Source organism: Bos indicus, chromosome 9 (genome assembly GCF_029378745.1).
Source record: "Bos indicus isolate NIAB-ARS_2022 breed Sahiwal x Tharparkar chromosome 9, NIAB-ARS_B.indTharparkar_mat_pri_1.0, whole genome shotgun sequence".
NCBI lineage: Eukaryota > Metazoa > Chordata > Mammalia > Artiodactyla > Bovidae > Bos > Bos indicus.
In genome coordinates, this window is record NC_091768.1 from 34422116 (window position 1) to 34494204 (window position 72089).

At 39.9% G+C, this 72089-nt stretch overlaps 3 protein-coding genes and 1 non-coding gene across 5 annotated transcripts in view; 1 reads left to right on the top strand and 3 right to left on the bottom strand.

Annotated features, from left to right (window-relative positions):
- CALHM4 (calcium homeostasis modulator family member 4) overlaps positions 1-3408 on the bottom strand; it is a 5304-nt gene extending 1896 nt beyond the window's left edge. Inside the window, exon 1 of the mRNA XM_019967166.2 lies at positions 2851-3408. Coding sequence (XP_019822725.2) covers positions 2851-3408 — 558 coding nt within the window. The remainder of the gene's footprint in view (positions 1-2850) is intronic.
- Positions 3409-12904: 9496 nt separating this feature from the next.
- On the top strand, positions 12905-52602 carry TRAPPC3L (trafficking protein particle complex subunit 3L). The gene is made up of 5 exons (XM_019967168.2): positions 12905-13207; positions 17029-17126; positions 20111-20210; positions 48392-48577; positions 51680-52602. Exons 1-5 carry the CDS (start codon positions 13166-13168, stop codon positions 51797-51799), a joined length of 546 nt encoding a protein of 181 aa, XP_019822727.1. The 5' UTR covers positions 12905-13165; the 3' UTR covers positions 51800-52602.
- Positions 39043-46016, bottom strand: CALHM5 (calcium homeostasis modulator family member 5). Of its 2 annotated transcripts, XM_070795932.1 has the most exons (3): positions 45819-46009; positions 45367-45691; positions 39043-41996 (listed from the first exon to the last, which is right to left on the bottom strand). In XM_070795932.1, exons 1-3 carry the CDS (start codon positions 45992-45994, stop codon positions 41589-41591), a joined length of 909 nt encoding a protein of 302 aa, XP_070652033.1. In that variant the 5' UTR covers positions 45995-46009; the 3' UTR covers positions 39043-41588. The 2 variants fall into 2 exon arrangements, with proteins under 2 accessions (XP_070652033.1, XP_019822726.2); XM_019967167.2 differs by having other exon boundaries at positions 45367-46016.
- A 17827-nt stretch (positions 52603-70429) lies between the features above and the next one.
- Positions 70430-70502, bottom strand: TRNAG-UCC (transfer RNA glycine (anticodon UCC)). Its single transcript has one exon. It is a non-coding gene; the product is annotated as a tRNA-Gly (tRNA).
- Positions 70503-72089: the final 1587 nt, after the last annotated feature.

Sequence of the window (72089 nt, forward strand, 5' to 3'; positions counted from 1 at the left end):
ATATTGAAGGATATTGTATGTCAGGCCAAGAATCTGGATTTGTGCTTAGGCTGGTAGAAAATCACTGAAGGACTTTATATGGGTGACAGTGCATGGAGCAGGGGTAGAGGGAGGGTTCATCATTCAATTTGCAGTTAGATGATTTGGGCATGGGTATAGAAGGTATCGAAATGGGATGAAATAAATGTCCAGAAGGTACAGGCAGAGACAGGATTTAAGCTTAATTTGATCTGGTGGTCAACCCAGAATTATCTGACAGAAAGATAGTACATATTCCTCAAATGAGATTGGAGTATGAGGTAACTGTAGAAGGTGGGAGGGCAAATAGAAACAGCCCCTGGTCTTTGGCTAGCTTGATAAGCCATTTATTAGCTCTATAAACTTATGAAAGTTATCAACTCTTTGAGTTTCAGTTTCCTCACCCATAAAATAAGGTTGATTATACCTACCTCTTAGGATTATGAAGATTAGAATTAAGATATAACGTATTCGTACACTATAGGATAAGCATCTCAATAAATATTAGCGGTCAATAAATATCACTTAGTTGTGTCCAACTCTGCGACTCCATGGACTATAGCCCACCAGGCTCCTCTGTACAAGGAATACTCCAGGCAAGAATACTGGACTGGGTTGCCATTCCCTTTTCCAGGGGATATTCCCAACCCAGGGATTGAACCCTGCTCTCCTGCATTGCAGGCAGGTTCTTTGCTGTCTGAGCCACCAGGGAAAACCAAATATTGGTGGTGTTGTCACTAAATCAAAAAATCCACTTGCTCATGGTACTCAGAGTTATAAAACTGTCTTTTCACAGAAGTCTGTGTATCATGAGACAAGACGTTTTATTTTGACCTTAAGAACATCTCACCATTATGTATTAAACCTTAGTTTTTTAAAGAAAGAACATTTTTTAAAGTCAAAATTGTCCCACTGATTTTTTCACTTTTCACAGCTCCTCTGCTTGACATTTAAGGCCAGTATAAATAGGTTCAGACAAATCCTTTCTTAATAAGATTTCTAATTTTGTTTCAACTGGTGCATATGTAACACTTCAATATTGTTGTGTTGACAGTAATTTTTTAAACTAAATATCATCAGCACTTTTAAATTTTAATAACTGAAAAGTGATGGGTCAAGAGAGGCCTTTGCAATAAGTAGTTTAAAAATTAATGTGTTTTTCTCAATATTCAATAATAACCTATATGGGAAAATAATCTGAAAAATAATAAAAGCATAGATAGATGGGTATGTATAACTGAATCACTTTGTTGTATACTTGAAACTAACACAACATTGTAAATCAACTATGCTGCAATATAAAATAAAAAGCAAATTAAAAAACATGAATCTGTTCTTACGGCATTGCAGTGATTTGAAATACGTTTTTCTCCCAAATCCCTGGGAGAAATCAGGGATGAACACCAATGATTCTTTCTGTACTGACAAAAATGTACTTTTACATCTTTAGATTCAACATATAAACCTAGTAGGTTTAGGCCTTCCCGTCACTTGACTCCACTCCCTCCCACAAACCTATCTAATGGCACGAAATTTAGAACTATCATCAGTGTTTATTTTTAATTATAATTAAGCCTCCTGTAATTTTAGATGTGATTTAAATACATAAGAATGCATATTGAAGAATATATATGCAGAAAGATGGGATTTAGTAATAATATTTTTAATAACAATATCTAAAATTCCTTGTTGAAGAAAAGTTATGACCAACCTAGACAGCATATTAAAAAGCATGGACATTATTTTGCCAACAAAGGTCCATCTAGTCAAAGCTATGGTTTTTCCAGTAGTCATGTATGGATGTGAGAGTTGGACCATAATGAAAGCCGAATGCCAAAGAACTAATGCTTTTGAACTGTGGTATTGATGAAGACTGTTGAGAGTCCCTTGGACTGCAAGGAGATCAACCAGCCCATCCTAAAGGAAATCAGTCCTGAATATTCATTGGAAGGACTGATGCTGAAGCTGAAACTCCAATAGTTTGGCCACCTGATGCGAAGAACTGACTCACTGGAGAAGACCCTGATACTGGGAAAGACTGAAGGCAGGAGGAGAAGGGGATGACAGAGGATGAGATGGTTGGATGGCGTCCTTGACTCAATGGACACGAGTTTGAGCAATCTCTGGGCATTGGTGATAGACAGGAAAGCCTGGCATGCTGCAGTCCATGGGGTCAAAAAGAGACACAAGTGAGCAACTTAACTGAAAATTCCTTGTTTTTAATATATAATAGATTCTGAACACAGTACTGAGTGCTTTAGATGCATTAACTTGTTTATTACTCACTCCAACCCTATATGACAGATCATATTAACAATATCTCCATTTTACAGCTGAGAAAAGTGAAGCATGGATAAGTTAGATAACTTGCTTAAGGTTTTGCAGGTTAATACATGGTAAAGCAAGCCTCAAATGCAGGTCTGCTCACTCCAAAGCCCAACATCCTAACCATATTTATGCAGCTGCTCAGTAGAAATCTAACTGATGAGTGGCATCCAGTTTGTGTTCTGTAATCAGACAATATGAGAAGCAGCAGGAATGGAAAATGTTTCCAGTGATTGTAGTTAACATGAGATTGCTGTTGTTCAGTGGCTAAGTCCTATTCAGTTCTTTTGCGACCCCATGGATTACAGCCTGCCGGGCTCCTCTGTTCTTGGGACTTCCCAGGCAACAACTGGAGTGGGCTGCCATTTCTTCCTCCAGGGGATCTTCCCTACCCAGGGATCAAACACGCATCTCCTGCACTGCAGGCAGATTCTTTACCATAGAGCCACCAGGGACGTGCCAGTTAATACAGGATAGCAGAGCTGAAAATAAAAAGCAAGAACTTACCTGTGACTGGTATCTGTGTAGAAGAGCTACTTCGTCTCTGACCAGGATCATATTGGGTGGAACTGGTCTGCAGCATGGAAACCTGGCTAGGATCTCTTGCTGTTCGCCAGCACTAATATTGTCAAACGCTCGGTAATGGTCCACAGATGCGAATTCACTTGCCGCACATTCGTAGTACGTGCCTGTCAGCAGGGTCACCGCCAGCCACGTTAATGGAGCAACAAGTGCCCTTCCGGTGATGCTGAAGAAGTGAAGGCAAGCCAGCTTGCGCTCCAGGAGGCTGATTCTCCGGAGCTGAGGGACACAGCTGCAGCAGTATTCACTGGTGATTGTCCACGTCTGGCTTCTCAGAGCAAAGCCGGCAACCAGAAGGATTAAGGCAGGAATGATCAGAAAAGCAGAACCATAGTAGAAATTTTTCCCAACCTGACAGGGACAACTGAATGTGAAAGAGGAGAAGAGTTGTTGCCCACCGATAGTCAAAGCAGCAATTAAAGTGTTGATAAATGTTCCACTTCTCTGCAGAGAAGACACAATGTCCCCGAGAGCTGGGCTCATCTTGAGAAGCTCCTTCACAAATCAGCTCGTAGCCCTTTCTGATCATTAGACTCCACCAGCTATAACCATTTTATGGGATCTTACTGGTTTAACTGGTTGTGTCAGGCGACCCAACATCCTTACATGTTTAAAGGATTCTAGCATCTTTCCTTGTGTACTTTGTGAATCCTGAGCTAATAAATGAACTTCAGAGTACAGCCGGAGGGACCTGAGGGAGAGATTCATCTGGCTTGAGTAACAGGGGAAACTTCTTCAGTATAGTAAAGTAAAGTAAAGTAAAGTAAGGTCGCTCAGTCGTGCCCGACTCTTTGCGACCCCATGGACCAGAGCCCACCAGGCTCCTCTGTTCATGGGATTCTCCAGGCAAGAATACTGGAGTGGGGTGCCATTTCCTTCTCCATCTTCAGTATATCTTTCTACTAGAAAGAGGATGACTTGATTGCAAAGCAAACTGCTGCCATCTTTCTATGTGCTCCTTTGTGTGACACAAAATGCTTAGCACCAGCAAATACAGTACTGAAGAAAATCAGAACATTCTTACCCTTGTACTAGTCCAAGATTTTGTTACCATAAAATTATAGCATAAAGAATCGTGGAAGTTATCTAATACTAGAACAATCGAAATGTAGGGCTGTCTGGAGCATCCGTAATTTCAGAGTTCTTCCACATAGATTCCAAAAGTTTTCCCAAAAGATATGAGCAAGACCTGGGTACCCCTAAAGTCAAATCACAACAAAAACACTCTACCTTTGCATAAAAATATGTTTGTGTTGACAGAACATAATGTAACAATGTGTTGTCTTTAAAGTTAAGTTGCAAATTTGTTAATATGGTATCATTTGTTATGTGAAAATATATTTGGGTAATAAAGTTATATACATATAGATAAGAAATTATATGATCACACATAAAATGTCTATATTTAATCATCAAATGCTTTTTGTTTAAAGAGTGGCTTTTTAAAACCATATTGCTTTGGCTTATAAAAAATGAATAAGATACAAATTTCTCTTCTTAAATAAATCTCAGCTGGCCTTGGTTAAATATATCATCAGTGAATTGAAACATAATGCTGAGGAACTAACCCAAAGTGCAGTATGAAAAGACAAAGAAATAAAAGAGTATATTTTAAAAAGCAGTTAAAGGGAATAGAAAACAGATTAAGCAACTCCATGACCTGTCTAATAGGAGTTCTGGGGGGGAAAATGAAGGAATAGACAATATTTGAAGAGAAATAACTGAGAATTTTGCAGAATCAAAGAAAGTTCTCACATCAGGAAAGTGTTATCTATTTTAAATAGTTTCACTAAAGATAAATTCACACTGGACACATCATATTAAAACTGCACAGTGTGAAAAACATAAAGTCTTAAAAGCTGTCAAAAATAAAAGATAACCTATCAAAAAGTGGCAATATATTGACAGCACACTTCAGTAACAATAGAGACCAGAAGACAATATCTTCAGAGTTCTTAATACCAGCTAAACCATCATTTGAAATAGAGCAAAACAAAGACAGCACACAGAGACTAAGGGAATTTACCACCCATAGAACCTCATTAAGAGGATTATTAAAGGATATGTTTCAGCAAGGAGAAAAATAAACTCTAAGGAAAGACATAGGAGCAAAAAATACTGATGAGTACAAGTATATTTTTAAAGTTCCTTTATTTATTAGTTATTTCTATAAATAACCACATTTTATTTCAAAAGATACAAATAAGATAATCCATGGTTATAGTAAGATATCACTACATATCTGATGTAATGGCAAAAACTAAAAAGGTACTCCATACCAACTGTCGGTAAGGACTGTAGAGCAACTAACTCATATACACTCACGTTGGGAATGTAAAATGAGACAATCACTTTTGAAAATTGTCATTTTCCTTAAAAGTTACTTGTATATACCTCCCATACAACATAACTTACTTCCTGGTTATTTACTCAAGAGAAATGAAAGCAAACGTCCACACGAAAACCTGTACATGGATGACACAAGCTTTATTTACAATAGCTGCAAACTGGAAACAACACAAAAGCCATGCACAGACTGTTTTATATCCCTGTAAGGGAAATTTACTCAGAAAAATATGAGGAATAAGCTATTAATATATACAGTAACAAGAATTGATTAAAAATAATTTTCTAAAGGGAAGAATTCAGGCAAAAGAATACATAATGTATGACATTTATATAAAATCCTCGAAAGCGTTAATTAACCTCTACTGATAGAAAACAAACTAGTGCTTACCTAGAGAGTGGAGGAGAAGAAATAAGAAGAGAGGGTTTGCCAGGGGCGTGGGAAGACCTGTGGGGGAATGTATAAATTTGAACCACGATTTTAATTTATGGGGGTGACTCAGTGATGACAGAGAGGCCAATGTCATCAAAAGGAAATTTTATTACTTACATTTATTAAGAGAAAGGGGCATACCAGTCCATGCAGGGCCACTTGGGGAAGCACCGGGTTGGGCTGGAGGCAGAAAAGGAGGAGGGGAAGCCGAAGCCAGAGCGTTCCCTGGGGTTTCTGTGGGAAAGTCAAAGCAGGTGAAGGGAAAGAGCTTAGAACTGGCTAATTTAAATGATTCTGGTGGGCTTCAGGGCATGGGGGATGTTGCTATTTGTCTAATACCTGGTCCTGGGTTGATTAACAGCAGAGGAAATATTGGCTTGGTGTATGAGAGTTAGATAAGAAGGTGGGTCAGAGTACAGACTCTGGGTCACGCAGGAGACACAAACTATTTAGCTGTTAAATTGGCTGTGCAGTTAATGGATGCAAATTAGACAAAGAATCAAAGAAAACACAGTTATAAAACCGGAGTGATGGGTATATTAATTATGGTGATTAATTTGATGGCTTCAAGGGTGTATACATATGTCAAAACTCATCAAACTGTAAAATCACTTACATCTTAATAAAGCAGTAAAAATCTTAAGTATAATTATTTAACAATAGAAACACAGTGCATAGATCACTCAGAAAAAAGGGAAATAAAAAGAGAATAATGATAGGAAAAGAAATAGTAAACAGAGGAAAAAGGATGGTAATCAGAAAACAGAAAATAATGGTAGATATGAGACCAAACACATACAATAATCACACATACAACATTTTAAAATAGCTAACAATTATTGAGTGCTCACTACATGCCAGGTAAGAACATTATCTTATTTAATTTCCATAATAATCCTATGATGAGGTACTAATATTATCCTCAGTTTCTTTACAGATGAGAAAAGTGTACTGTGGAGAGATAAAGGAAATTGCACAGGGCCATGCAGAGATGAGGGAAAGGGCCAGGACCAGGACTCAGGTGGTTTGGCACATGCCTTTAACTACCACACCAGAGCTGGGGTAAATGCATCTACAGAGATTAAAAAATAGAGTCATGCCACTCACAAGTGACACCCTTAAAACACACAAAGCTTGAAAACTAAAGGTGCTGAAATGTATACCCTTGGAAATAACATTCAGTTCAGTTCAGTTCAGTCGCTCAGTCGTGTCTGACTCTTTGCGACCCCATGAATTGCAGCACACCAGGCCTCCCTGTCCATCACCAACTCCCAGAGTTCACTCAGACTCAAGTCCATCGAGTCAGTGATGCCATCCAGCCATCTCATCCTCTGTCATCCCCTTCTCCTCCTGCCCCTAATCCCTCCCAGCATCAGAGTCTTTTCCAATGAGTCAACTCTTCACATGAGGTGGCCAAAGTACTGGAGTTTCAGCTTCAGCATCATTCCTTCCAAAGAAATCCCAGAGCTGATCTCCTTCAGAATGGACTGGTTGGATCTCCTTGCAGCCCAAGGGACTCTCAAGAGACTTCTCCAACACCACAGTTCAAAAGCATCAATTCTTTGGCGCTCAGCTTTCTTCACAGTCCAACTCTTACATCCATACATGACCACTGGGAAAACCATAGCCTTGACTAGATGGACCTTTGGTGGCAAAGTAATGTCTCTGCTTTTCAATATGCTGTCTAGGTTGGTCATAACTTTTCTTCCAAGAAGTAAGCGTCTTTTAATCTCATGGCTGCAGTCACCATCTGCAGTGATTTTGGAGCCCCCAAAAATAAAGTCTGACACTGTTTCCACTGTTTCCCCATCTATTTGCCATGAAGTGATGGGACCAGATGCCATGATCTTCGTTTTCTGAATGTTGAGTTTTAAGCCAACTTTTTCACTCTCCTCTTTCACCTTCATCAAGAGGCTTTTTAGTTCCTCTTCACTTTCTGCCATAAAGGTGGTGTCATCTGCATATCTGAGGTTATTGATATTTCTCCCGGCAGTCTTGATTCCAGCTTGTGCTTCTTCCAGCCCAGCGTTTCTCATGATGTACTCTACATAGAAGTTAAATAAGCAGGGTGACAATATACAGCCTTGACGTACTCCTTTTCCTATTTGGAACCAGTCTGTTGTTCCATGTCCAGTTCTAACTGTTGCTTGTAAAAGTGAGCTAAAGGCAAAAAAGTGTCAAAAGGGCTAATTTTGAAGACTCAATCATAAGAAAGGAATGATCCATTATGAGATAGGACAGTCACCAACTTGTCTATGACTGTATTACTGAAATATATAAAGCAAAAATATCAAATTATAAGGAGAAATTCTTATAATCAAAGAGATTTTTAACATATTAGAAGTGATCAAAGAAACATTAGGAGATAAACATTGAAAGGATATAAAAGATACGGAATAACAAAATTAGCGAGCTTTGTCTAACATCTAGTATTCCATACCCTAAAAATAGAGAATGCACTATTTTTATAAGTTCTCTATAAATCACTTGCTAAAACATACTAATCGTATACAAGATCACAAAAGGAAATTTCAGCATTAATGTCTAATAACAAGGATACAAGTTGAGAAACCATGGTAAAAGAACGGTATAGAGTAGGAGTTGGTAACCTATATATAATTCAGGGACCAAACTGACCCACTGCCTGCTTTGTAAGCTTTTAAACCAATAATAATTTTTTTTAATGGTTTGAATTTTTTTCAGTATTTTGTGACGTGTGAAAACTACGTGAAATCCAAATCTGAGTGTTTATAAAGTTTTATTAGCACGTATCCACACTGGTTCCTAATTGTCTAACTGCTTTCCCACCACCTGAGCAGAGTTGAGTAGTTTGTGACAAGAGTCTGTGTGGCCTTAAAACTGAAAATGTTTACTATCCAGCCTTTTATAGAAGAAGTTTGCGGAGCCTCTGTGAAAAATAAGTAAACTAGAATGAACAGTATGAATAGAGATAAAGCTTCAATAATTTTTAAGAATGCAAGCTGTATGATACCTGCAGCATGTTACACTCTGTAAGTTTTAAAATAAAATAATGTTATGTATTCTTTGTGGTTACTGACATCTGTAGAATCTAGAAACATGTACAGAAATCACAAATATCAAGTTTGAGGTAGTGGTGACCACGGAGGAGGAAAGAATAAGATTAAGAAGGGTACAGAATATTTCAACTGTATCAGTATTGCTTTAATGCTTAAAACAAAAACTGAATTACATACAGCAACTTGTTCAGTAGAGCTTGGTAGTAAGTACTACATCTTCCTTATGTTTATAATATAATGTTTTAAAACTCCATTTAATAGAGTATATGGAAGTGGAGAAGGAAATTGTAGGCCACTCTTTCAAGGAACATTGATTAGAAGTCATTATTGAAGTGTCAAAGACTTGCTGTAAAGAAATTTGTTGATTACAGATTCTTAAGTATTTATTTTCATTTACTATTGAAAGAATTGACTCTGTCTGCAGTACCAGCACATACTTTGTCAATGATCATGAATGGTCACATCCATGGATAATAATTTTCTTTGGGGCTTTATAGCCAAATGGTGTCCTTGTTAGTCTGCTGTTGCCTGTCTGAATGAAAGTGAATGTATTAACGGCTCAGTCATATCTGACTCTTTGCGACCCCATGGACTGTGGCCTGCCCAGCTCTTCTGTCCATGGGATTCTCCAGGCAAGAATATTGGAGTGGATTGCCATTTCCTTCTCCAGGGTATCTTTTCAACCCAGGGATCGAACCCAGGTCTCCTGCATTGCAGGCAGATTCTTTACCATCTAAGCCACAGGGAAGCCCATTGCCAGTCTAGCCAACGTAAAGCATCTACCCCTTGGCAGGGATACCCTAGCTCATTCACAGAGCACACACTCGTAACACCGGTGTGGGGAATCAGGTCTGAGAGACAGCGCTGTCCTCAGAGGGGTAGGGATGCTGAGTAAATTAACACTGATTTTACGTAAAGAAATTCACTTAAACACCAGAAGCAGGCTTAAATAGAAAAAGAAGCTGCAAAAAGATAACAAGCCCCTGGCTCAGATGTTATAGTATTTGGAAGTGGCTTTGCCTTGTCTGAGAGTTTGTGGATGAGGTCAGATAGTAAACCGACTGCTGACACATCAGTAGGTGTCCTCTGTGCATCTCCCCAGTTCTCGACTCAGCTGCCTGGGGAATTCTTCAAAGGCCGGTATAGGAGGTGGCCTTACTTGGTGAACAAGTAAGTTCACCACTTACTTGTGGTGATCGGCTGCTGTGCAGATAAGATGAGACTGATGAATGTGTCATTTTTCCAACCCAGGCTCCAAATTCAGTCCTCAGTTACAGAAAAAATACTTAACGAAAGAGGGAAACTTTCCTCTCCTGCATTATTTTGAAATGATTCATCTTCCTAATTTGCTGCCAAGGCAGAAAAGTAGAATCATACAACCCAGGGGGTCGTCAAAGAGTCTGAGCTGACTTAGCGACTAAACAACAACAACCTGTTTGAAACACAATCTCTGTGCCTCCCTCTCTATTTAAGTGAAGGATGGTTTTACATAAAAAAGAAAGAGCCTGGGGAATGCAAGGCTCACTCTGATCTGAAGAGCTACTAGAGGCAAGTAGATTTCATGGTCTGAACACCAGAGCTGTGCTTGAGTCAGTTATGTTTTTGCACAGGCCCGCCAGGCAGGGGTTCCTAACTTAAGCCCCGTGGTCCTGGCTGCAGGGGAGGGAGAGCGGGGAGACCCAACCATCTGGGAAAGAGCTGGGGTTTTCTTTCTTTCTTTCTTCATTTTTAGTTGCTTTGGGTCTTCATTGCTGCTCACGGGCTTTCTCCAGTTTCTGCAAGCAGGAGCTACTCTTCTTTTCAGTGGGTTCCCTTTATGGCAGCTTCTCTTGTGTGGAGCATCCTCTGGGGGTGGGGGTGATGGGAAGCGGGGACTGGGGGACTTGTAGCACATAGGCTTTAGTTGCTCCTTGGCATATGAAATCTTTCCAGACCAGGGATTGAACCTGAGTGCCCTTCATTGGTAGGTGGATTCTTACCCACTGGATCACTAGGGAAGTCCTGGCTTTTTCTAATGAATCTAGGATGTCCTGAATTCTCACAGTGGCCCTGATGTCACCACAGCATTAGTTTAGTGAAATCAGTTCCTGTATCATCATTCGCCTCCCACCAAGTACACAGACTTTTTCTGTCTTTCTCTGGATCTTTCATCTAGAACCCAGAATTATCCCCAAATTGGGCCCTGCAACATACTGTCAGCATACCTTCTGAGATTTTGTGAGTCGACCTCTAAAATATTTTGCTCTAACGTAAGTAGCATATGAGCAGTGGAAATAAAAAAAGACATTGCTGATTTGGAGTCAGCAGATTTAGTGCAAATTCCTCTTTGTTACCCACTTTCCAGCTTGTTGTTGTTCAGTCACTCAGTCATGTCCGACTCTTTATGACTGTATGGACTGCAGCACGCCAGGCTTCCTTGTCCATCACCAGCTCCCAGAGCGCGCTCAAACCCATGTGCATTGAGTCGGTAATGCCATCCAACCATCTCATTCTCTGTCATCCCCTTCTCCTGCTTTCAGTCTTTTCCAGCATCAGGGTCTTTTCTAATGAGTCAGCTCGTCACATCAGGTGGCCAAAATATTGGAGCTTCAGCTTCAGTATCAGCTAATCTTGAACAAATTCCTTAATTCTCCAGCTAACCTTCAACAAATTTCTTAAGCTCTGACTTTTAGATTTCTATCCTTTAAAATGGTCATGATTACAGTACTGAATACTTCAAGGGTGTAATTAAATTAAAATGAGACCAAATGGCTTAGTGTGCCAATGCAGGAGACACAGGAGATGTGAGTTCAATTCCTAGGTTGGAAGATCCCCTGTAGAAGGAAATGGCAATCCACTCCGGTATTCTTGCCTGGGAAATCACAAGGATAGAGGAGTCTGGCAGGCTATAGTCCATGGAGTCACAAGAGTCAGACACAACTTAATGACAACCACCACCACCAAAGAAAATGAAAAACAGGTTGTAAACTGTACAGTTTATATAAACATAAGATGTTATTAAAATCTGCTACTGAAAAGTCCCACACTTCCCAACCCAGCAAAACTGCTCTTCCTGATAATGGTATCTTGGAAGAAAAGCACTAATAGAAATACCTTAAGTATTGGAGCATACCATTTGATACATCACCTACAAAAACCATCTACAGTAATTCATGTTTGTATAGTACATGATAATGGAGAAGGAAACGGCAGTCCACTCCAGTATTCTTGCCTGGAGAATCCCATGGACAGAGGAGCCTGGTGGGCTACAGCACATGGGGTCGCCAAGAGTCGGTTTGTAGCACACATCATTTCCTTGATACAACTCTTCTGTGAGGTGGGCACTGTTATTGCCATTTTCCAGATGTGAAAACAGATCCAAATAGCAATAAAATGCCTTGCCCATGGTGACACAACCAGTAAATTATAGAAACGCAGCTAAGCCTGAGCCTTCCAAAGCCTCCTAGGCTCTTTGAACTAAGTCACACTGTTCTCCAAAGTAGTCAGTAGTCTGTCACTATATAGCAAGAATTTTCCAGAACACATAAGACTAATCGACTCAGGCTGTAAGAAATAGAGAACTACTTTCTCAAATTGAATTTTATGCTTCTATTTCTGGAAGAGTTTTGATCCTCTGAACCCTGCAGTTGTCAAGATGAGAAGGTTTCTTGTTTTTAACTTGAGGTATCTCTACTTCTGCGTAAATAAAACAGCCTTCAATAGCTAATATATTAGGTACTTTCAAAAGAAAGCTAAGGGCTTGTTTTCTCTGCCAGAATCATTATACATTATTAAACTGTAGAACATGCATTTTGAGCAATAGTTTTGTAAGAAAATATTATCACCCAAATTCTATCACACCTTAAATGGCTGCTTATGAAAAAGAAAGTTACCAAATTTGGATTTGTAATCACACTAAGTGGGGATCTTTCATACTTATTATTTGGGGGATAAAATGAAACCCATTAGAGTTGTCGATTAGGTTTGAATCCAGGATTTAGTGTCTATAAATTGCTGATCCTTTCTCGAATCCACACCACAATCAATACAAAGACTGAATAATGCTAACATTTAGATCTATCTTGGATTGTGAAGGTTTATGTTTGTGATTTTAAAACAATGCTTTGGCATGAGAACAAAACACCACTCTTATACTCCCTTGGGCCAAAGAATTCTCAGTAGCTGGTGCTTCTGGTCTGACTTTTCACTCTCAGCTTTTATGTCTTTAGTTTACAACTCGTCCCTACAAGTGAAGCAGTATTTGATTGCTGGCACTGTACTTGGCTATAAGACAGTCCTATTTATGATTCTTTTCCTCTCCAGTTCAGCAGAGAGCAAAAGCTGTAGAGTGCAGAAGTAGCACCCGTGTCTCAGAGCAAGGAGGAGCTACAGAAGCAATACGAAAAGACAAAGATCGGTGAACCTTCTTCACCTGCCAGGCACAATGTCTCGTCCTGCACACAGAAGACCAGAATACCGTAAAATAGTAAGATCTCTTTATAAATATATTCTCAAAGAGATTATTTTTTTCCTGCTTTAGAGAAAATGTTTTCCCAAGTGATTTCTGAATTATTTTGAAAGGTGATGCTATTAAGTAGACTTTTCCAGTGGAGCAAAGGGAGTGTTTTGTGGAGAGAAACATAAATGACACTTCTGGGAATAGTTACAATGATCTTTTACATACTGTGAGAGAATAATCAATTCTTTATACATATTTTAAAGTCTTCTTTTCTGACTAATTATATCTACAGAAGTGTCAAATTTTTCTTCTATCTCTAACAGTAAAAGTAAAAAGATTAAGCAGTTCTTTGTATTTCATACTTGTAACTGGTTGTATTTCATACTTCATGAAATAGGAAATGAAACATATACAAAATAGATGATTATATATTACATTAAGTAGGAATAGGTCATCAAAAACTCAATACTAAAATGATTGCCTTTAAACTATATTTTCTAGTCTTAAATATAATTATTATTGTGACTTGGTGTGGGCTCTTATCTTTCCTGTATATTCCAAGTTCAGAGTTATTTTTAAAACTATTTGAGGATTAGATTTGGATAAGTGTTGTTCTTTAACTCTCTTTTATTATGGTTTAGAGGTATTCAGAAGTTACAGATGTTAAAATTCATCATTAAGTTTAAAACTCTGTTAATTATTTCAGCAGACTCAAGGGCATTACATAAAAGTAACTCTGGACATGAATACTTAGGATTGTATGACTAACCCATGCACACACCATTTGGAAATGGCTGTAGATGCCAGTCTGGAATCTTCATTTTTTTATGGGACTCCTCAAATGCTGAAAAATATTGTATGTGCTTCATATTATACCTAAGTCACTTAATTTATGTATCAGTTAAAACACATTTTTATCTTGATATATCCAAAACCTCCTGAAATAATTAATGGTGTTCTATTTTTTATGTAAAAAAAGATTGATTTTTATGTTTTCAAAACTGTGATGATAAATTTATGTTGATCTCTCTTGTGATCAATCTGAGACCCTTCTGGACATGTGTTTCAAGATACAGTCTTTGACCATGAAACAAAATGAAGAACACTGGCCTTTATGGGCACCGAGCTTGAAACTCAGCTAGAAGTAAAACATAGTTAGTATCCACCCACCAGAGAGAGAGAGGAAAGAAAAGAAAATGCTATTTTTTTTTCAGTTTAGCCTTAATTATAAATGGGCACAATGTTGAAGGTATGGCACATAGATAGGTGTAATTTTATCTCCTGTTCTCTATTTTTCAAATTCTTTTGTTTTACTGCTGGCAGCAACAACCACATTCATTCACTTCTCTCTCTCCTTCAACTTTGCTTATTCTTACACTGTCATATTGGCTTTTAACAGTGATTTATCTTCTGCTGTAGCTCCTTATATGTTAGGCAGATATTTTCTGTATAATTTACAGGCAGTTCTTGTGATTTATGATTAGGTTCTTGGAAGGTTTAAATAAGAACGGAATTAAAACTGAATACATGATGACCCTTCAGTGGTTTGCTTAACAAATATTTTTATTTAAATCACATGCTTTACATCATTGGTTTCCTACTAGAAATATTAATGTACTCATTTTTTCCTATGCCTGAAGTGTGTACATTAGTGCTTAATGTCAATTAATGTATTTAATGTCAATTAATGTTTTTAATGTATATTCTACACATGTTTATGACATTTTGATTTAGCTTTTCAACAGAAATTATGTCCCTATGCACCATATACTATTTGGATTCTTTTGATTTATCATTTATAATTTAAATTTTAAATTATAATTAAATTATAATTTAAAATTTACAAAGTTATAATAAATATTCTACCCAATTAAAGAAACCTATTTATCGTGATATAAACCTATTCATAAGAGAATGGACATTGGTGGTATTGGGTCAATTTTGGAAGCATTTGGATCAATATCATATAACATTTCAAAGAAGTCACTTGGTTGAATAAACTATTTTATTGGTTTTCTGAGTCATTTCTACTTCTTATTTAAGAAAAAATAATTGAATACATATTATCAGGCCTTATCTTGCCCTCCATGTTGTGCTACACAAGATACCTGAGCCTGCAGGTAAAAACACCACTTCTAACCTGGAATCCATATTTGATCTAGATTATGCACAAAATAAGATTATTTTTGACAATGGTACCCCTTCCTACCTCCCTCTCCCACTCACCTCTACTCCAGGCAGTGCCTTCTTTTGTGCACCTCAAAGAAAATTGCTACAACAGAGAGGAGCCTGCAGTCTCAGACTCCACCCGGGCTCTGCCAATCATGGCCAGTTGGGAGAGTAACTCATTCCTCCTGAGGCCTCATTCCCTGCTCTGAAAAATTGAGGGAATTGCAGTAAATTATGTCAGATATCTTCTTCTATTTCTTTGTTTTCAATAGCAGATACAAAACAAAGAAACTTTTTTTTAATTGGAGGATAATTGCTTTATAATGTTGTGTTGGTTTCTGCCATACAACAATGTGAGTCAGTCATAATTATACATATATCCCCCCCTCTCTTGAGCCTACCTCCCATCCCCTAATCTACCCCTCTAGGTCATCACAGAGAGCCAGGCTTGGGCCCCTGTGCTATTCAGCAGCTTCCCACTAGCTATCTTTTTAACACATGATAGTGTATATATGGGGCTTCCCTGGTAGATTAGCTGGTAAAGAATCCACCTGCAATGCGGGAGACTCTAGTTCAGTTCATGGGTTGCGAAGTTCCCCTGGAGGAGGCATGGCAACCCACTTCGATATTCTTGACTTTCTTAATTTGTCCCACCCTCTCCTTCCTCCACTGTCTTCACAAGTCTGTTCCCTATGTCTTTGTCTCCAATCCTTCCATCCAAATAGGTTCATCAGTACAATTTTTCTAGATTCCATATATATGCATTAATGTACAATATTTGTTTTTCTCTTTTTGACTTACTTCACCCTCTATAACAGGCTCTAGGTTCATCCACCTCACTGCAACTGACTCAAATTCTTTCCTTTTTATGGCTGAATAATATTCCATTGTATATCCATACTACATCTTCTTTATCCATTCATCTGTTGATGGATATCTGGGTTGCTTCTATGTCCTACCTGTTGTAAATAGTTCTGCAGTGAACCAAAAAAACTTTTTAAAAGGGATTGATTGAATTTTGTGTTTTCTTTTTTCCATATTTTCAACATATCTTTGGTAAACTAAACCAAATTTATTCTCAGTTTTACTTTTCATTTTTAATTTATTCTTAAAAATATTACATATTTTAGAGATCTATAAGAAAAGTACAAATTCTTTTTTCTCTAAGTATAAAGAAAAACTCTAAATTTGTTGCTATAGTAGGGTTCAGCCTGATGGTCTCCTTAGCAGATCTGAAACGTATTAGGGATTGTGCAGACTCATGAGACATCTCACCCAATTTTTCCTTCCAAGTGAAAACATGGTCAAAATATACCAAAGGCCATTCTAGAACAATAAGAATTTATATTAGCAATTAGCATTTTAAAAAACTTCCTCCATGAAAACGTATTGTAAGTTGTATAAGCAAATGCATAGAAAGATGTTCGCATGTTAAGAAATTTATTTCAGAGCTCTTTTTCCCCCAGCAAAGTATCCAAATATGGGTACAATTTGTTCTCGAGTGAAAATTACTGCAGTCATCAGACACAACTGAGCACACACACTTAGTGGGGAGGGGGATGGAAGAAAGGAACAGATGATCTTAAAGGCTGCTTCTGGCTAGAAAACTTTTTATAAAGGACCAGTAGTATATTTCCCATAACTTTGCCAATAACATAAAACTATCTCTTTTTCCCCAGAATAAAGATCTCTTTGTCCTCACCTATGGAGCTCTGGTTGCCCAACTCTGTAAGGATTATGAAAAAGATGAAGATGTGAATAAATATTTAGATACAATGTGAGTAGACGTCTTTTATTCTTGTGGAATGGAGTTGGTCTTCCTCTTTTGACTTGTCTTGCTCCATTTTAGCTCCTCTTCTATTTCAACAAATCCCATCTAGAGAGGAACATAATTTCTAATAACTGCCATTTAAGTTGCCATAAAGCCTAAAGCAATAAGAAGGGGTTTTTATTCCATGAATATCAATCATGTGACATTTTCTTTTTTATTAGAAATCATTTATTTGCTAGTGTTCTGTAAGCAAAAGACGTGGTAAAACTGAAATTGCTCTTTAAAGAATATGGTGGGTCATCACATTTCTTTTCAAGTCTTCTGTTCTAGCATAATTTCTTCCAATGTAAATGTGTGTTTATGTAAGCATAGACTATCTATGGAAGGATCTGTGCAAAAACTGCTAATGGTAGTTGCCTGAGAGAACTGGGGGGAAGGGCAGGAGATTATGGGTAGAAGGGAGATTTACTGTTCCTTACATAGTGCGTGTATTATCCGAACACTTTTAACATTACTCTGTTTTACTCAAAATCATACTAAATAAAGAACTCATTCCTTCCTTTTAAAATAAAAGTCCATTCTCCTTTATTAATAGACATTTCTCCTACACTAATTCAGCCTTTAATTTTCAGAACAATTATATGATTATTATATTACTGCTTAACAATAAAACATCTATAAATATACTTAAATCTCTTAATTATGGATCCTTAAAAGGTTTCTAACAGAGCAATGACTGGAAAATTTGTACTAGTTAGAAGGTTCCATTAGAAAGTTTGAAGAGGAAATTTAGTGTAGATGAGCATTTTGGACCTCTTTTAAAACGCTCATTATATTCTTGATTGACATACAGAAAAAAGACATTAAGAAAAGCTTGAAAGATTTTTTTGTGAGCTCTTGCTTTCCTCCCTTTCTATATGCTTATCCTTTTTCTATCAGAAAGTTCTCCTTCATTGTTCTAAGTTCTGTTCATTTTGGTCCACATATTCTTTTAAAAAATTTCTTAATTAGTCAGGAGGACTTCCTCAGCTAAATTGTCTGTAACAGTGGTAGCTTTTCAAGCTATTTTATATTTAGGTCACTCTTAAAAACATGATAAAATATTTTCAGAAGTCAGATTATTTAACTTGTTAAATTTCCATTGTTTTGCAGAACAACAGCATAAAATGAAGACACTCATTTATTTGACACCCCCCCAAAAAAAATACCTATGGGTAGCTACTTGGGTGCATATTTTAATAAACATGAATGAAATATTATTTAAAGAATGCATTTTGAGAGGCTGTAGAAAGGCCTTGCCGTAAGAAAAACAATAATTCGCATTTGGATTTCTTTAATAGCTTCTGCTGACAGCATCTTACATTTTTAATTTGATATATAAAATATCTGCTTTGCAGAAATATACCGTTTGACCAAAGCAAGATGTATACTGCACTGACTACAACATTCTGCCTTTCCATTATCTGTCCTAGCAGCTGAGCCTGCAGATATGCATAATATAGAAAACACTGAAAACATTTTTTTCTAAAATCCTGGTACAACTATTTCTATAGTTTCTATTTTTTAAAAGTCTTTTCAACGTGAACTTCCTGCCTAGAATCACAAAGCACTTTTCTTGGAAGGCAAGTAAGCTAAACTGAATATTTCTATCTACTCAGAAATATAAACAAATAACCTCATAGATTTAGTAAATCACTTTGACATCAAATCCACCTTCCTCTCCCAGTTGACTGGTCACTGAATATCCACTCCCACCCTTTTCAAGCCCTGTGGAACAAATATAGCCCCGTACAGACTGTGATGTCTTTTGACTTGTTGAGCTTTCTGTTGCCCTGTTCAAATTGTTTCATTAGTCATGGACATGCGGCTGTGACATTAAAAGACTGATTTTGTGCCAGTTGGTAAGCAAAAACAGTCTTCTTTCTTTTATTTCCACTGTTAAGTTCATAATTCCTCAAGTAGATTGAAAGTTTTAGGTCTGTCTTGTTGAATCTGTCTGCTCAGATATATTATCACATCTCAATAAAATGATTGCAGAATTGTGCTTTGGGTACGACTCAAGCCATCTGCTGTGAGATAGAGTGAACACATAATACAAATACCTTCTCCCCAGTCCCATACATTTAATTTCCCTAAAATTAAAAAAAAAAGAACTTTCTGAACTTTGCTTTTTTTGTTCTTTTCACTAAACCAGTGTTCCAACTTCAGTGTAGCTGAAAATTAATGGCACAAAAAAAATTATTTCTCCATTCCCTTCTTCCTCTCCTTCCAGAACCGATCCCAGACATACCTGCTCTCCTACCATGGAAACTATGCTAAGAAAAGATGAGCATCTAGGTACCACACCTGTAGCAGCCAAGTCAGCTAGAGCCTCATTCTGTTTCTGATAATGGCCAGTGATGAGAAAGCTAGCTGCCAATGAGACACATTAGGCTGCAAACACCAACCTCTTTTAATTTTGATTTACACTGTTAAGTTTGGGTCAGCCTTCACTCCTCAGACTCTTTTGCTTAAAGGAGACTGGTTAAAATTTCCTGGATGAGTTGTGCTCTATGGGTCATAAGGCTGCTGCTGCTAAGTCACTTCAGTCGTGTCCGACTCTGTGCGACCCCATAGACGGCAGCCCACCAGGCTCCCCCGTCCCTGGGATTCTCCAGGCAAGAACACTGGAGTGGGTTGCCATTTCCTTCTCCAGTGCGTGAAAGTGAAGTCGCTCAGTTGTGTCCAACTGTTAGTGACCCCATGGACTGCAGCCTACCAGGCTCCTCCGGCCATGGGATCTTCCAGGCAAGAGTACTGGAGTGGGGTGCTACTGCCTTCTCCGGGTCATAAGGAACTCCCTGCCAAATTGCCATTTGACTTGTCAACTTGGTTTACTTTATTATTTATTTACAAAAGTCCTAACAGATGATTCCATGCTGAAACATGGAGGGACTTCACTAATGTCTCAAATATTATTTTCATAGGACACTCTTTCCCTTCCTCCACAGGGGATACGGTATTGGAACACGGCTGGTAGAAGACTTTTTGGCTCGATCATGTGTGAGAAGATGCCACAGTTATTCAGAAATTGCAGACATAATTGCCCAGGTAAGTGCATTTTAGCTTTGGCAGTATGTTTTGAAAAATTTTGATTGGTCCTGTTTGGTGGTTTTCTTCTCCAATTGAATGGGTTTCAACTGTTTTTGTTACTAGGTGCTAAGAGAAGGAATTCTGATCAAAACGCATTTTATTTCTGCACAGAGATAAAGCTACTGTGACCAGAGATAAATGCTGCCAGGCTTTTAAACATCTATTGATTTTTCTGACCACTTGTGGGGCGTGTACGTCCCACACTGGGAAAAATGTTTTGAGAAGGTAAACAGAAAGACAGGGTAAAAGGCAGCCTTATAACACGTATAAGGGTATGGAGAAGGGGATAGCAATCCACGCCAGTATTCTTGCCTGGAGAATCCCATGGACAGAGGAGCCTGGTGGGCTACGGTATACAGGGTCGCAGAGTCTGACGTAACTGAAGCAACTTAACGTGCATATAACACATATGCCCCAAACTAGTTTCTTTGCATAATCATTTTTAGCACATGGAAGGAGGTAACCTTTGGTTAGCTCAGAGAATATTGGTGTAGTCATTTTGTTCCCAGAACGATGTTTTCCCCAGAGGAAAAAATAAGCTTCCTGTAAAAGCATGTGCTCTAAGAACTTTCATAGCCCTTATGTATAAGAAATAACTTTGAATCATCCAGCACAAGCTCAGATTTCTTGGATATAAGGTTAGGAACTGAATCCTTAGCCAAAATTCATTTAATCTGCAGGTCTTATGGTTACTAACCTGGTGCTGTCTGTTTGTGGGAGCCCTAGAAAACAGGCATGGACATGAGATATTGATGGAGACAGTAAGCTGCCTCCAGTTCACACAACCGACCAGTTAAGTCCGTATCATTTTCCTTTTCTCTCATTCTTAATATAATTCTATGTTGTCATACTGACTCTTCATCTAAGTGGTGATAATGGTTTGACATAGTGCTTTGTGATTCTCAGTGCAATTTTACATACTTTTTGTCTTTCATTCTAAAAGTATCTCTGTGAGGTAGACAGGGTAGGGGTTATTGTCCTCATTTTCCAGTTAAGAAATCTTGAGCTCCAGAAAGAATATGATAAAAACTGAATATAGTATATGTGAAAAAAATTATACCAAAAAACCACAACCAAATGAAAGATGTTTTCACATATTATTATTATTACTTTCATTATTTTGTGGCTAGTGAATCATGTAGTTGAAATTAAAATCCAGGTCTTCCAGTCCTAGCGTAGTCAGTTTATTATACCACTAAACAGGTTAAAAAAATTCTCTTTCCATATTTGCAGATGGTAACTAAGATACTGAAGCAGTAATTTGAAAAATGAAATAATTTTTCACTCAATCACTGCTATGGGTAATGCTACAAGAATACTAGCTGTTTTAATGGAAAGTAAATACTTGAAATGTATAAATGTACATGGCTGTATTCTATTTCTGTAAAAAAAAAAAAAAAAAACACCATTTGGATTTTGATAAGGATTGCATTGAATCATTAGATCGCTTGGTAGTATGGACATTTTAGCAATAGTAAGTCTTCCAATCCATGAATATAAAATGTAGTTCTATTTTTTGTGTCTTATTTAATTTTTTTTTCATTAATGTTTTGCAGTCTTCAGTATACAAGTCTTTCATCTCCTTAGTTAGGTTTATTCCTAGGAATTTCATCCTTTTTCGATGCTTCTATAGATGGACTTTTTCTTTTTTCTTTTTGAGGGGTGATAGTTCATTGTCAATGGCACCCCACTCCAGTACTCTTGCCTGGAAAATCCCATGGATGGAGGAGCCTGGTAGGTTGTAGTCCATGGGGTCGCGAAGAGTTAGACACGACTGAGCGAGTTTACTTTCACTTTTTACTTTGATTCATCGGAGAAGGAAATGGCAACCCACTCCAGGGTTCTTGCCTGGAGAATCCCAGGGACGGGGGAGCCTGGTGGGCTGCAGTCTATGGGGTCACACAGAGTCGGATACGACTGAAGCAACTCAGCAGCAGCAGCAGCAATTCATTGTCAGTGTATAGAACAGTACTAATTTTTGTATGTTGATTTTGTATTCTGCAGCTTACTGAAATTATGTATTAGTTCTAACAGTTTTTTGTATAGTCATTAGGATTTTTATGTATAAGATCACATCATCTGCAAAAAGAGAGTTTTACTTCTTATCCAATTGGGGTGTGTTTTCTTTCTTTTTTTTGCCTAATTGTTCTTACTGTGATTTCCAGTAGTACTATGTTGAGTTGAAGTAGTAAGAGCAGGCAGCCCTACCTGGTTCCTGATCTTAAAAGAAAAGCCCTTGGTTTTCACTATTGAGTAAGGCAATGGAAAAAGCACAGCCTCTTCAACAAATAATGCTGAGAAAGCACAGAACAATGAACCTGGACCCTTATCTTATACCATACACAAAACCAACTCAAAATGGACTAAAAAAATGTAAAATCCAAAACTTTAAAACTCCTGAAACAGACTATAGGGGAAAGGCTCATGACATGGGTCTTGACAGTGATTTCATGGATACGACATCAACAGCACAGGCAACGAAAGCAAAATAAGCAGGTGAGATTACATCAAACTAAAAAGGTTCTGCACAGTAAGCAATCAACAGAATGTAAAGATAACCTATGGAATTAGAGCAAATATTTGAAACCACCTATCCGATAAGGAATTAATCCCCAAAATACATTAGAAAATTCTATAACTTTAATTAAAAAAATAAACCAAACTAATAACCTAATTAAGAAATAGGCTAAGACCTAAGTAGACATTTCTCCAAAGAAAATATACAAATGGCCAAGAGGTATATGAAAACAGTCACTAATTGTCAGGGAAATGCAAACCAAAACCACAATAAGATATAACCTCACAACTGCCAAAATGGCTGATTTGTTTTTTTTTAATGTTGCTGAAGATGCTCAGAAACTGGAGCCCTTGCATACTGTCAGTGGGAATACAAAATGCAGCCACTGTGGAAAATAGTAAGGAAGTTCCTCAAAACATTGAAAAATGCAATTACCATGTGACCTACAATGCCTCTTCCGGATATGTACCAGAAAGAATTGAAATCAGGGTCTGGAAAAGATAGTAGCACTCCTGTACTCTAGGAAACAACCCGAAAGTTGATTGACTGATGAATAGATAAGGTGATCAATACTACAATCGCATACTATTCAGTCTTTAAAAAGGACATTCTGCAATATGCAACAACATGCTGCTGCTGCTGCTAAGTCGCGTCAGTCGTGTCCGACTCTGTGCGACCCCACAGACGGCAGCCCACCAGGCTCCCCTGCCCCTGGGATTCTCCAGGCAAGAACACTGGAGTGGGTTGCCATTTCCTTCTCCAGTGCGTGAAAGTGAAAAGTGAAAGTGAAGACTCTAGCGACCCCATGGACTGCAGCCTACCAGGCTCCTCCGTCCATGGGATTTTCCAGGCTGGAGTGGGTTGCCATTGCCTTCTCTATGCAACAACATGGTTGAAGTCAATTACAGAATGACAAATCTGGTATGATTCCACTTATATGAAGTCTCTAAAATAGTCAAATTCACAGAATCAAAGAGTAGAATTGTGGTTGCCAGCAGCTGAGGGAAGGGAGAAATAAGGAATTACTAATCAACAGGCATAAAGTTTCAGTCAAGCAAGATGAATGAGCTCTATGACACTTCTCTGATGGTCCAGTGGTTAAGACTCCATGCTTCCAATGCAGGGTGTGCAGGTTTGATTCCTGGTTGGGCAACTAAGATCTCATGTGCTATGCCATGCAGCGCCCCGCCCCCCCCCCCCCCAAAAAAAAAGTAAGTTCTAGAGGTCTGTTGTAAAAAAAGACTTAAAAGAAACAGGTCTGTTTGATATAAAACTAAGAACATGTGCAACATCCACTTTCCAAATATCTCTTCTCTAAACATTTTATGTCTTTTTGGTCTTTCCAATGTCATGTAAATTCTTGTCAGCCCCTCCTATCCTCAGCGATTGGGAAAAAAATCCACTTTCACTCCCATACAAGATTCCTTATTAATGAAGAATAAGAAGGACCTCGCCCTTCTCTTGTGCAGAGAGGCTGTCTCTTGGCCTTTGCACTTTCCTTCAAAGACCTGATTTCCTCCCTCTTGATCATTTCCACCTCCCCAGCAAAGTGTTCTTTTACATGTGGGGATGATGTCACCCAGTTCAAGAGCATTTTAACACAGATGATGGGTCAGACTTTATACTCAGCCACTGATGCTTTGCTTATAATTAGTAGCTTTTGTTAAAAGGTTTGGCTTTCCATAGCATTATCTCATTAGCCCTTGTAAACTCTCCTGGAGGAGGCAAGTATAAAATGTTCCAGAGCTGGTGTTGTAGAGAAGTGGGGCAAGGTCAGAGGGAGTTCACCTAGTCACATGCTGCCGTGGGGCACAGCACAATCGGGAACAGAACCTAATGGTGTGACTTCTGTTTGGCTGCCCTCTCAGACCACGCACTTGTACAGAACACTGCCATCACTCTTCCCGAGTACCTACTGTATACTGACATGTCATGGCTTCCACAGAATTCATGATTGTTGTCCTGGCTCCAAACCAGGAAAGAGAAAGAGGATGCATTTGAAGGAAATTGGCTAGATGAAGAAATCTATGCCCATATGAGTGAAGTGATTCTCCGAAGAGCTGGTTAGTGAAAGACTGCACGTAGGAACAGGTCTCCTGACTTTATGCCTCTGCCTCTGAGAGGGGACAACTATTTGACTTTGGATATTAATAACATTTTCCCCTCTCTAGCTTTCTTCATTTCATCTTTTCCACACAACAGATTGTCACTCTGTCACTAGGCTTCTGACAAATTCTTTTGACAGTCTTTATCAACTTAGACAGCTTATTAAAAAGCGGAGACATTACCTTGCCAACAAAGGTCCGTCTAGTCAAAGTTATGGTTTTTCCAGGAGTCATGTATGGATGTGAGAGTTGGACTATAAAGAAAGCTGAGCGCCAAAGAATTGATGCTTTTGAACTGTGGTGTTGGAAAAGACTCTTGAGAGTCCCTTGGACTGTGAAGAAACCCAACCAGTCGATCCTAAAAGAAATCAGTCCTGAATATTCACTGGAAGGATGCTGAAGCTGAAACTCCAATACTTTGGCCACCTGATGCAAAGAACTGACTCATTTGAAAAGACCCTGATGCTGGGAAAGACTGAGGCGGGAGAAGAAGGGGATGACAGAGGATTAGATGATTGGATGTCATCATTGACTCAACAGACATGAGTTTGAGTATACTCCGGGAGTTAGTGATGAACAAGGAGGCCTGGCGTGCTGCAGTCCATGGAGTCGCAGAATCGGACACAGCTGAGCGACTGAACTGAACTGAACCCTTAAATTGCGCCATCTAGTGGTGTGAGAAGAAATCTCATGCCAGACACCAAATCACTGATTCAAAGAATTTTTATAGTCAGCCTTACATTTTATAGAAAAAAGGACATAGGCTAATTATGAACTCAACTTCCTGAAACATTAAACATGTATGAATTTCTAATGTCATTTTTTCATATACAAGTGTACCTTTTGTGATTATTCCTTCAAAATACAACTACAAATTTTAAGTAAGACAATATATAATTAGCAGCAATATAACGTGATATGTAGCAGCATATAATATTTTAAAACGTGAGTAATACAGAGCTTTTCTTCAGAAAAGCTCAAAGTAATTTCCACCTATTGTCTATTTTTCTATTACAAGAACCGTGTGAAGTAAAAAGGCATCTGTCATTAGCCTCATTTTACTGACAATGTAATTAAGACTCAGATGATGTCACCACGAACACATAAAGAAGAAAAGCCAGTTTAACTGTTGATGTGAATCTAAATTGATGCATTCACTATTTTCATAGTGTTTGGAGATTCCTAAAAAAGTTAAAATAGAACTAACATAAGATTTATCAATTTCACTTGAGTATTTACCTGAAGAAAATAAAAACACTAATTGGAAAAGATATATGCACTTTTATGTTCATTGCAGCATTGTTTACAGTAGCCAAGATATGGAAGCAACCTAAGTGCCCCTAAATAGATGAGTGGATAAAGAAGATGTGAAACACACACACACACACACCACACACACGTGTGTGGTGTGTGGTGTGTGTATATAATGAACTACTACTCAGCCATAAAAAAGAATAAAATCTTGCAATTTGCAACAACATGATGGACCTAGAGCGTATTATGCTAAGTGAGATGTCAGACAGAGAAAGACAAATGGTGTATGACTTTACTTATATGTGGAATCTAAAAAGCAAAATAAATGAACGAACATAACAAAAAAGAAACAGACTTACAGATACAGAGAACAAACTAGTGTTTGCCAGAGCAGGGAGATTTGAGAGGAGGGATGAAATGGTTGAAGGGGATTAAGAGGTACAAACTATCAGTCATAAGATCAATGAGTCACATTGATGTAATGTACAGCACAAGAAATATAGAAAATATTTTTAATAGTATGGTGTATAATCTATAAAAATATAAATCACTATTATACACCTGAAACAAATATAATGGTGCAAATCAACTACACTTCAATTTTTAAAATGTGTAGCTTTCAGAGAAAAAAAGCCAGCTTCGAATTTAATTTTTCTGACTTTGTTCCAGTGCTTTTTCCAAAAATTAATTGTTTCTTTAAAATAGACCTTTGATTAGAATATATATATATATATATATACACACATATATATATATAACCGAGTCACTTTGCTGCACATCAGAAACTAATACATGTAAATCAACTATACTCCAATAAAAATATGAAATGTACCTTTGAAGATTTTTCTCCTATTACAACCACCATTCTGAGAAAAATGAAAATGCAGAATTTGCAGTAGAGTTACCCTAGATGATTTTAGTTGTAGTAATGAAATATTGGAGAGTTTAAACTTAACAGGCATACATCCCTGTGTTTATTATAAGAGCAAGTCAAAGATAAAATTGTACTTCTCTCTGGTCTAAGGTCTAAAAGAGAGCTCCTTATTACACAAAAATGTATTTCATGGTTTCCAAACACATTTATGATAAAAATTTTTTTATTAGAAGAATCAAATCAAAGAAAAACTTCATCATTGAATCAAGATAATCATAAAGGATGGGCCTGAAAAGAATTATTAGAATGTTGCCTTTAAGAGTAGCTTAAACATGAGGAGCTCCGATCCTCATCAGATTCGGAGCAGTAGTCTAACCAAGTTCAATGTAATGGAGATTAAATCTGAGTCCACATCCTGCTCAGCCACATTCCCTCTCTGTGACCCTGAGCAAATCATACAGCTTGTCCAAAGGTCAGTGTCCACATGTATCAGGTGAGACCTCTTCCAGTTGTGGTTTCCGGATTTTCAGGTATTGCTTTCCCTAGCTAAACTCTGGACACAGAACTGTAATCATAAACAGCTGAATATGTTGATTGCAGCTTCCAGTCTATCTCAGAACATCCGTGCCTTCTCGTTACTGATAGTATTTACAAATAGTTGACCTGGTGTAAACTCTGTTCATCAAAGCCTGGAAAGCTTTTTACTGTTAGGTCAATGTCATTATGATGGTTGCTCTGAGGGGTATAGACGGAATTTATGATTTTCTAGAATAAACATCACATCATTGGTATTGTCACAATGAAATTTTTAAATAGAAAAAAATATGATATAAAATATATAAAAGATAGAAACAGACTTATAAAACTTGAAATTCTGATCCTTAGGCTGAAAAAATTGGAACTCCATATATTGTGCTTGCAATAAATTCTGAAAAGCAAAAGCGAAATCTTTTACTTTGAATAGTATAAGTTGAAACCTTGGAAAGGTAAAGGAACTCATGATCAATCTTACTGAGAACATCTTTATTATGAAAATAAGGCAACATAAGGCTGTATTTTAGTTCAATCTTTTAATCAGGCTGTGACACACAGTTTCACTGTGTTTTATGCCTGTTGATCTTCCAAGAATTTGCTGCTGGCCAGCTTCTTTTATATGTATTTCTGTTCTCCAACAAGAACATCCAACAAGAACAAGACTGTTTTACAATGAATGAAAATAATATGAAGTTTTCCTGAGTTACGGTAATACACATAAAATTTGACTTGATACTTACATAGATTATCCAGAAAAATTATATTGAATTTCATTTCCCCATCATGTCTGTAAGCTTTACAAAGGGAAGGATAATTTCTGGCATTCTTGGGGTTTGGCCCATCATGCCATGGCAAACCAGCGCATTGTAGACATTCATTAAATATTGTTGAAATGAATTTAGAAAGTATTTGAAGATTTTTTTCACATCTACACTGTTGGTCCTCCTAGTCTGTCCAGAAGAGGGCAGTGGGCCGTATTCATCGCCAAATAGACTCCTCTCTCTTCCTCTCTTACTGTAACTCTCATCACCTGCAAAAGCCCCCTTATTTCAAGTAATATTTACTACGCTGAAAATACAGTGCTCTAAAAGTCTCTAGTTGCTCACAACAGCAAATCAGCAGTAACAAGATTTGAATTACAAAAGGATCCTGAACAGGAAAATAACGCTTTCGCTGCTGCTGCTAAGTCGATTCAGTCGTGTCTGACTCTGTGCGACCCCATAGACGGCCCCCTACCAGGCTCCACCATACCTGGGATTCTCCAGGCAAGAGTACTGGAGTGGGGTGCCGTTGCCTTCTCCAGACTCTCACTGAATAACAGACAATGAACTCATCTTGATAATTTTACTGAAATGTTTATTTTTTCCATGATTTATAGAAGTGTAGAAATTTTCAGGAGAAGATTCATTCTTGTTACATTGATGTCACTTGTGATTACAAAATGCAAGCATTAAAGAGGTAATCCAATACCATTTCACTTAACTTAATGGGCTCATATGTCTTCCAGTTTATTATAAGGGCAAATAGAAAATACAGTTGTACCTTTCTCTGGTCTAAAATCTAAGAAACATCTCCTAAGTTACAGAAAAATATTTCTCATGCTTTCCAAACACACTTATGGTTAAGTTTTACAATCTTGAGAAGCTAGAGACAAAATTGATCATTTAAATAAATCATTCCCATTTATTATGGGAAATGTTCGAAATGTATCCTAAAACTCCTCATGGAACAAAATTGTGTTAGGGAGACGTAATGTTGTTAGCATTGGGGTTGTCACGTTGTAGGGGCCTGTTGTGCGGATGTTCGGGACGCCACAGCTGGACCTCATGGAAGAATAGAAATGGAGTCTATCTTGTCATCTCAGTAGCCGGCATTTATGGTTCCTTACTTCAGTCTTCTGCCGTTTTAGTGACTCAGTTACTCTGGTTATTAAGCTCTTGCAGCTACCTACTAATATCGTTTTATTCTTCTTTATCTTTTCTCCATCTCAGTGATTCTGCTGCCTCACAGTTTTGGCCTCCTCTTGATTTCTACTTAGTCATTTACTCCAGGCATTTTTTTGCTTTCTGCCCAATTATTTAATCTGTGATTCTCTCTGTGTGTCTCACATTCAAAATCCCAAAAAGAGAGCCTCTAGCTGGTACAGCCAGTCACTAGCCCTCTGTTGGGTAGAGTTTTTACACTAAGCCGCTTCCACAGACCCATAGCCAAACTATGGACTGTCTTGATTTTCAAATGCCTGTCCTTGTCCATTGTGCTCAGTCGTGTCTGACTCTTTGCAACCCCGTGGACTGTAGCCTGCCAGGTTCCTCTGTCTGTGGAACTCTCTAGGCAAGAATACTGGAGTGGGTTGCCATGCCTTCCCGCAGAAGATCTTCCTGACCCAGGGATCAAACTCAAGTCTCCTGCATTGCAGGCAGATTCTTCACCATCTGAGCCACCGGGGGAAACAACAGGGTAATGAAACACAAAGCACGGCCATCAGAGGGAACCTCTCAGAAAGGGAACTCGGGCACGAAAAACAGCCTGCTGCTGCTGCTAAGTCGCTTCAGTCGTGTCCGACTCTGTGCGACCCCATAGATGGCAGCCCACAGGCTCCCCCGTCCCTGGGATTCTCCAGGCAAGAACACTGGAGTGGGTTGCCATGTCCTTCTCCAATGCATGAAAATGAAAATTAAAAGTGAAGTTGCTCAGTCGTGTCTGACTCTTCGTGACCCCATGGATTGCAGCTCACAGGCTCCTCCGTCCATGGGATTTTCCAGGCAAGGGTACTGGAGTGGGGTGCCATCGCCTTCTCCAAAAACCATCCTGAGACTTTCCCAAATGGGGAAAACAAAAGAAGAACCTTATTCTTTCCATCTAGGAAATTGATAGCAGTAATTTATGGGTCTTACTTTACCTGTGAACACTCTACTTGGTTTATTCATCTTACGGATGCTACTGTTTGTTTTCCTTTGTTCCAGCGGCCAGAATTCCTGTATACAATAGTGTGCTGCTGCTGCTGCTAAGTCGCTTCAGTCATGTCCGACTCTGTGCGACCCCATAGACAGCAGCCCACCAGGCTCCCCCATCCCTGGGATTCTCCAGGCAAGACACTGGAGAGGGTTGCCATTTCCTTCTCCAACGCGTGAAAGTGAAGTCGCTCAGTCGTGTCCGACCCTCAGCGATTCCATGGACTGCAGCCTTCCAGGCTCCTCTGTCCATGGGATTTTCCAGGCAAGAGTACTGGAGTGGGGTAGCAGGCTCCATTTAGCATGCAAGCTACAAGGTACTGAAGAAGGGAATTGTCATTGTTACACATTTTGCAGACAATAATCAAGTAAGCAAACCTTTCCAAAAAAAGAAAATGTTTCCCCTAGGAAGCAGTCCAAGTGAAACCACATTGTTAGTTGAAAGTAAATATTTTAGACCATTAGCAAGAGTGGGGCAGACATTTCTTAGAACACTAAACTCAGAGATACTTTGGTGGAAGGGAGATAACCAAGTTCTCCTAAGACAAAAATGATGTTGTGCTTCAGTAGACAGTATTTGGTTTTTCTTTTCAATTTCTTATAAAAGAACCAATCATAAAAGTTCTGGTCCTCTAATCCTATGGGGGTTTTGCTTTTGCTTCTTTTTTTCTAAATCCCTTGCAGTCCTTTCTCTTGGCATTCTGTGTTTCTTCAGAGAATGTTACCAGAGATGACCTGATATTTTTATGTGAATAGAGAAACTGCCTGGGTGAAGTGAACTTAAACCAGGCCATTCAAGTCAGAGACATCAGTATATCTTAGGATGTTTTTCTCCTCTTAAAAACAAAACAAAGCAAACAGTTTTGTTCCTTATGCTTCTGTATTTTACTTTTGCTTTTTTTTTTTCCTGATTATATTTGGCTTCCTTCATTTTCTTAACAATATACTTTATCTTTAAAAAAAAATACCTTCCACAAAAATCACCATATTTCACAATTCTGTAGTAATAATCAGTCACTCAGTTGTGTCCAACTCTTTGCAACCCCATGGACTATAGCCCGTCAGGCTCCTCTGTCCATGGGGATTCTCCTGGCAAGAATATTTGAATGGTTTGCCATGCCCTCCCCCAAGGAAATCTTCCCAATCCACAGATAGAACCAAGGTCTCCCACATTGCAGGTGGATTCTTTACGGACTGAGCCACCAGTGAGGCCCAAGAATACTGGGGTGGGTTGCCTTCCAATTCTGAGTGTAAGCCTAAATGGAATGCACCCAGTACCATGCACAACATACATGATTATGTTGACACCTTAATTCTGTGCACAAAAGGGGGAGGCTTTTTTTCTGTGCTTTAAATGTTTTATTATTTTTTTTCTCTTACCAGGATAAAAATTTAAATCTCAATTTTAAAGTTGCCTCCATTCCTACGATGCCTCCCCAAAGATACACATAAACAGATACACCCCTTGCCTTTTACACACCACTTACTTAAAGGGATAGACAAAGAAATGCAGCCTGAATGGCATAAAATAAAGGGAGCCTTGGAACATTTTTATGGCTAGGCAACACTTGTCCTTCGTTAAAATCTCTCACTGATGTGGAGGACTGGTTTTCGCTGATCCTTTTGGTAACGCGTTCATGCTGCTTTTACGGCCTCAGGGCCAGGAGCATGCCTCTGATGCTGCCTAGTTAGTGGTCAGCATCACCAGTGATAACACACCTTCCTTCTTCTGCAACACGTGCTCTCCACACTCAGCTCAAATCTCTCCACGTCAGGCAACTCAAAGCCGTAACCCGGACAACCTGCCAGGAATCCTAACACTATGGGGTGGGAAGAGGGAGAGGGTGCAGTGGGCCACCGCTAATTTCTCCTCCATGAAATTGTTTAACAGCCAACAATTGTGACTCTGGGACAAAGAGCCCCCAATCCTGAATTTGTAGGTATCTTGCCACTGTTTTATACTAGAATAATTTTTAAGTAGATGTTTGAGGATTTAGACATTATGATATGGGCTCCCATCTGCACCCAAAAGATTGAAGTGGGAAATTGAGGTCCTAGAACAATGGAGTCCTCAGAATCTACCTGGCATTCAGGAGCCAGGCACTCCTTACCTGTGATGTGTACAGGGAACTGAAGCAGTGGTGGGAAAGAAGCCAAGTGGCAGCCTGGGTCACTCATCAGAAGCGTCTGGACAGACCAGGAGGGTCAGGTTCACAACCAACAGGGTGGCAACTGGAGAGCAAGTCAGAGAGCAGTTCCTAACGCAGCACGGTGGATGTGGGTTTCAGGGCTGACGCACCACACGTGCCCCATCCCCAACTCCTTCCTAGGATTCCTGCTTCCTCTCATCCCGCAGTCAAGCAATGGAAGTGAATCAGACTAAGCCTCAACAGAACATCTTTCTTTGCTATTAATTGCTATTTTTCAAAGGCTAGCTCATAATCTAGTGGTAGAGGCCTACTGACTTACTTTACTTTTTTCCAACATATGGTATTAACATAAGTCAGAGCCCTTAGTAAACAGGGATTAAATTCCATGGAAGTCACAGCATAGCACCACACAGCATTCCAGAGAAGGCTGATCTCACAGTTAGCTGAATGTCAGACCATTTTCCTAGTTAGTAACATTGTCGAGCAGAGAAGACAGAAAAACTAAAAGGAAAGAAAAATCCTTTATAGTCAGAAAATTCTCAATATTTAAAAATGATGAATATTAACAGCAAAGGGCACACACAAAATATTTTGAAAATTCTTACCATTTGGTCCAGAAATGTGTTTCTTAAAAATCAGAAAACTTTTTAAAGCAAACATAACCATTTAGACTGAATTTTCCCCCTCTGAGTAGGCAAGAACTGCCTTATATAAACACCCCCACACTCGCTCTGTTCCCTTTGTAGCTCTGGGAGGGGTGAAAGAAAAAAAGCGTGGGAAGTTTTCCTTTGTGAACAAGCTTGTGTGCATAACCACAAGGTCGGTGGATTCTGCAGGCTGAGGGTGTCTAACCCAGAGGACTGCATCAATTGCTTTGGCAGATTCTCAGTATGAAGCCAAGGCACCTGCAAGAAAATTACCCTTTAACTTTTTATAGACTACATTTGTATAACGTTATTTTTCTTTTAGACACAGAGAAGTATCTCTTAAGGCTCAACTCTCAGTAAATTCTGCAAGTTACCTCCCCTTACTTGTGAATGTCTATCTTCTACTTCTGTTCATGGTCAAATCTTACAGGCAAACTGGCTCTTTCCAGGCATCTTGTCTCCTTAGCACTATTACCAAAGATGTTCCAGAAGGAAGTGTTCAATCTTTCAGGTATCTCAGCACATGAAATCCAGACTGTCCTTAAGTTTCCATTGGAGACTCTTGGTCTTATTCCTGTGGCTTAACTTATTTGGAAGAAACTCATGAAAGAGACTGACTTATGAAACAAACTTAAGTGTTTGGGTTGAAAACAGCAATAGCATTGGGAGCATTTCATTAATGTAAATTTATCATGAAATTCCTGACTAGGGGGTGAAAACAGTTGAGGAAACACTGGGAAACAAAACCCCAAAAGCTCAAGCAAGCTCTACCTGAGCCTGGAGATTCGGAGACACGTGGGCAGGCAAGCCCTGCTTGCTGTGTCTTGTAGTTTGTGTCAGAAGTAAGATTCTGTCTGGATTTGCCCTGACCTCTCAGTGCTGCGCCAGAGTAATGGTTATCGACCCTGACTATTTCATAGAATCATCAGCTTCTCCCAACTCCAAATTCTGATGCCCAGGCCCTAATTTTGACCAATTAAATGATAGTCTCTGGGAATAAGGCCCAGGCATCAGAAATTTTAAAATGCTCCCTATGTAATCTTAGGGCTTCCCAGGCAGCGCTAATGGTGCCTGTAGAACCTGTCTCCCAATGCAGTTTGATCCCTGGGTCAAGAGCCCCTGGAAAGGGGCATGGCAACCCCTCCAGTAGTCTTGCCTGGAGAATCCCATGGACAGAGGAGCCTGGTGGACTATGGGCCACAGGGTCTCAAAGAGTCAGATGTGACTGAAGTGACTTAGCATGCACGCACACACGCATGTGATCTTTAATGGCACACACTGCTTTAGAGCACGGTTTTCTTGATGCACCAGGGTGATCACTGCAGAGGTGGGGTGGCATGTGGGGACTGCTACTTCTTCTCTCAGTTCAGATGCTTCCAGAGTTACCACTCCCTTTTATCTCCTTTAAGTGCTTCAAATAAAATAAAATGTAATTGGGAAAAAAGTGGAAAACATTAGAGGGATGTAACCAAGGAGAGTCTTGATAGAAACAATGCCCGCCAGTGTTGGGATAACTAGTTTATCCCATCGAGGAGGAGGTAGGGAAAGAAACTGCTTCTTTCAGGACCTTCACTCCAAAGAAGATGAAATTGATCAAACACCAGTTTCTAACTGTATGTTTGCAACTACGTATTTCTTTAACTGCTTTACTTCCTTTTTAGTATCAGGTGAAACTCACTCATTGGAGAAGGCAATGGCACCTCACTCCAGTACTCTTGCCTGGAAAATCCCATGGAGAGAGGAGCCTGGAAGGCTGCAGTCCATGGGGTCGCTGAGGGTCGGACACGACTGAGCGACTTCACTTTCACTTTTTACTTTCCTGCATTAGAGAAGGAAATGGCAACCCACTCCAGTGTTCTTGCCTGGAGAATCCCAGGGACGGGGGAGCCTGGTGGGCTGCTGTCTATGGGGTCGCACAGAGTCAGACACGACTGAAGCAACTTAGCAGCAGCAGCAGAAACTCACTCATAGTTAGCCAACAGTTTAAGGAAGCAAGCCTTTTAAAAACCCTGATTACTATCTCTCATGTTTCGTCTCTTGGCACAAACACCAACAAAACACCTGGGAGAAATCTTCCCGATCTGTTGATACCATCAGCAATTATTATTATTGCAGAAGCACATCCTTTTATGTTAAAAATCTAAGAATAAAATGTTGTTACCACGCAACTAGTGGAGACGAAAATGGCAACCCACTCTAGTATTCTTGCCTGGAAGAATACAGTCCATGGGGTTGCAGAGTCAGACATGACTTAGTGACTAAACCACTACCACCATGCAACTAGTAACCATTTTATAGGTTGTGTACTCGGCCAAAGGATGTGTATATTTTGAGGTATTTTCTAAAGCAAAATTATTCAACATCACCTGAATTAATAACTTTTCTTACTTTATCCTCTTCCTTGAAACGATCTAGAGAATGTGATTAAGTAAATCAATTCATTTTCCCCAATTTAATCTCAGCCATTACAATTTAAAATGTTTTAAAGATTTTTTTTTTTTCTGGCACTGGTGTGGCTGTAGGGTCAGGAAATTTGAAACTGTGAAAAGACAGCTGGTCATACAGACAGACAGAAAGATGTGCTCTCAAAGATAAAATATTAAAGTTTGGGTACTCTTCGAAATCTTTTATGAACTTTCCATTGCTGAAAATTTCTTCTTTATCAATTGTAATTTTTACCTGAGGAACTAAAATATGATAGTGATGCTATGTTCTAACTGTGCTTCTGGTTCACCTCATCAATACAGTGAACGAGAAGCATAGTTCAAGCATAACTATCTCAAATGTCTAGAAACCCAAGTGAAAACACTGTACAGAAAGGGAAAGAGGCCAAGGGCCCAAATAGAGACCAAGCAACTTGGAGACAGACATCAATCCCCAAGAGTACACGCAGAAGACAACGGACTAGGAATTTATGGACTACTGCCTTAAGACTCAGGACAACAGAGTTGAAAACAACTCTGATGTACTAATCCAACACTCAGAAATTACAAGTGAGGAAATTCACTTTAAAAGATTAAATGAACACTTGAGAATACACTACCATGAAGCAGTATTTATGTGACAGAAGTTGAATTACACTAATTCAGGTCCAATTCAGGTCCACACTTAAGCTCCATCTCTTACCTGTGGCTTAAACATAACCTTTTTGAAATTTAATATTATTCATAAAGGTGGAAACAATCATCTTTCCCAGTATGCTTTTGAAATTTTAAATACAAATTATATGTAAAACATCCAACACATAATAGTTTGTTAACAAATTTTAATTCTCCCTTTCCTCTTTAGTGGAGTAGCAAAATTTAGAATATAATCTCTCTTACAAATATTCTTTTATTTGGCTAGGCAAATAGTCTTTCTGCACAACTCGATTTTAACAAACAACTGAACTTTGAAAATATTATTTGAAGCAACCTAAAAGCAGTTTTCTTCCAGGATCAAATATGACATTTTATATTTGTAAGAAGAATCTTCCAACCTCCAAAATGAATTAAACTAACCTAATGCTCTTGACCAAAACCCTACTCCAGTAGGTGTAAGTACAAAGGCACTGGCACGTGCCTTGCCTGCAAGTAACACAGGCCTCCTTCTGGGGCTACCCTCCATGTTCAAGTTCAGCCTCAGTAGCTCAGCTTGACTCCTTACCTCTCCTAAAACCTCATTATGTCCCAGTACTCATTTAGGGCTTCATTAAGTTTTAGTCAGAAGCCACTGCATTAAACAATTAAAACTGGAGCCAGATCCTTCCTTGTGTCAGCTCCCGAGGGCAATCTAGGCTCCCCTGGGAACTTTGGGGAAGGAAGAGATTGGTTGAATACATGATAACAATCAAGGCTGAAACCACACCAATGAGAATAGTCATCCTTGCAGCTGCCACATAAAAGGAGCATGTACAGATCCAATGCTCCTTGCTCTTTAGGTCATAGGTAAGGGGCTGCAAATGTCAAAAAGTCAACTACTGACTTTATTCTGGTTGCATGAGTGAACAAAGGAGAACAAACCAACATGCTATTATCATGCACATAAAAATGAACAATTCCTTGAATTACCACATATTATGTGCCTCCTAATCTGGTCCCACCACTTCGTGGGAAATAGATGGAGAAACAGTGTCAGACTTTATTTTTGGGGGCTCCAAAATCACCGCAGATGGTGACTGCAGCCATGAAATTAAAAGACGCTTACTCCTTGGAAGGAAAGTTATGACCAACCTAGATAGCATATTCAAAAGCAGAGACATTACGTTGCCAACAAAGGTCCGTCTAGTCAAGACTATGGTTTTTCCAGTGGTCATGTATGGATGTGAGAGTTGGACTGTGAAGAAAGCTGAGCACCAAAGAATCGATGCTTTTGAACTGTGGTGTTGGAGAAGACTCCTGAGAGCCCCTTGGGCTGCAAGGAGATGCAACCAGTCCATTCTGAAGGAGATCAGCCCTGGGATTTCTTTGGAGGGAATGATGCTGAAGCTGAAACTCCAGTACTTTGGCCACCTCATGCTAAGAGTTGACTCCTTGGAAAAGACTCTGATGCTGGGAGGGATTGGGGGCAGGAGGAGAAGGGGACGACAGAGGATGAGATGGCTGGATGGCATCACTAACTCAATGGACATGAGTCTGAGTGAACTCCAGGAGTTGGTGTTGGACAGGGAGGCCTGGCATGCTGCGATTCATGGGGTCGCAAAGTCGGACACAACTGAGTGACTGAACTGAACTTAACTGAACTGAATAGCATGTTGGTTGCCTTCTAACCAACTCATCCCGTGTTGTCCCCTTCTCCTCCTGCCTTCAATCATTCCCAGCATCGGGGTCTTTTCAAATGAGTCAGTTGTTTGCATCATATGGCCAAAGTCTTGGAGTTTCAGCTTCAGCATCAGCCCTTCCAATGAATATTCAGGACTGATTTCCTCTAGGATGGACTGGTTGAATCTCCTTGCTGTCCAAGGGACTCTCAAGAGTCTTCTCCAACACCACAGTTCAAAAGAATCAATTCTTCTGCGCTTATCTTTCTTTATATATTCATTAAGTAATAGCTTTTTCATGTACTCAAATAACTAGCACTTAGAAAATACCATGGAAAAAAGAAAACATTAGACTAGTGGCAAAGAAGAATGAAGAGGTACAATATTTGCAAAACTTAGGTGAGGAAAACTTTAAAACTATCCCTAAGTGATGAAAGGTAGCCTTGAATAAATAGAAAACACATGGAAAGTCACCCCATGTTCTCAGACAGGTTGATAATAGCACAAAGTCTCATTCTGTAGATCTGGGGTGAGGCCCAGGATTCTGAGTTACTTCTGTCTTGCCTTCCCCAGTGTAGACTGCTTTGTGCTTTACAGCTGTTGTTCTCAAGATGTGGCCCCTAGACCAGCAGCAGCAGCATCACCTGAGGAGTTGTTAGAAACGCAAATTCTTACCCCCAACCTGTCAAATCAGACACTTGGGCTCAGCAATCTACATTTTAACAAGCCATCCAGATGATTTTTGGCACACATTAAAGTTTGAGAACCAGCACTTCTAAAGTTTAAGTTGCATAGAATCACTCAAGATCTCGTTTAATGGAAAGCTTGATTCAACAGGTCTGGGATGGAGTCTGATTCTGCATTTCTAACAGGCTCCCTCATGATGCTGATGCTTTGGTTTGAATGTAACACTTTGAGGAACAAAGCTAGAAGACCAATCTGTTTCTAACTTACTCAAGGCCGGCCTGTCCTGTGCCTTCCACTGTCATCTTTTTCTGGGTATTAATGCTAAAAATATGTCACTTTCTCAGTAATATGTTTATTTTAAACCAAATTAACTCATAGCAGTGTGTTCCTCTCAAACCAAATTTAACAAAAAATCATTAAAAATGAATCTCAGGCTTTGGTGGAGCCAGTTTGGAGAAGTAACTATTCAGCATCTATCAAATCATTCCACAGCTCATTCACTACTTACTGAAATCAAGAGATAAATGTTATTATAAAAATCTATGCATAAGGAGATATTTGCATAATCTATATATAAATTCAATGTGCCTCTAATCTCTCATTTAACAAATTCTGATTTTCACATATTAGTGTTCAGGATATCTTCATAATGCCCATAATTTGATTGGCTTCAAACAACCAACATTTATTTAAGCTCAGGGGATTTGGACAGGACACAGTGGGGACCCTTTTATAATATTTGCAGCAGATGGTGTGGCTGAGAAGTCTGCATGGCTGGTATGACTTCACTCAGACCATAGATCTAGGATCTTTTTCCTGGATGTTTGCTGGATCCTCTGGTTCTTCTCCATGTCTTGTCTGCTGAAGCTGGAATGTCCAAATGACTTCTTTACTCATATGCCTGGTAACTAACCTAGACGGACTCAAACAGCTGGAGCTGGCCAGCTATGATCTCTCTTTGTCTCGGTCTCTCTCCACTTGGCTACTTTAGCCTTCTTCAGGGCTTGGGACTCTTCATTAAGGTAATTGCATTTCTTACATGGTGGCTGGTTTTTACCAGAGTAATCACTGCCAGAGACCAAGGCATAAGCTGGAATAGTTCTGCAACCTGGCTTCACCTCTGCTACATATTGTTGGTTCGTTAAGGTCAGACTCAAGGAAAAGAGGAAAAGACTCTCTCTCTCAATTGGTGCCATTAAGCCATGTTTAATCTACCATGGTTAGGTTTTATTGCAGTGAAACTCAGATCCACCAAAGTGGTACCAGAGACAGTTTGGCTAGAAGGAAAGTAAATGCACCACAAAATCTTCTTAGAAAGTTCTGGCTCATATTGTCTCTTCCTAACTCTGATTTCAGTGACATCACCTGGGTAACTTGAAATTACAATATAGAAATGGGCAAACACTTCAAATAACCACTTTTTTTTTCCAGGAACCAATTGTTACACATTTGTCACACACCATGTTTAAAACCCAAACAATATTGCAACCCCACAGCCCCCGCCTCCCACTCTCCCACCCACACACACACACACACACACAACCTGACTCTACACCTCCAAGTTCTCAAAGATATGTGTCAGGTCTTATACCTATAGGATCCTTTCCCCAGTTTGGGATAATGCCACATGATAATAAGGAATTCAGCCCCAGAATTCTCCAATGAGGAGGCAAGGACCCTCCATGGTATAAGCTGTGAGCCACAGCATAAAGCATGGTACCTCTTCCTTAAATATTGATTCCATTCATAGATTTAGAGGGAACTAATGTATCTATATATTTAAACTAATGTGGATATATTATATAATAGAATACAAAATTTGCATTCTGTAGGAGCCCACTAAAGTGTTTTTAGTTTCTTATAAAGTCACAAGGTAATAAATGAACTTCAAGGTTGAAAAAAAGTTCTAAGGTATAATATTAATACTGTTGTTGCTGTTTAGTCGTGTCCAACTCTTTTGTGACCCTATGGACTGTAGCCTGCCAGGCTCCTCTGTCCATGGGATCTCCCAAGCAAGAATCCTGGAGTGGGTTGCCATTTCCTTCTCCAGGGGATATTCCTGACCTAGGGATTGAACCTGGGCCTCCCGCATTGCAGACAGATTCTTTGCCACTGAGCCATCTGGGAAGCCCTATACAACATTAATATATGCCTTTATATAAATAGTCATAAGAATAAGTGTGTGTGTGCTTGTATGTATGTGTACATGTGTATTTTTTAATGTAGAAATAAGCCCATGAAGGCAAAAGTGCCTAGAGCCCACAAGAGTCATAATACAGCTCTGACTCCAGGGGTCTATTTTCAATGCATAGTGGAAACATGAGAAAAGCTCTGATTTTTGGCATCATATCCTTTCAACATGTTATTTTTTGGAACTGATATCTTCAGATTCCAAGGAAATGAATTTTAAATGGTAGCATTTCATTACATCCTTGGAAGGTAGTAAGATAGATTTACTACAAGGATTTCTACCAACTACATCTCAGATCCCACTGTGTGGAAGTGGGAAGTCTGTTAATAACAGAAGTCTGTTAAGGGGACCAGGCTCACTCACAAGTCACCACTGCTCCCCCTGGATTCTGTGACTGTATTTACACAGAGTGGCAGAACTTCTTGCATGAGTCTCACTGTCAGTCATCAAATCTTAGAACCTGAAGCCCCTTGAGCCCGACTCCCAACCCCCAACCAATACAAGAGCACCACTGTCACCATCTTTGGCCAGTCACTCAGCATCAGTTTGAGCATGTGAAACCTTTGTCATGTCTAAAAAGCTGCTTCCCTTTGTGTTATTGTCTGATTAAGAAATATTAAATGGAAGAAAACACAGAGATACTCTGGTAGCTGTTGATGCAGGAGGAAGATGTCTGGACCCCGTGAGTCAGTGATGGTGGGTGAGCTGCACGTTTTGGGCGGTACCCATAAGCATCATTGTGGTCTCCTCATCCTCCGGACGAAGGTCTAGACCCTCCTCTACCACCCTGTGGAGGGTGCTGTAGTGTTGCCGATTTTGGTGGAAGGAATGGAGCTCCGAAGCAGCCTCCCAGGCTGCAAAGGTGGGCATGGGGAAGACATCTGGCCTCTTGTTTTCCAAGAAGCATTTCAGGTTTCTGTCACTCAGCTTTTTGGCGTAGTCCACGAATGTGTTTTCCAACTGCTCCTTCTCCTTCTGTGCATACGTCTTCCAAAAACTCAGCTGAAGGTAACTAACTTTAGATCGGCAGCGAGCATAACACGTGGTGAGCAGAGAAAAGAAAGATGCGGAACAAATCAGGAACCATCCTAGAATCTTAGAAAGAAAGAAATATTGAGCATACCAAAAGCAAAGCCACTTCTCAAGGAGACGGGGTAGTGTTATTGGGAAGTATATGGCTAATTTAATAGCAGACCTCAGTTGATATCTTTCATCTTAATTAACAAGTTTTGTTTTTTGTTTTTTGTTTTTCTACAAAGTTAAGGTTTACCTAACCTCTGTTCTCCATCCTACCCACTATTGCTGGTATGCAAAGAAATACCCAGAAGGCAGGCAAATGGAAATGAGCAAAAATATAGATTATCCAAGAACTGGAAGAACCAAGCCCTCATATAGTACTAGCTTTAAAGGAAAGAATTCTGTGTGTGAGCATATTACCAGTTCCTTAGTGGAGTATCTTCAGGCATTGATACGTGGATATTCACGACCAGTGACTGATTTTTCCCACGTTACATTGTTTACAGAGAACCGCAGGCCCTTCCTGAGAGAGGTAGCTTCACTCATTACCCTATCCCATCTCACTGTAAAGCAAGACAAATGTAACACAATAAGGAAACTGAAGCTATAAGAATTGGAAGCTCGCGTAAAAGCCAAGGGGAAAAAAAAAAAGAACGTTTGGACATCAGTTCTCAAAAATAACACATTGAAAGGATATGATGTAAAAAAAAAAAACAGAATGAATTTTTTGGCCAACCCAATATTTTTCGTAATTGGAGTTAATTTCATATGTGAACAACTAACAAAGCTCTTTCCAAGTTTCTCTTAATATTTTAGTTAAATGGCCCTTAGTATTTCTCAGCAGATGGGCCTATTTGAACATAAAAATAACAATCTGCAAATGAACCCATGCTGACCATAATAGAACAACAAATAAGCTCCAATGTTTATTTGGAAACCAATGGTTGCCAAACTCTGATTCAGACTACAGAGGTCACTGTGCAGGATCTCAGACCCTACATGAGTGCCTGCTCTGGGTTGGCACTGGTTGGGTTTAAATCCCAGCTTTCACTTTTTTACAGATATTCTCTGTGCCTCTGATTCCTCAGCTGTAAAGTAGGGGTTACCCTCCTCAGAATGTAATTTAGAGGATTAAAATGAGGTGATGTAGAAATCCACGTGACTCAGTAAGTATCAGCTATTAGCATGGGCTATTATTTTTCAATCATATCCATGTCTATGTAAAGGCATTACTGAACATAGAGTATCTCTCTGACATGATTTATATTTACTTTACTTATATTTACTTTAATCACTTGTGGTTGGCTACATCAGATCTTCCTCTTTTCTCTAACCTCTATCTTTTTCCACACAGCCCATCCTCCTGCAGGCCATCTCACTTCAGTATCTAAACCAATTCTGCTGAGTTATTCACTGTTTGATCAGCTTCAGGCCCTCCTCCCCTCATTGCGTGGCCTTAGCATCAACTTGCTTTCACGTGAGTGCTGAGCACTGAGCCCTCTTGTTCTTCACTAATTCATGGTACCCAGGATCTAACTAGACATGATGGATGGTCCCACCCCAGCCCTCAATAATACACCATTCTGCATGTGTCTTCTCCCTCAAACCTTGGCATTTTTCTCATCAGTTTAAAATACTTACTGTGTGCCAGCAGTTTTATGCCCATTTATGTCCATCATCTCTGTACTTCCAAGGGTAGGTGTTATTACCCCCAACTATGAGGACACTGGGGCTCTCAGGGGTCAAACAGTAGCTCTGGGTCACATAGCTGGTGAGCAGTAGAATCAGGATCAAACCCAAGACTAGGCAACTCCAAGATGGAGTTCTTGCCACTACTCTACCTACCCAAAGGACAGAAAGCCACCCAGCTGGATTTCGTTCCTCTGCCCCACCCATGGACGTGGCACTTTTTCCACCCCTACCCACATACCCAGCTGTGGGTCCAGACTGTTTGCTGCCCCTGCCTATCGGAAGCACTGCGGTCAGCACCTGCTATGATACAGCTCCCTTTGTCCACATCTCTTATGCATCATCCCCTAAGGAATCAGCCCCAGGTCCTTCTCATTCCTCTGAAAAACAAACAGGTCAGTGTGCCCAGGCTCAGCTGTGGCAAGGACAGGCATGATTTCCTTATGCCTGTATTTAGAGAAGGAAAAGCTCACCCAGTGGTGTTTGGATCCGCTGCTACCTGAATGGAGCCTGGTACCCCAGGACACAAATCATAAATCACTCACTGCATCATCACATTTGTAATTAAGACCTTCCTTCAGCAAAAGAAGGAAGATGTTTGGCAGCCTGGTATGTTTTTGTCTAAAATGTGCTTTATGCATTAAACAAAGGGTTTTATGGGGGAGCATTTATAGGCTTATTAGTTTATAAAGAGAGTCTGAATATATTGCCAACCAGTTTGGAAACAATTTTTGATTTGATGTGTTGTTGAAAAGACCAGTCTGTATTGAAAAAAAAAAAGAGTAAAGTCTCAGTATTTTCAGCGCATTTATTCTTAAACAAATAGCCTTCCTGACAGACTGTGGACCTGTTTATCTACTCCTATTGCTTGTTTTGATTTGTGAAATATCATTCCTGCTCCTCACAAGTAGGAATTCAGTCTTTTCCTGAGGCCAGGGCCAGGCTCACATCTGGATTTGTGCTCATGTCTCTGAAAGAATGACAAGCTACTTCCTTGTATCAGTTAGGTAAAGCTACAATTTCCTTCTGTTAAATAAAACAATGCCCCAAATCTTGAGCTCCTAAAGTAACGTAAGAAGAACTTTTTAGCTATAGAACACAGAACATAGGAGGAAAACTCCCTGGAGAATATGGTTCTGTTTCACTGAAGGCTATTTAAAGTCTGCCAACATCCCATTTTATACAGGAAATTCTTTTCCACGTTAACAATATTTACACATAGAGATAGCAGTTGCCAGAAATCATGCAAGGGAATCTCTACACTAATTATATGATGTGCAACTTTGAAAAGTATTAGCTCACTTGATTTAGCTGTATTTTAATGGATGTATGCTATGCATGTATGTGTGTGTTTCTCTGAAAAACCAGTTTGAAAATAATTAATAGAAGGCAGTAATTTCTAATTACAGCTCTGCCATTAACACTTTATAATGAGTTAGTGTCATGCATCATTTACAAAGTCAACCCAGAGAGATTGTTTTAAAGTACTTAAGTGTTTACAGATGTCTAACTCAAGAGGAGATTTTCTTTTCGAAAGTGGAAAAGACAATCCAATCAGCAATTTTATTAGCCATCCAACCTCGGAAAAGCTTTTCCTGAGACTGTCTTAACGCTGCACCACATTCCAATTTCCAGAGTTTCAGAATGTTCTGGCAGGATTCAGGCTCTACCCTGGCTGAACGAAGTACAGAGAGAATACTTCAAGCTCACGCTGGGGGGCAGGGGGGTGTGGGGGAAAGGCACTTGTGTCCCTTCTTACCTGAGACTGGGCTTGCAGCGACAATTTCAGTTCTTCGTTGTCTGTGGGGGTCATGCTGGTTTTTCCGCAAGATACTTTGTAAAGTTCTTTCCAGCACTCTTCAGGCTTGCCTTTGCAAATCAGATCAAGGAGTCTTGGACTTTGGGTCCCGCTCATTGCACATTCATAAAAAGTCCCATTGAGCAAAGCCACAGACAGCCACATCACTGGAGCCACCAATGAGCTCAGAATGATCTGCCCCAGGACGGAGAAGAAGCGGCAGTTGTGGCCCCTGGGGAAGATTTTCCTGGGATTCACACAGCAGCCTGTGAAGAGTCTCCATGACCTGTTATTCAGAAAGAATCCCAGGATCAGTAACACCCAGGCGGGAGCAAACAGGAAAGCCAGCCCGTAGATCACATTCTCAGTGCCGCAGGGACACTTGAAAGCCACGAGTGAAAAGAGACGCTCACCTCCCACGGTCAGCAGAGCCATGAAGCTGTAGCCAATGAAAGTTTTCTGGTTGAGGATGAATTTTAGAAACCCCTGAAGAGCATCCATGTTGGAGATACACAGAGGGAAAATGCTTTGCTCTTACTTGTTGGCAGAGCCTCTGTGGCAGTGGCCGAGGGTGGAGCTCTTTCTTCATTAGAAACAACAGTCCTCCTTCTCAGACTGAATTCAGCCAGATAAGGAAACAATGTCATTCCCTAGGAATGAATATTTCCCAACAGTGTTCAGATAATGCCTCCTACTGGTGGATGTTAGGCCATGAAACTAGAGCCAAAACACTGGGAATAAGAGTAAATTCACAGTGAACAGCCCCCACTTTTATGTTATTTCCATGTGGCTTGGATTGAGAATCAGAAAGAAATTCCGACTATTACAGATAATAATAGTTTAGGAATTTTCCATCCAAAGGAATAAACATTAGCAGAAATCGCGTTTCAGCCAATTGGTTGGGAGCCAAATCAAGTCTCCTAGCCTAGACTTTCATGATGGTATTTTTCTCTTGTTACTTAAAACTTTTGCTACTTTGACTTAAGATCTGGAAGCTTCATTTTACATCCTCTTTAACTGATCTGTGACTTTATCAAATTTTTGGATTTGGGCTGTTTGAAATTTATATGGAAAAGTTCAGGGAGAGTTTGAGTTTTGAGTGAAAGATAAAGTGAGAAGGGTCCTCATCATTTCTTTCCTAGACTATCATAGTAACCTCTTGATTAGTATTTCTGCCTTTGACTTCATGCCTACCCCCATTCTCAACCTTAAATTCGTCCTCTATGCTGACATGAAGGAGATCCCTCTAATATAGAAATCCAGTTCCTCCCTAGCCTACTCACATCTTTGGGGCTCCCTGTTGCCCACAAGTTGATGAATGCAAACTTTCCCTGAACCTCATCATGGAATTCTGTGCCCTTGACATGTTCCTTCTATCTGGAATATCCCCCCCACCCCCATGCACACACACACACACACACACACACACACACACACACACCTGACCTTGTCTACCTGGCAAACACTCGCTCAGTATTCATAAACAGTGTAGAAGCTTCTTCCTCTGTAAATATTTCAAGGGTTATTTCCTAATATACAGCATTGTACTTGTGGAGCTTATTGTAATATTGCAGTTATTTATTTACTATCTATAGCTCCTTTTAAACTGTAAGCTCTTCTAAAACAGGAACTACATCTTAATACATTTTGTATTCTGGGTGTAAAGATGATGTCAAACACAGAATGAATGCCTATTCAAGAATTCGTTTTTCAAATAGTTGTTGAATTCCCCTGTGTGCCAGGCACTGGGCTAGACAGGCAGTACTCAACGTGTACTGTTGAATGAATGACTGAATCATGAACATTTTAGTACTTCTAATTATGTGTCATTTAAGGAAATTGTCTTCACTTCGCTTCTATACTGCTTTTAGTATTAAATACACTGCTTTTAATATGAAAATTAATGGAATCACTTGAAAGACAACGATCAAGCTGACAAATTTCCATTAACAAACCTCAGTTTCCAGGTCTGTATATTTGGTGACAAGAAAGCCACTTGGACTAGAAGCCAAGGAACTATGTTATAGTGTAATCTTAGCCATGTCGTTTTACTTCTCTGGATCCCAGTTTACTCGTTTGTGAAACTGGAGGTAAAAAGAAATAGTCCCCAAGGTTTCCTCTATGTCTACCTTGTAAAATTCTTGAAGCTCTTTAAAACAGCGGACTTTCTTGAGAGGCTACTTTATGACCCACTTATGTGCCTGCCACCGCTGGCCCTTGCTCCTTCTCAGAGACGTTACTCTTGGTGATATGACTGCCTCCACTTCCCAAAGCATACTCTTGGGTTTAATCTTCCTCGACTCCCTCATCCCCGACTCTGTCACCTTCCTGTTGTGGCACATGTGTCTTGGGTCCCTTCTAATTCAGAAGGCTTTGCTGGGCTCATGTGACAAATATTACGCTAGCATGCTGCTGCTGAGTAATATTTTAATTTCTTACCCTTCTGAGGAATATTTTTTTTTAGCAATATTTTTTTTGAAAAAGATTTTTTTTTCCAAAAATACTGCCTTAACTTTGTGTTTCATAAACCATACTGTTTCCACAGAAAACTAATACTTTAGGAGATTCCATGAAGAGAGTGTAAGAATTGTACAAGTTGTAAGGTCAGTACATTTCAAAGCTGAGCGTGAACTCAGGCTTTCTGACTATGAACTCCAGAAGCTTAACAATTGTGCCTGGAATGGTACTTGGGTGTCTTACTAACAGTTCTTTATTTTTATTTATTTATTCTTTACTCAGAGGAAAACTGCTTTACAATATTGTGTTGGTTTCTCCTGTACAACAACGCAATTCAGCCACTTTGCTGTCATTGTTTCGTCATTAAGTGGTATCTCTTGTGTGACCCCATGGGCTGTAGCCTGTCAGGCTCCTCTGTCCAGGGCATTTCCCAGGCAGGAATACTGGAGTAGATCGCCATTTCCTTCTCCACTAATAGTTATTTATTCCAGGCCAAGTTTTGTAATATTGTTTTTTTCCTGTTTGCTAGGTTGCTTTCAAGATGTACTTGGGAATTACACCAAGTGTGACCTGTAACAACGCAAGCAGAAATGAATTTTCCCTGATTCTAGACAAGAATCCTCTGGTGGAGTTTGTGGAAGAGCTCCCCACTGGGCGGTCTTCTCTGTGCTACTGCAACTTACTCTGTGGAATTATCAGAGGGGCCCTGGAAATGGTAAGACACATACTTTATTTTGCCAGGTGTACAGTCATTATCTGGGCTTCCCTGGTAGTCAGCTGGTAAAGAATCCACCTGCAATGCAGGAGACCTTGGTTCAATTCCTGGATTGGGAAGATCCCTTGGAGAAGGAATAGGCTACCCGCTGTACTATTCTTGGGGTTCTCTGGTGGCTCAGATGGTAAAGAATCTGCCTGCAATGTGGGAAACCTGGGTTCAGTCCCTGGATTGGGAAGATCCCCTAGAGGAGGGCATGGCAACCCACTCCAGTATTCTTGCCTGAAGAATCCCATGGACAGGGAAACCTGGCGGGCTACAGTCCATGGGATCGCAAAGAGTTGGGCACGATTGAGCGACTAAGCATGGCACAGCATTCATTGTCTAGTGCTGGCTAACTAATTACCCTCAAAGGTAGCTGCTTAAAACAACAAACATTTATAGTCTCACACAGTTTCTGAGGACTGGAAACCTGGGACGGCCTTGCTAGGTGGCCATGGTTCAAAGCCTTTCACGGTGCAGTGCACAGGCAGTCAAGCAGTTGGTTGGAGCTGCAGTCTCTGAAGACTTGACTAAGGCTGGGAATCTACCTCCAAGCTCACTCACTGGCCTCAGTGCCTTGCTCACAGCTGGCCAGAGACTTCCTGAAGTTCCTTGTCACATAGGTCCCTGTAGTGCTCTAATCACCACAGGTGCTGTCAATTCTGCTGGACTTTGGAGGGAACTACTTGAATGATAGGAGGTGGGGTCCCTGGGGGCCACTGGAGGCTTAGTTAAATCTAATCTAATCTAATCATTCATTGATTTAACTAAGATAGGGATCAGCCTCTGTGAAGCAGCGTTGAGCATACAGAGAAGAACAAGAAACAGTTGTTGCCCTTCGAGAGTCTTTTGTCCAGTATAGGAGCCAAATGACTCAGGGTCATGGGAGGATCTGGGGTGGGACAGGGGTGGGGAGAGGGAAGCCTTCCTAGGGAAACTGTGAGCTGACATCTGAAAGATGACAAAGCAGTTAGATGAAGGTCTTGGGGGAAGGGGAAAATAATATTCCAGGTAAAAGGAGAACTATGTCCTAAAGCATACAAAAAATGTTTCATTAAGGGACAAAGAAGTTGAATTAATTCAGCATCAATTGCATATAGATAGAGGAAAAAATCAACTCCAAAATAGGATAAAGAAGTCTCTTCAGTTTTCATGGATAATTGATTATATGTGCTGAATGACATATGTGTATCAGACCTCTTGTGGTCCCATATACCCAAATAATTTCAATGTAGTCTTCTTATTATTTTAATTGATTTTCAGTTAAATTATGACAAATACAAGAAAGATCTTATGAGAAAAAAATGAGAGTGCATTTAACTTCCATATTTCAAGTTCAGTTTCAGTTCAGTCGCTCAGTCATGTCCGACTCTTTGCGACCCCATGAATCACAGCACGCCAGGCCTCCCTGTCCATCACCAACTCCTGGAGTTCACCCAAACTCATGTCCATTGAGTCAGTGATGCCATCCAACCATCTCATCCTCTGTTGTCCCCTTCTCCTCCTGCCCCCAATCCTTCCCAGCATCATGGTCTTTTCCAGTGAGTCAACTCTTCACATGAGGTGGCCAAAGTATTGGAGTTTCAGCTTTAGCATTAGTCCTTCCAAAGAACACCCAGGACTGATCTCCTTTAGAATGGACTGGTTGGATCTCCCTGCAGTCCAAGGGACTCTCAAGAGTGTTCTCCAACACCACAGTTCAAAAGCATCAATTCTTCAGTGCTCAGCTTTCTTCACAGTCCAACTCTAACATCCATACATGACCACTGGAAAAACCATAGCCTTGACTAGACGGACCTTTGTTGGCAAAGTAATGTCTCTGTTTTTCAATATGCAGATATCTAGGTTGGTCATAACTTTCCTTCCAAGGAGTAAGCGTCTTTTAATTTCATGGCTGCAGTCACCATCTGCAGTGATTTTGGAGCCCCAAAAAATAAAGTCAGACACTGTTTCCACTGTTCCCCATCTATTTCCCATGAAGTGATGGGACTGGATGCCATGATCTTCATTTTCTGAATGTTGAGCTTTAAGCCAACTTTTTCACTTTCCTCTTTCACTTTCATCAAGAGGCTTTTTATTTCAAAGTGCAGTGTATATCCTTTTACTGGGTGATGGGCATCACAAAGGTATGTTTTTTGCACTCAAATAGCAAATAATTTGGCACACCGAAGTCTACGGTCTAACAAAGGCAAGCTGGTTGACCAAGGAATTCTTAGTAAGAGAGGGGAATGAGTCAGATCTCAATAAATATTAATTGATAGACCCAGGCTTTTTCACTTATTTGCTTTTACTAGGTATTTTTGCTTATTTATCTTATTTATTCCTGTGACTTAAAATAACTGAAAAGGCACTCTGTTGAGGGTACGTCAGCAATATGCTGCTCTTTTTTGAGTATATTTTAACGAATAGAGAAGTAAGCCCTAAGGGTTTACTTCAATGTCTGAGAAATGAGAAATGCTTTATTGTGCAAAAGAAGGCCTGGGTATCAAATATTCAAGTCCACAATCTCAATGTTTAATTTTATACTTATAATTTATTTAGTTGGTGTTGTTTCATAGTTCTCAAAGCCGTAAGTGATTGCTAAATGTTGTTAGGACAAATGATTATGTTATTGAGCTAATGAGAGAATGACTTACAGCAAGTCAGCTGGAGAAGAATCGTTTAAGAAGCCATTTATCCTTGGAAGTTCTGTTTGGCAAGGCATGTTGGGTCAAGGCCATCACTGAGTTGGGAATTTGTGTTCTTCCTGAGATGGATCTATAGTTTAGACTTATACTGTGAGCAAAAACGGGCCCACATTCTGGGCTTGCCTGAGAATCAGCCAGGATGATTTGAGCCTGTCCTGGACCACCCTTCTCTTTGAAGACTCACACACAGAGCTGACCACAGCCAGACCATCAATGGAGTAAAGGGCTCTTCATCCACAGAACAAGCCCTTTTTTATCATTCCACAAGGAAAGTGAGCTCTTTATGGGGTATATCAAACTGAAAAATAGAAAAATTTGAGTTTTCTTAAAAAGCTGAATGATATAAGCCTGTTTTTTTTTTTTTCTTTCCTAGGTTCATTTGGCGGCTGATGTTACATTCCTGCAAGACAGACTAAAAGGCGACAGTGTGACAGAAATAGGAATAACATTTCTGAAAAAGCTAGATGAGAAAAAATACAGACGGAAAAAATGAAGAAAAGCATGCAAAATGCCACAGGCTGGCTGGCTGAGGAGTTAATATTAGTTAAATATATATAGCCATATAAATTTTGAATTTCTTAATAGCATGGGATTTAAAAGGCTTATAAATCAGCCAGAAATTTGAAATGCAGGGCACTAAGATTTAAAGCTGTTTTTTCTTTGCTTGTAAATCACACATTTTCAATCTCAAGTCCACAAGATTTCACATACAAATAACTCCTTGTAAGATAGCAAGCATGAATTCTATATATTATATAGTCTAGTCTAAGAGAGTCTGTTTATTTCATTTACTTATGGTAATGAAAAAGAAGTATACCACCTACACAGTTGGTATATTTCTCTCTTCTTGTTGGGAAAATGGATGAAATGATATAAAATTCACTATATAAAATATTTTCTAGATATTGTATATTGCATTCGCTATAGAAACAATATCAATTGCCACAATTTCCCATAGTTTTATGAAGTGGTAGCTATAGACTAAATATCTATAGCTATAGACTTTTCTCATATCTTGGCTTGGCTTATACCTTCAGCCTCCTGAAGTTACTACTGGTTTATAATTATCGAGACAACCTATTTATTTGGATGCTAACTCTGAAATATTTTAAAATAACATTTAATTTTATTAACTTAATTTTTAGATAGCTGGTAGTAACTAAATTCCTTTCTTTATTCATGAAACATTGCTGTTGGTCAGGCCAGGAAATAAAAGGAGAGATAAATAATGTTCTTTGAGAAGAGTTTCTTATCTTCAGTTAGAAATTTTGGTATCACTTTTATCCCTTAAAAATTGTACAAAGTATATTCTGTCACCAGAACATACTGAAAATTCACAATGTACTGGATTAAATAAATGATAATCTTTACCAGACCATAAGCATATAGCAGTCCAGGATCTACTAGGCTCTGCAGAGAACTCAAAAGATAAGTAAAAGTTACCGTTAGTGTGGCACCATCAGTTAAAGCTGGTGTAAATGATACGGTAGTGATAGACCTCAGCTACGTCTCAGGAACCCAAACATACAGACTCAGTTCTGTTTCTAGTGGCTTCAGTTAATCCTGACCAGTGGCTGATCCTGGCACATCATCTCTCAGCCGCTCTCTGCCGCTGTCTCTCTCACTCACTTATCTGTAAACTGAGAGGAATGAATGTAATAAATATCTGAAATTATACCAGTGAGCTTAAAAGATATAAATAACCACCACTGAAATTCCATATTTTTGGACTTTAGAAGGCTATGGAAAATTGTTTGTTCCCCACCTCCCTAGCTGTGTCTTTGAAAGGACATTGAGGTAGGTCTCAAGAACCAGATAAGGTCACTGGAGCAGCTGCAGCATCAGTGGAAGGAGTTCCAAGCCAGTTGTATAGAAGACCAGGAGTAGAAGGATGGAAGAAGGATGTTATCTGATATCAGAAGGGATAATATCACAATTCCATGGATGCCTTCAAGAAGAATGTTGGCCTACAGTCCACCCCAAAACTTATTTTGGAATGTTTCCATCTTCTGCTCAGCTTTCTATTTCTTTTTTATAGTAGACTCACTCCTCCAGAAACCCAAGATATTCATGTCTAACGGCCTCCCTCTGAAGATAGCACTCAACTAGCCATTTTGAAAATGTCCCAGGCCCTGGAGTATTCTACTTATCTACACCTTCCTCTCCTTTCTCTCCCAACCCAGTCATCAAAACTCACTCGGCCCATGTCTTCATTACCCACCCTCTGAAGGCAGCTAATCTAATACTCTCAGTGGTGCTGGGTGTTGAAACTGGTAGTGGCTTCAGGATGAGATTTGTTTTCTATCCTTTTTTATTTTCCTCACCCTGGAAAGGGAGACAATTCTCTTGGCATTGAATTTATGCTATGAAAGGTGATCCATGTAACCAAGAGAGTGGCTTGTTTGTATTCAATTGTTGCTCCTTTCTGAAAAATGAGAATCTAGAAAATGCCATTCAATAGAATTATGAGATTCATATATAAATTTTCTAATTAAATTCTTTACATTAAAAAATAAAAAGAAATAGGTAACATTAATTTTAATAATTTATTTATTATTTAAATCTATCATTATTTAATAATTTAGTTATAAAAATATTATTTTAATATTTAGCTAATATAAAAATTACTATCGACATATTACATTCTCTTTTATACTAAATCTTTGAGCTCTAATGTGTATTTTACACTTTTAGCACATCTCAATTCAACGCTAAATTTTCAAAGTGTAAATTTACAGTGAAATGCAGTTCTACCCAAACAACCAGTGTTTAGTGTTATTCGATAGCTTCAGTTTTTAAATCTAAATTAGTTAAAATTAAACTACATTAAAAATTCCTTTCCTCAGTCACACTAGTCACATTATAAATGTTCAGTAGCTGTATGTGGCTTCAGTTGCTGTGCTATGTAACACAGGTCCAGAATTCTCTGTCAAAGGGAATCGACCTTGGACACAAAGAATAAGTGGGAAGGATCCAGGTTCATGGAAAGGGACAGAAGAGATGAATTGAAAAGATAAAAGGTAAGGAGGGAGAACATCCAAGATTCATGAAATGGTGTCTCTGCAAACGGAGTGGGGATCCAAGAAAACAGAAACATTTCTTCGTAAAGGAAGGTTGCACACCGCCTGCTGGGCTCCGAGTGTCTCTTCATTGCCTTTGTGTGAAGTTGAGTCTTTACACAAAGAACATGGAAACTGCACAGCATAAACTACAGAGCTATATAATATCTTTATTTCATAAAAGCTTTCACTCTGAACCCCAAACCTTGATCAATGCAGAGATTTCTATCATCTTGGTAAAGCCAAAAGGGAAGAAAGGTTCGGGACAGAGGAGTAATTTAGGGTTATTCAAATGACATCATCAGATGGTTCCCCAGCTGTTTACCAAGGAGGCCTGCCTGGGTTGCCTGTTCGCTATTTAAAGCTGCCAGGAATCAGACACACTTCTCTTAGCAGCCTGCTCATCTATTTATTGTCTTCTCAAATCTCTCACTTTCATCCACTAGTTATTGGAAGCCTGGATCTCTTTAGTTGCAATGGACTATCATGAATAAGTTGAAAGTTCCCTCTCCTCCTTGTTTATGAGGGACCAAAGTAGAAATTCGGAAAACCAAATGCTTGACGTGCAAAGATGATATTAAAATTTTATAACCAAAGAGGTCACTTTAACCAATATCTGCTCAATGTTAAGTAACACTGCTGCTGCTGCTAAGTCGCTTCAGTCGTGTCCGACTCTGTGAGACCTCATAGACGGCAGCCCACCAGGCTCCCCCGTCCCTGGGATTCTCCAGGCAAGAACACTGGAGTGGGTTGCCATTTCCTTTTCCAATGCCTGAAAGTAAAAAGTGAAAGTGAAGTCGCTCAGTCGTGCCCGACTCTTAGCGACCCTATAGACTGCAGCCTTCCAGGCTCCTCCGCCCATGGGGTTTTCCAGGCAAGAGTACTGGAGCAGGGTGCCAGTACTTGCCTTCTCTGGTTAAGTAATACAGTAAATGCTAAAAGATATATTATTCATTGCTTAGTGTCTCTCCACTTGGGACCATAGACTCTGGGTAGTTGTGATAGTTCACAGCCTCATCCACCAGCTACAGAGTCTAATTCATTTTTTCTCAGTAACACTCAAACTGTCCCTGATGAAGGTGCCTCCCAGCCCTAGAAACCTGGTGTAACAAAGGATTCTCTCTTTAAAAAAGAGAGCCGAGTTTCCTTTACACTTCGTTGCATATTCCTTAAAGAATAAGTCCAGTTGCTGTACTTCCTTATTCTGGGAACCTTCCAGAACTTTAACTGGTCATCCTACAGTGGCTATGGCAAATAATCAGCAGATAGAAGACAGATGCAGTCAGTATTAAGGTACCTATTTGTGATCTGAGAAGGAAACATGTAGTCCTTATTCAGTCAGCAATAGTTGCCCTAAAATTGAAAAAAAAAAAAAAAGGCCATAGCCACAGAAAAGCAAAATTTTATTTTTCAAGTGTTTCCTTAAGAGAGGAGAGGTTAAACAAAGCACATGAACAGTTGGAAATACTTCACTAAAAACAGTTAAGAAATAAATGTCCGAGGATAATTGCTTCTTCTCCCTTATACCCAGACTCTGTCTTTCCCAGTTAGATCTTTCTTTGCTTTTCTTCTTTCAGTCTCTTTTGTCTTCCACTTTCTTTTTCTTCTAGGAGCTCTAGTGCCACTCTGCGTGTACATTTTCTTCCAAAGAAATGTCCCTACAACTCCTTTACTTCCTTTTTAAGTTCTCTCTATCACTATGCTTCATGTAATGGACATTTGTTGGCTGACTGTATCTTACCACTCTAAAAAGAATGACATGCTTCTATTCAGGTGCCCACCATTTTAGGAGGCAATGTGTCTACTTCAGGGTAAGTCATCCATAGCCCCAGCTCCACTGCTATTAGCTAGGCATAGTGGCTTTTTCCCAGGTGAAAATCTTGCCATCTAGTTCCAAGCCAATCGGGACATGGCATTGGCCAGACCAGAATCACCACTGCTGACATAGGGAAGGGTTGAGACTGAATGGATTGAAGAGAAAAAAAAAAAAACCTGTCTGTTCCATGAGGCAATAAATGTACTATATTCCTTAAGCAAACAGAGTTGGGTTTCTATTAAAATAATGCAGCAAAGTTCATGGTGTGATAAATATGTGATAGGCCAGACAATTTGCAACACACTGGAGAATACCAAAGAGAATAACTCTTTATCAATGCTTTTTTTTTTTTTCGTGATTGATTGCTCAGTGGAATAAAATTTGAATTGACAATAGCTCTTTTCCTCACAGAGAGGAAAAGGTTACAGGACAGGGAATAGAACCTGAATTATAGTGTGTGTCTATGTGGCACAGGTTCCAGAAAAATGAGATTTCATAGAAAGAAGACATTTTCAATCAGTGGTAGCTCTTAAAAAAAAAAAATCATACATTTCAAGTTGCTGCTTCAACTATTTCTACTGGAAACTTAAATCACACCTGGAGTCACCTGAGGATTTCCAAGTCAGAACCTTCTAATTTCTGGAGCCTCCCAGTGACCTAAATCTTTCAAGTCAGCAAACTATATTTAGTGACTTGCTATTTCCATGTAGCCTGTGAACCACATTGATTTTAATGACTTAAAAAAGGAAGTGCTGAAACTCCCAGTGGTCCGTGTATACCAAACAACAGAAACACCTGGAAAGGCTGCTTTCTTGGTTTTAAATTCAGTTAAGATTTCTATCAGGTGCTAGGCATGTTAATTATGTGGTATGTCACTTCATTTTCATAACAAGCTGTGAGGTATTAAGTTGGTAACAGAGAGAAGGGGCTGGAGCTGAAACCACAAAGGGTCTAAATGTGCCTGCCTTAAGTGAATTATTCATGGGAGCAGTAAGTCAAGAGAGGTGGCAATCAGACTTCAGAGGCTGAGTGAGGGATGCAAGAAAAGGAGGCAGCTTAGGAAAGAAGCTAACACGCTTTGAGTATTTTGAGTCTTGAGATGCCTTTGAAACATCCAAAAAACATGAGGAGCTCAGAAGTCTGAATTGAAGATGGACTTTGGAGTCATCAGTATATGAACAATAGTAAAAGCAGAGGATAAGAATGGCCACATTCGGGGAGAGCATGGACTTCAGCAAATACAAGGAGCAAGACTCCCCTGGTGGACCAGTAGTTAAGACTCTACACTGCCAATGCCGGGCACCTGGGTTCAATCCCTGGTTGGGGAACTAAGATCCCACACGCTGTACCACACAGCCAAAAGATGAAAGAAAGAAGACAAAATACAAGGAGCAAAGATAGAATCTTGAGAAATATCACCATTCAAGAGGTAGCACAGACAGAACACAGCTGAGGCTGGACCTTCAGTCAGAGATGGAGATGGGCGAAACTGGTAATACTGAGGCCAGGAGAGTTTCAAGGAGAGGAGAGTGGTCAAGGGATTAGATGCCATAGAACAGCCAAGAAAAGTAGTCCAGAAAGGGACACTGGATTGATGAGGAGAGGGTCTTTGTCTCAGGGTAGCTACAGGGCAAGACGAAGGCAGCGGCCTCATTATGGAAGATTGAAGGGTCAGTGCAAGGTGAGATGCTAGGACAGGCGAGTCTTGGAACTTGACCGTAAGTAGAAAGAGAGGTAGGATAGTTGGTATAAAGTTGGGCTTTTGCTCTCTCCTTTTTATTTTTAAAGAATGCAGGCATAAAAATACAGGAGAGAGAGAATGATTGATAAAACAATATTGTTAGAAGGTAGAAACGGACAAGATTCAGATCATAAGAAAAACATTTGACTCTAAACAACAAAAAGACTACCCTTCCCCTGAGAAAAGTGATGATGGTGAGAGTGGGCACACACAGGAGTGGGATTAGCGTGAGGGTTAGACCTTGATGCAGCTTGTCACCCCTGGCCTCAGTCTTTGCCTTGAAGCAATCTGCAAGGTCTTTGTGGAGATGGAGGTGGGCAGAGGCTGTATGAAGATACCTGCTGGGGCAGGTCACGGCCCATCCTCTCAGCACTCACACCCAGAAACAGAAAACGCCCCACCTTCAGCTTGAAGACTGTACACAAGCCTGAGGGGAAAATACAGATCACCTTTTCTTCCCCTGAGCCCTAACGGACCATCCTGCACCCTGGCATCACCCGGGCTATAACAGCCTCACTGGCTGCTCTTCCCTCAGACTCCACACGGATCATAAGCGAAATTCCCTCTGTCTCGGAAGGAGATGGGGAGATTCGGCAGTGGGCTCTTTTAAGGAGCTCTTCCCCATGACGGGTAGAACGGTGGCTACAAAGCTGCTCCAGAATGCCCTGTGTTCTGAAACTGCTGATGGTACACACCAAAAAGTGACCGCTGAGGATGGCCATGGAAAGTCACAGAGCTGAATGACCAACTCTTCTAAAATGATTTTACCAAAGATTAGATGAAATGGCGTAGTTTCCACTTGGGAAAGATTTTCCAAAGGTTCACACAGAATCCTGTAAAAAGCTGACAAATGCCACTATTAGAAAAACAAACAAACAAACAAACCAACAAAAACAGGAAAAGCTGCATGAAAGCTGGATCCAATAAGTAAAAATGTCCATGGTCATAAATTTTATTGCTGCAGAGATACTCTAAAACTAACAGAAAGAGTATACGTATAACTGAATCCCTTTGCTGTATACTTGAAAGTAATATAACATTGCAAATCAACTAGCTCCATACATAAAACAAAAGTTAAATTTTAAAAAATAACAGAAAGAAGCAAATCCCCATCCCCACTATCAGCAGTCCCTAAAATCTGTAACCTATGACTGTCATATGGCTGCCTAATAGATTTCAGACAGTCTGGAAGAGCTCCAGGTGTGAACCGTGTGCCTTTCAACCCCCTCGAGAGGTGGAAATCGCCTCTTTAAACTTTTCTAAACAGCCGCTGGGTGGGGTCTCTCCTAAGGATGTCAAACCAAAATGAATGAATCGGGGAAAGGAGGCCTAATACTAGTTGCTTCACTTTAGACAGCTCCAGGGGCAATTTTTTGCCAAGAATTCAACTTCTCCAGGTCCAGTAGTTGAATAAGATGGTGTTTCTAGTTGAATAAGATGGTGTTTCTATGCACAGACTGGGCCAACCATCTCTTGGCAAAGATTTGTGCTACTTGATAGTCAAAAGTTAAATGTACCTGAACACAGGGATATGCCTGGTAGCTACCTTTTAGAGGTAAAAATGTCTGCAGCAAATCTGGCTTGGTGGTAGGGAGGCAGACCATGTGATAACGCAGAAAGTTCATTTCAGCTTTGGGATGGTAGATTTTATAGAAAAAGCTATAAAAATAAAAGTTGAGTACCAAACATGGTCTTGGAGATTATCTAAAGTATCCTTTGTTGTTATCATTTAGTCGCTAAGTCATGTCCGACTCTTATGTGACCTTATGGACTGTAGCCCGCCAGGTTCCTCTGCCCCTGGCATTTCTCAGGCAAGAATACTCGAGTGAGTTGCCATTTCCTTCTCCAAGGGATCTTTCTGACCCAGGAAACAGACCCAAGTCTCCTGCTTCTCCTGTAATGCAAGCGAATTCTTTACCACTGAGCCATCTGGAAAGCACTACTTTTCAAAAAATTAATAAGGTTACTGAGACCTGAAAGCTTGATATTGATGTCAGGAGGAAGACCCCAGGAAGAGAAATTAATGAATAATTTCCAGTCTATAGATTTGCCTGTAGAGACACAGGCCCACTGTAGCTCCCACTACCTCCTCAGGAACCTTTCCTAGTCACTTATCTGCCTTCACCTTCCACATGGTTCCTTCTCATTAGCCTAAAAGTATGCTCAAGTCTCTACAATCCTAAAAAAACAAAAAACATCTTTTTGACACTGCTTCTTTAATAGGCCACCAATGTCTCCTTGATTTGTTCACTGGAAAACTTAAAAAAAATAATAATAATTTAGCAGAAAGACTAATCTATGAACTGAATGTTGGTTATGTTGGTTTCCCACAGAATGTCTTAGGTTGAAGCCCTCACCCCAGTGTGATATTTGGAGGTGGGATCTTTGGTAGGTTATTAGGGTTAGATTAATTCTTGAGGGTGAGGCCCTCATGATGGGATTAATTCTCTTCTAGGAAGAGAGCCACAGGATGGCTCTATCTCCTGGCCCAGTGAGGGTACAGCAGGGCAACCGTTTGAAAACCAGGAGGAGGCCTCTCAGAAACACCGAATCTGCCTGCACTTTGATAATGAAGTTCCCAACCTCCAGAATTGTGAGATAAAAAAATTTTTTGTTGTTGTTTAAGCCACTAAACCTATGAAATTTTATGATCGCAGACCAAATAAAGACAGAATGCCAGGTTTGAAACTGGACAATTCTCTGTTAAAATACTTATCTTAAATTTCTCCATCCTGATTCTTCTTCTCCATTTTCGCTGGCTATTGGTTCAAAGACTCATTCATTCTCCTTTAGTTCCTCTTCCTTCCAAAAATGTTAATATAATTAAAAATAAGAAATTTGTATGCAGGTCAGGAAGCAACAGTTAGAACTGGACATGCAACAACAGACTGGTTCCAAATAGGAAAAGGAGTTCATCAAGGCTGTATATGGTCACCCTGTTTATTTAACTTATATGCAGAGTACATCATGAGAAACGCTAGACTAGAAGAAACACAAGCTGGAATCAAGATTGCCGGGAGAAATATCAGTCACCTCAGATATGCAGATGACACCACCCTTATGGCAGAAAGTGAAGAGGAACTCAAAAGCCTCTTGATGAAAGTGAAAGTGGGGAGTGAAAAAGTTGGCTTAAAGCTCAACATTCAGAAAACGAAGATCATGGCATCCGGTCCCATCACTTCATGGGAAATAGATGGGGAAACAGTGGAAACAGTGTCAGACTTTATTTTGGGGGGCTCCAAAATCACTACAGATGGTGACTGCAGCCATGAAATTAAAAGACGCTTACTCCTTGGAAGGAAAGTTATGACCAACCTAGATAGCATATTCAAAAGCAGAGACATTACTTTGTCAACAAAGGTTTGTCTAGTCAAGGCTATGGTTTTTCCTGTGGTCATGTATGGATGTGAGAGTTGGACTGTGAAGAAGGCTGAGCACGGAAGAATTGATGCTTTTGAACTGTGGTGTTGGAGAAGACTCTTGAGAGTCCCTTGGACTGCAGGGAGATCCAACCAGTCCATTCTGAAGGAGATCAGCCCTGGGATTTCTTTGGAAGGAATGATGCTAAAGCTGAAACTCCAGTACTTTGGCCACCTCATGCAAAGAGTTGACTCATTGGAAAAGACTCTGATGCTGGGAGGGACTGGGGGCAGCAGGAGAAGGGGACGACAGAGGATGAGATGGCTGGATGGCATCTCTGACTCGATGGACGTGAGTCTGGGTGAAGTCCGGGAGTTGGTGATGGACAGGGAGGCCTGGCGTGCTGTGATTCATGGGGTCGCAAAGAGTCGGACACGACTGAGCGACTGATCTGATCTGATCTGAATAACAATTAGCTATCTCACAGTCTCTGTGGGTCCAGAATTCAGTAGCAGCTTACCCTGGCTCGTTCTGGGCTTCTCTAGTGGTTCAGATAGTAAAGAATCCACCTGCAAATGAAGGAGACCCAGGTTTAGTCCCTGGGTAGGGAAGATTCCCTGGAGAAGGGAATGGCAACCTACTCCAGTATTCTTGCCTGGAGAAGCCCACGGACAGAGGAGCCTGGTGGGCTACAGTCCATAGAGTCACAAAGAGTCAGACACAACTGAGTGACTAACACTTAACCCTGGTTCATTCTGGTTCAAGGTTTCTCTCAAAGCTGTGATCAGGATGTCAGCAGAGTCTGTAGCCATCCGAAGGCTGGTGAAAACTGGAGGGCTTAGTTCCAAGACAGGCCACTCACATGGTTACTGGCAGGAAATTTCAGTTTCTCACCACATGGGCCTCTCCACTGGCTGCTCCATCACCCTCACAACCTGGCAACTAAACTCCACCAGAGAAAGCAATTTAGGAGACAGAGAAAAGGTGGCAGCACATTTTTATGACCTAAGTTCTGAAGACACCAATATCATTGCTTCCACTGTTTTCCCATCTGTTAGAAATGAGTCACTAAGTTCAGCTCACAATCAATAAAGGGAATTCATCTTTCTCTCTCTCTCTTTTTTTTTTTTTGACTGCTCACATGGCATGTAGGATCTTAGTTCCCTGACAAGGGATCGAATCCATGCCCCTGTGGTGGAAGGGTAAAGTCTTAACCAATGAACCACCAGGGAAGTCCTCATCTCTATCTCCTCAAGGAAGGTGTTTTAAAAACACCACATGCTATTTGAAAGATGTCTCAGTGGTTTTCCAACAAAATACTAAGAAGGTATAATTTTGTTACGTTTTTAACTTCCTCTCTGCTGCTGCTACTGCTGCTAAGTCGCTTTAGTCGTGTCCGACTCTTAGCAACCCCATGGACCACAGCCCACCAGGCTCCTCCATCCATGGGATTTTCCAGGCAAGAGTACTGGAGTGGGGTGCCATTGCATTCTCAGAGCCAACGTTACTCTTTCTGCCCCCTTCTGATGCCTATGTCAGAAGCTTTCTCTATCTCCTTTATACTTTAATAAAACTTTATTACACAAAAGCTCTGAGTGATCAAGCCTCGTCTCTGGCCCCGGATTGAATTCTTCTCCTCTGGGGGCCAAGAATCCTGGCATCTTTGTATGATTCAACTTCCTCTCTAGCCCTCAACTAATCTCAGGGCTAGCTAATCTTATTATCAGGGGTTAATTTTACCATCATTTTTGCCTTTTCCTCTCACTGTCATAGAGATTTCCTTGTCTCCATCTTCTATGAGACCCCTTGTTTCCTTGATCCTATGACTTTCCTTTCTTAGAATCCTCCCTCTTCTGAAACTGCATACCTTAGGGGCTTCATGATAAAGAGTGAATAGGGGACAAAGTCTGTGAAAACATGATCATTAAGCTTCCAACTGTTTTTCAGAAATTCAATGCCATTTGATTTTGGATTCTTGGTCTGTTATTTCTCTGGAAAACTTTAGGATCTTCTTATTCTCATTGTTCCAAAATTGTGCCATGATGCATCTCATGGTGGGTCCGTGTCCTTCCAATGTGCTGATCATCTGATGAACTCTTCAATATAGAAACCTATCATCTATTTGGTTAAAAACGTATCAAATTATTTCTTTGATGATTTCTTATCCTATTCTATCCATTTTTCCTGTTTCCCCCAGACTCTTATTAGTAGGATGTTAGATATTCTAGACTGGTTCTCTATTTTTATTTTCTCTCCTTTCCATCTCTTTATCTCAATAGTTTACTTCCTGGGAGATTTCCTCAAGTTTATCTTCCAAACTTCCCATTGCAGTTTTTAATTTCTGCTATCATGCTGTTAATTCACAAGAACTCCTTTGTCTTTAAATGTTTGTAATACAATTCTGTTCTCATCTCATATATGTCGTGTCTCCTCTTATATCTCTAAAATCTATAATGGAAGATTTTTTTTTAAGTTTTCTTCAAAGTGCAGTTTGCGTCCTCCAGTAACTTTTTCCATTTGTTTTGATTTCTTTCATACTTTTCTCAAATCACTGGAGCTCCTTGGTTTTCTGCTCATATTGAATAAAATATGAACTTTGGTGGAACTTGCAGATTATGGGCTTCAACATAGAATAACAAACTGAAAGATTTTATTTTATCATTTTTTAATTTTAGTAAGCATTTTACTTTAAAGTAGCTTTAGATTTATAACCCTGCAGGCCACTCATTTGTTTTCTCCTCTTCTGGATCATTTTATGAAGATTCATTGGGAGTGGGGTACAGATTGGAGTAAGGACTTTTTCCCAAACATTACAACCTGGTGATTTTTCAGCTAGGATTTTAGAAAGCTTCTGAAAGCACATTATTTCTTCTCTGGTCCCACTTTATCTCAGCCCTGATGGTCTGAGCTAGACCTGGCTTTGTCATTGAGTTTCAGAGTTAAATAGCCTGCTTTCTGACTCTGTCAATAGAGTTGGATAGCAACTGAGAGAGTTAAGGATGGCAGGCAGGTACAGGAGGGATCCTTAACATTTGGCTTCTGGACATCCTTCTCTCTCATGGGACTGTGATAGGGGAGTGTTAATCATTTCTGCTGGTGTTTCCTGACCCAGATCCCTCCCGTGGAACACAGGGAGTGTCTATGAGGCAAGGCCTGTTTGCTCAGATGCTCTCTTGAGTCTCTCCTCATACTGTGCAGAGTGATTTGAGGTGGTGGCTGTTCTGGGCCCAGGCTTCAGTCTGCAAGAAGACATGTGGCTGTGGGCAGGATAATATCCATGGGCAGCTGGTAGACTTTGCTGTGAGCCCCAACCATATTCTCTGTTTAAGGGAAAGGGGTCTGCATTCTCCTTGGTTCTGGGTGTGAGTGGACAAGCCTGAAGTTTGTTCACAGCCTCTGCTGGATGTGAGATCATTCCAGAATGATATTCCTGTGAAATTATATTCCACTCAGGATGTGAAACTGGATTTGTGTGAGAGCCCTGGCACTAAAACTCAGGCTCATAGAGGGGCAGAAATGATAAGTGAGATACACAGCCCTTCTTTAGAAGGTGGGAAAGACAGAAAAAGAAAAAAATCAATTCTTAAAGGATTTTGCACTTTTAAATCGGTGTGCTAAAAGCACCCCAGGGAATTGGTGGGCTTGCCACTCAGACTGCAGAGCTGGTGTTAGTTGTCCCAGCTGCCTGCCACCCTGGCAGTAGGGCAAGTTGGGGAATTTAAATGTGAATCTCAAGATGTGTCATTTTATTGAGATCTCTTCTCTTGGGTAGTTCAATTTGCTATTTTTCTGATCTACTGCCTGGAGAATATAGGCCTAAATGCCAGCATTCTGGGAGCCAAGCAAGGGAAAATAAAATTCAGTATGTATGTTTTAACTTTTATTCCACTTTGTTCAGTACAGTACTCCTGCCTTCAACTAGCCGGTTGTCTGAGTCCAGAAATGTTGAAAAAAAAAAAAAACAGTATCTAGGAACTTCCCTTGGTCCAGTGGTTGGGACTCTGTGTTTCCACTGCAGGGGGCGAGGGTTCGGTCCCTAGTTGAGGAACCAAGATCCTGCATGCTGCACAGTCAAGAAGACGAATTTTGAACTGAATAAAGATGAAAATACCACATTAAAAAAAAAAGAAAAGAAACCCTCTATCTGGCAATTAAAACCCCCATGTTTGCTAAGTTAGGGAGACATAGCTGTCCAGCTGCTTGGAATGGAGGCAGTGATCTGAGGGATCAATTCTTAAACCAGGTTTCAGTCAATCATACTTTTAACTCTGCTGCCAGCCCCATTTCGAGATGACCGGTGCTGTTGATTCCTCATGCATTTTTACAGATTCCATGGCACAAATCATATTGCTTCTTATCTTTCTCCTGTTCTGGCTCGGGATTCAGATTTCACTCAGGTCTGTTAGGACAATCACCACTTACCATCTGCTTTCCAACTTCCAAAAAATCTACTGCTTTTTCCTCTCCTTTCCTCTGGTTGCTTTATGACATGAAAAAAACAAAAACAAACAACTTTTCATTTTGATTGTGGTTGAATACGTACTTTCAAACCAATAATTTTAACCAGAAGTACCTCTTTGGATTGCCTTTTGCCGCCGATGATTGCATTTATTAAGCATTCTTTAAACAAGTATAACTTACTGAATCTCAAATTGGAGTGGGGATATAGAGGATATAGAGTAAATATGTAGACTTTTAGAAAATATAATGCCCATTTTATAGAGAGAGGTTTAGCACACGTCTGCAGAGAGAGCTAGGCAGCACCTAGTGGGAATAAATGTGTCAGTGGTTAGGAAGCTGGCAGGATTGTGGAATTTTGTTGGTATGAACAGTGGCAAGCAGATTTAAAGGTAAAGAATGTAGGCTTGTTAAAGTTAGTCTTCTTAGATTGCATAGGAATTGAATTGGAACAGTTGTCTCATCAAGAAATCTTGAGCAGAGCTGGGAACTGAGAAAGGGGTTAGGATTGTTTTGATTTTTAAGAGGAACATCTGTTCTTTATTTTATGCACTGCCTCTCTCCTAGTGCTTTTAAGTATCTTTAAAGATGCCTACACACATGATGATCTGGTCTCTATGAAATAAACTACAGTTTAATGAATCCCCTATGTATCCATCTACTTGCTTGGCTGTTGAAATGTTGCCCCACAACTTGACCATGTCTCGGACTTGAGTTCATTCAAGTTGCTATTTTTGGATAGACTATATGATTTGAGAATACTGTGAGGCAGTCCAAACAACAGTTGATTTTCCATCTGCCTCTGATTATCAGAGGTACTGGGTCCCAAACTGTGGTCTGTGGAACATCAGTAACTCAAGTTGTTAGTGGATACTCCATGAGGAAAAACTTTTGTCTTTTAAGTTTTGTTTCATTCCTATATGCAAAAAACAATTAAATATATTTTTGTAACTGTTTTCCTTTGCTATAATCTGCGTTTAAGAAATGGAGTACCATACACAAAAGACCAAAAAATAACATAAAAAAAAATCACATGATTTACAAACACATGGTTTTCAAGTCAAGAAATGGTAGTGTATTGACCAAAATGCAATCTCTGGTTATTGATATATTTTCATGGTCATGGGTTTTGTGTCTTAAAATTTCAAGAAGTATTTGTGATACTTAAACTATTTTTTCTTCTTAATGAAAGAATAAATATATTTAATTATTCTCACTTGTTTTTAATCAATTTTGTTGTTGTTTTGTGACATTTACAAGATAATCTCTTTTTTAAGTCTTCAGAAGGCATAAAATCATTCTTGGAAGAGAAAACACATAATTTTAATGTGAAACAAAACAGGTATATGATCAAGTGCTACACTGAGTTTGAGAGGTGTCATTGCGAGAGTTCAGAGAAGGAAGAAGTTGTGTGGACTGATGTAGTTGGGGAATGCATTGAGGGGGAGGTATGATTTGAAACAGGGCTTGAAAGTTGGAAGATATTGTGTAATGGGAGATAGCCCTCCATGAGTTCTTGTGCTCTTGCATGTCTCACTGGTATGCCCGGAATGCAAGGCTCTGACTGCTTTTTACTAGGTCATCTCTTAGGGTTGTGTTTGCACAGCCTGCCTTGAGAGAATAACCTCTCTCTTGGACAAAAAGCAGGCTTGATTACCTCTTGCTATGAAACAGTGATGACCCAAGTTCAGTGTTCTCTCCTATGACATCATGCACAGTTTGTGCAGGTAACCATCTTAGTTTTCTGTGTTGTTCTCCCTAGAACATAGGATGCAAAGGGAATCAATGCAGACACAACATTCACACTGTCTGCTCTGCTGTGATTAAGAGTTTTTGTTCATTGGCCCAGAAATTTTATCTCTGCCAGCCTGCATGATACAGTAACAGGTTGACTATTAACTTGTAAGTGGGATAGAATCAAATCCCAGTCAAGACATCGGGACAGTGACTGAAAAGAGAATCAGTTGAGTGAAGACGAAAGGCTGAGCCTTTCACTTTCACACTGTTTAATGTGTGTGGTATGATGTCAGAAGACTGATTAAATCTGAGATTATATATTGGAGAATATTAAAAAGTAGCAGTAGACAGGTGGGATGGAGTGGAGGGCAGGTAGATTTTAAATGCTTTGAATGATGATGCTACGGACTGCTATCTGCGACCCTTCAAAATTCATGTGCTAAACTGGTGTGTCTTGACCCACAATGAATGTCAAAATAAAACATTTGTGGTGCATCAGTTAAGAATCCACCTGCCAGTGCAGGAGACACAAGAGACGCAGGTTTGATCCCTAGGTCGGGAAGATCCCCTAGAGAAGGAAATGGCAACCCACTCTAGTATTCTTGCCTAGAAAATTCCATGGACAGAGGAGCCCGGTTACAGTCCATGGGGTCGCAGAGTCAGACACGACAGCACACATGCACATGTGAATATTGGGTTCTTTGTGACAATCACTGTTTAATACATGAGAAAAGGTGACCAGGCACCGTGAACATGCTGGGGAGAATTCTGAGTTAGTCTCCATAACAGTATTGGTTTAAATTAGATAGATTCTTAAGCTGCCACTGTTTAAAAATAAATAAAATTCTACACACACAGAATGAAACATTACATTGAAACACACAATCACCACCCCTCAAAAGAGGTTGACTTGAAGAAAAGAATGCTGCAGAGGACCAAGCTGTGGTGGAGAAACCATGAAATATCACTTCAAGGGGTAAGGGTAGGGTAGGGTGAGCATGCCTTAGGACTTAATACTGATTGCATGTTCTTTTTTTTTTTTCTTTCTTTAGAAGCCTATCATGACATTTATTTATTTATTTATTTTACTTTACAATATTGTATTGGTTTTGCCATACATCAACATGAATCCGCCACAGATTGCCATGTTTTTAAGCAGCACTCCTCAGTAGGAATGTAACACAGGGAAGCTTTATTGGGAGGCTCCGGGTGACCTGGGAGAATATTACACTTTTGGTAGGCTTGACTTTTCAGTCCCTCCCTTATGAATGGAATCCAACTCACTATGAAGCATTAAACTATCCTTTTTCACAACAATTTCTTTAAATATTTCTAGGCAGAATTTATTTTCTTTTTTCTCAAAACACTTTGCTTATGTTTCTATTATCATATATCTTATTCTTACTCCTGTTATGGTTAGGATGGAGGAGGGTCTCAGTTGCTCAGTTGTCTCCAACTCTTTGCAAACCCATGAACTGTAACCCACCAGGCTCCTCTGTCCATGGGATTCTCCAGGCAAGAATGCTGGAGTGGGTTGCCATTTCCTTCTCCAAGGGATCTTCCTGGCCCAGGGATCCAAACCGGGTCTCCTGCATTGCAGGCGGATTCTTTACTGTCTAAGCCACTAGGGAAGCCTATTATGGTTAACTATTTACTTATTTGCTTACCAATTTCTTGAGACTCAATGTTATCTTATTTCTCTCCTTTTCTCCAAACCAGTTAGCCAACTGCCTTATAATAATAAAAATAAGTTATGTTTATTGAACATCTTCTAGGCATTATCTCAGTTAACACTCAAAAAACCATTTAGGTAAATACTTATGATTATTCTACATTTTTAAAAAATGCTGAAACTGAGATTTGGAGAGATGTTTAAGGTCATTTCCTTAGTACAGGCTGAGCTAGAACATCAACACAGTATTATAGACTGAATGTTTGTGTCCCTCTAAAATTCATATGTTGAAACCTAACCCCCAGTGTGATGGTGTTTGGAGGTTGAGCCTTTGGGAGGTGACAGCAGAGCCCTCATGAATGGGATTAGTGCCCTTATGAAAGAGACCCCAGCTCTCTTGCCCCTTCCACCGTGTAGGACACAGCAAGAAAATAAGCCATTTGTGAACCTGGAAGTGAGCTCTCTCCAGACACTGAATTGCTGGTGCCTTAATCCTGGACTTCCCAGACTCCAGAGCTGTGACAAATAAGTTTTTATTATTTATCCACCACCCAGTCTGTTGTATTTTGCCTCCAGTGACTGAGCTCTTAATCATGGTGTCATAAAGACTCCCACATACAGTAGTTATTCTCAGTGTATGTTTTGATATTTCTTGAATGAAAATCAACCTATTAAAATGTTGATGATGAACATGAAGGCACTGGTTAAGTGGAGCCCAAAACTTGACAAGGGGAATCACTGAAATGTGAGCTTCAGAGTTTTAAAAACAATCTGTGACTTCTGAATATATAGCTTCATTTCTCACCAGTATTAGTTATTTTACCAAACCAAGTTTTCTCGAGTTAATATCCTCCTAACAAAACAAACTATCAAAAATGTACTTGGTAAGAGAACTCATGTGCACACATACTCACATACACACACACACACACTCACATACTTCTTATCTGACTTTAATTCAACACTATCATTAGGTCTTAGTCATCATTTCCTTAGTTCCAGGGTTATGGTCATCTATAGTCAAAAAGAAAGCATCATTTCTTTTTTAGAGTCAGCATGCTCTTGCCTTCTGTTGATTATCCCCAAGGATTCAATGGTCTGAAATAGTCATCAGATGATTTATTTGTTGTTATAGGGAATGTGTAAGGTAGTTACTCAGTTCATTCAGAGTAAACACCTAAGTCCTTATACTGGCCCCAAAGTCTTCCATGATCCGCCCCTGCTTCCTTACCACTCTGACGTCATGGTCTAATTTTACAGGGCTTTGTGCAAGATCTGAGTTCCCTGACCAGGGATCAAACCTGTGCCCCCTGCAGTGGAAGCACAGAATCCTAACCACTGGACCACCAGGGAGGTCCCCATATCCCTTTTGCAATATATGTATCTTTCCTTAGAGAAGCATCTATAATCAATTCCACAGTACTTACATTGAAACGCATAAGTTCATAATTAGGTAATGAAAAGGACGAAACAAGACAACTAAAGCTTAGATTTCAGGGCAGGCCCAGCACTGGACACACGTAGGCGCTCAGTGGGAGTTTGCTGCTGGCAAAATCGGCAGCAGTGACTGTTGCTGGGCTGACTCAGATGGGAGCGTTTCTCCATCTTCTATCCTGGTGACCTATTCATAACAGATCACCTGGTAGATAAGAGGCTTCAAAATTAGATGTTCCCAGATGTTTTTCAACCAGAGACTAATTCCGAGCTAATTTGACTCTCAGAAGCTTTCCTGGAGACTTGCCTTTTTAAACAGTTCACTGAGCATTGACATTACTGTCCATGGCTTTGGCGGGAGCAAAAAGAACACGCCTCATCTTATGCTCTGTAAGTTGTATCATCTTACCGGTACTCAATATATTGCAGATTCATCTCTTAGAACAACATGGTTGTTTTTCGGCAAATACTAATAGCAGCTGTGTCTGCATCTCTTCTGAGGTTAAGGCTTTAGAGCAGCATAAAGCCATCATGATTATGAAGGATCATCTGGTGAGCCAGCAAAAAAGTATACATTGAGTATAGAAATGCTTCTTGAGTCCATGACACAGCCTGTTTGGGGCCCGGGTCAGAGGAGTGATGTATCCAGTGAAATAGGGGTGACTGTATTCCCACCATGAAATAACTGCTGTGTCCTGATCGCATGATGTTTGTTCAAAGTGGCCTCAGCTATCCAGAGTCGCCAACTTTCTGGATGAGATGAAAATTCCCGGGGGTCACTAAGGACATCTGTATCATTTCTGCCCACCAGGGCTCATGGGTTTAAAATGGGGGTGGGGGGTGGGAATCTAACCCAGTAATAAACACAGCCAAGCAGCCACTTTGAACCGTATGATCCAGAGAGGATTAGGCCCCTAGCTTCAGTTCTACCATGCGACCTTGGACTAGTAATGTGACCTCTCTAACATTCAATTTCTTACTTGTAAGTGTGAGTGAGGGGCTTCCCTGGTGGCTCACTGGTAAAGAATGCACCAGCTAATGCAGGAGATGCAGGTTTAACCCCTAGTCAGGAAGATCTTCTAGAGAAGGAAAATGCAACCCATTCCAGTATTCTTGCCTCAAGAATCCCATGGACTGGTGGGCTAGAATCCATGGGGTCATGAAAGATTCAGACACAGCCTAGGACTAAACGACCAAGGGTGAGTGATGTGTTTCATGGGGTATTCCACAAACTCTTGAAAATAAAATGAAGTGAAAGATGCAAAACTTCTTTATTGACTATAAAGCCCTGCGCCAGTAATAAGGGTTCTTTTTAATCTTTTCTAATCATACAGTTCGGGTGGGTCATGGTGGAGAGGTCTGACAGAATGTGGTCCACTGGAGAAGGGAATGGCAAACCACTTCAGTATTCTTGCCTTGAGAACCCCATGAACAGTATGAAAAGGCAAAAATAGGACACTGAAAGAGGAACTCCCCAGGTCAGTTGGTGCCCAATATGCTACTGGA

Excerpts from the sequence above, each read along its gene's own strand:
- TRAPPC3L (XM_019967168.2), top strand. The coding sequence starts at position 13,166 with ATGTCTCGTCCTGCACACAGAAGACCAGAATACCGTAAAATA. Across the intron at positions 13,208-17,028 it reads GACCAGAATACCGTAAAATA|AATAAAGATCTCTTTGTCCT; the intron begins GTAAGATCTCTT and ends CTTTTTCCCCAG. Across the intron at positions 17,127-20,110 it reads AATAAATATTTAGATACAAT|GGGATACGGTATTGGAACAC; the intron begins GTGAGTAGACGT and ends CTTCCTCCACAG.
- CALHM5 (XM_019967167.2), bottom strand. The coding sequence starts at position 45,906 with ATGGATGCTCTTCAGGGGTTTCTAAAATTCATCCTCAACCAGAAAACT. Across the intron at positions 41,997-45,366 it reads CGCTGCAAGCCCAGTCTCAG|ATTCTAGGATGGTTCCTGAT; the intron begins GTAAGAAGGGAC and ends TTTCTTTCTAAG.